The sequence below is a fragment of the Thalia democratica genome, chromosome 5, assembly GCF_965202585.1.
Source record: "Thalia democratica chromosome 5, ktThaDemo2.hap1.1, whole genome shotgun sequence".
In the NCBI taxonomy this organism is placed as follows: domain Eukaryota; kingdom Metazoa; phylum Chordata; class Thaliacea; order Salpida; family Salpidae; genus Thalia; species Thalia democratica.
In genome coordinates, this window is record NC_139169.1 from 53,804,572 (window position 1) to 53,876,660 (window position 72,089).

General features: G+C 26.7%; 2 protein-coding genes across 3 annotated transcripts; both read left to right on the forward strand.

Moving 5' to 3' along the window:
• The first annotated feature begins 606 nt into the window (after nucleotides 1-606).
• On the forward strand, nucleotides 607-14,872 carry LOC145835778 (claudin-4-like). 2 transcript variants are annotated; one of them, XM_082943494.1, is made up of 6 exons: nucleotides 607-733; nucleotides 1,804-1,925; nucleotides 10,962-11,064; nucleotides 11,383-11,486; nucleotides 13,660-13,808; nucleotides 14,249-14,872. In XM_082943494.1, exons 2-6 carry the CDS (start codon nucleotides 1,821-1,823, stop codon nucleotides 14,442-14,444), a joined length of 657 nt encoding a protein of 218 aa, XP_082799620.1. In that variant the 5' UTR covers nucleotides 607-733; nucleotides 1,804-1,820; the 3' UTR covers nucleotides 14,445-14,872. The 2 variants fall into 2 exon arrangements, with proteins under 2 accessions (XP_082799620.1, XP_082799619.1); XM_082943493.1 differs by lacking the exon at nucleotides 607-733 and having other exon boundaries at nucleotides 1,770-1,925.
• An 18,456-nt stretch (nucleotides 14,873-33,328) lies between these two features.
• Nucleotides 33,329-43,162, forward strand: LOC145836986 (transient receptor potential cation channel subfamily A member 1-like). Its single transcript, XM_082944754.1, has 7 exons — nucleotides 33,329-33,391; nucleotides 36,803-36,934; nucleotides 38,192-38,344; nucleotides 38,809-38,903; nucleotides 40,690-40,817; nucleotides 41,068-41,226; nucleotides 42,689-43,162. The coding sequence occupies exons 1-7, from the start codon at nucleotides 33,356-33,358 to the stop codon at nucleotides 42,850-42,852; spliced, it is 867 nt and encodes a 288-aa protein (XP_082800880.1). The 5' UTR covers nucleotides 33,329-33,355; the 3' UTR covers nucleotides 42,853-43,162.
• The last annotated feature ends 28,927 nt before the right edge of the window (nucleotides 43,163-72,089 follow it).

A 72,089-nucleotide genomic window follows, 5' to 3' on the forward strand; every position in this document is an offset into this window, starting at 1 on the left:
AGTTGATTTATTCTGAAAATAAAACTAATAGTTGTAAAACAAAACTAAGTTAAACTTTAGTGAAAAACTTAACGCGAAAGTTTTGAACAATATAAAAAATAAAGTTTGAATTTCCCACTTATTTTTGAGGTAAATCTTGTTTCGTCAGGTAATTTTGAAATCGTTTTCCGAAATAATGCCTTAGGCTAAGTTTATTTCAAATTCTACAAAAAATATATGTGCTCATTGAGAATTGCTGTTTCTTCATTAATTTAAAAAATTCTCCAGTCCAAAAAACTTTTTTTTTAGTTGAGTTTTGTATAAGTTTAGTTACTAAACTTTGTGTTTTTGTTATAAAAGGTATAAATTTACCTATCTAAGAACAGTTTTGTTTGTCAAAAAAACTCATCTACTTAAAACAAAAAAGTAGTTATTATACCTTATTTGGAAAATTGAACTTCTACAATTGTTTACCATTTCTTATATATATACACGTCAGAGTTAATTATATGTTTCATTACTTTTGACTAATGCACTGATGTTATGAGAATTTTTTTCAAAAATGTTAGAGAGAAAGTATAAACGTTTATTTTTTCTTAGTGATTAATAATTTTTCATAACCGTACAGCTTCTAGAAGAAACTTTATATGTTATAGGCCTTTCGAAAAGCGTATAAGTTCTTGATGCAGTCTAACTTAGAAACATTTTATTGATATAAGATTTGAAAACAATCGTAAATTTTAACATATTTTAGGTAAGCTTTTTTTGTAAACAATCAATTTTTCTAACATTAAATATACATGTACTACTATTTTGGTTAAAACATAAAATGGAGTTTCTTAAAATCTACTTCAGTAAGATATATTTAATTTTGTATTCAATTGTTTAGGTCTACTTTACTTAAGTTGTTCAAAAGTTATTTTAATAAAAAAAGTACCAATTAAGGTTGCATATTTTTGTGTTTTTCCAGAAACGAAAATATTTGATGAATTTTAATCTGTGTTAATTTGCAAATTAAAAATGTATATGTTTAGCACAGTTTAACCGCAAAATGTTAATTTTATAAGTTTTTAGAATTTAAATTATCTTATTAATTAAAAGTTTAATGAACTAATTGTTCACACTTTACCCAAAAATGTCAGAAGGATTATACTGAATTGTTTTTTTAATTTTTTATAAGTGAACTATTAACTAATGTAAAGAATTATCATAGTGATACTACGTTTTAGTTATCAACTATGTGTAGGCAAAAATTTGTACACTACTTTTAAAATTATAAGTAGATTCAAAATGTGCTTTTTACACTTCTGTTTTTAAAATTTTTGTATTTCTATATTTAGTTTTATAAACTAAGAATTTTATTCTAAACTAAATAAAACTGGAATTAATTTGTCAGTTATTAGCTTTATACGAAATTTAAACAATTTTTGAAGTATATTTTAGAAAAATTGTAAATATAAACTAGACTTTTTAGTTTATAACCTTATTTTGATTTAAAATATATTAGTAGTTTTTAGAACTTGTTAGTCATGTATTAAATAAAATCATTTGTCCATGACCATGTATTAACATTCTTAATTTATTTTTGTAACGTAAAAAAAGGTAAAACCTTTATTTTATATAGTATAGCGTTCGAATAACATTTTCTAGCTAGATTAACTTTTTTTTTAATGTTACATTTATTAAAACTGCATTCTTCAGTAAAATAAAAAAAAAATTTCATCTTTTTTTAAAGCTAGAAAAAACTTAATACTTAATAATTAATTGAAATCTTATTAATTTTTAGTATTTTCAGTTGTCTTTTAGAAATATTAACAATGTCAGGAGTTCAAAACGTTGGAATGGCTTTATTGCTTGTCGGGGGAATTTTAACAACTGTCAGTGTTTGCATGCCAACTTGGAGCAAAAACGATCCTAAAGATACTACAAGAGATTCTATTAAAACGGTTTGTTTGAGCTTTATTTTTCGTTGTTTTATTAAAAGATTGTATCTAGTATAAAATGTCAACTATTTGCCAGATTAAACGTTTTTTGACATTTCAACAGCTTATTTCAAGGATAAAAACACAAGTCAATTTTCATAACAAAATTTATTTCGTGTTAACTCGTCAGTTGTTTAGTTAGAAATAAAATAAAATTTTAAATCTTTAAAATAAAATATGTAGTCATAAGGTAATTCACGTAAAATTAATATTAGTGAACAAAAAGTATTTTACAGTAAATAAGTTAAAAATCAGTATAACATACGTAATAGGTTATGAAAAAATTTACAAAACAAAGAAACGCTACTTTTTTTTTGTTTACAGAAACTAGGTTTTCTTAATACAATTGCCTCAAGTTTGTTTTAATCATAAATGATATAACAAAATAAAGTCAGCAGGAATAAAAAAATTCCCTAATCATTTTGATATTACCTTTTGTTAATCGTAACTCCAGACGTATAGAGAAAAATTTCAATCAATTAGTAATTATTATCCCTCTGCTAAACCTAGAGCTAGCATTATATCTAGACCTTCGATAAGACCTAGGGGCAAAAATCCGATATCAGAATTTAAAAAAAGTATGGTAGTATACCAACTTAACTGCTTCTTTGAAGATAGTTATATCGGAATGACTTCTAGCAGTTTAGTAAGATAATTAAGAAACATATTTTATAAATTATAGAAAATTTTTGTAAAACAGGTAATGAAGAAATCAGTCTAAAAAAGTCTTGAATGCTAAAAAACCATCTGCTATTGTAGAGCACCTAGTTAAGAACCTTTATTGTGCAAGTAATTATAGCTTGAAAGTGTTCATAATAAATTTTGTTATAACATTTTTAATTTAATTTAACTTGGGGCTAAATGTATTGTATTAAGAAAACCTAGTTTGTATAAACAGTAAGACTTTGATAATGTTGTTTTTTTGTTTCCGTAAATTTATTTATAAAGTTTTACGTTTGTTTTATTTAATTTTAGTTTATTTGTAATTAAAACTACTTATTTACTGTTAAAAACTTTATGCTCATTGATATTACTTTTACATTGATTCCCTTATGACTATATAAGATTAAAATCTTTATTCTTATTACTAAGTAAACAACTGACAAGTTAGCAAGAAGTATATTTTGTTATAAAAATTGACTTGTGTTTTTATCTTTAAAATAATAGTAAAAATGCTGTTTTCAATTTGTATGCCTCTGTGTGAAAAATGTTATGCTAATTAAAATAAATAGTTTACAGTAATGAGTCCTGTCTAAGAGACTGAAAAAATTAATTCTTCAAAAAAGAAAAGACATAATAAAAAGGAGAAATAATGATATTTTTCTTGAACAATCACTTTCTTTAGGTGCATAGAACAGTATAAATATAACCATAGGCTTTTTAGAAAGTAACCTGAGTTTTAATTTACTTTAAATAAAATAAAATTACTCTTTTTTTTTTACTTTTATTAGAGCTTAGGTGCTTTAAAACTTATTCACTTTATTTATAACTTTCATTTTTAGCATTTTTGGTTTTTAAGGCATAATTTTTCAATTTATGTTAAACTGAAATGTAATAAGGAGTATCAAGCTGCTGGGAAGTTGTTTTGACTTTTTTTGGAATTCCCAAACTTGTTTTAAAGCAAACTTTAATGTTTAATTTTTGTTAAACTTTTAGCTACTACAACTTTTTTAATCACGTATTTTAAAAGGAATAACATAAAATAATCCTTTGAAAAAAGACTTTGTGTTTATTAAAGAAACAGGCAAGTTTAGTAAAAACTATAATATATTTATACTATTTTAATACAAATAATGTATTTTATTTTATTACCGTGTATTTTTCATTTTACTTTAGCTCTATAGTTTTTTTTAAACATTTTTCCTCTATTTTGCACTACGCTTTTAAACTGTATTGCTTTACTATTTATGCGACCGTGCTTTCAACTCTTTTAGCATACAACGGTTGAAACCGGAACGGGTAAGTCTTGCACTTTTACACGAAGAGTCACTTCTGCACGAAGTCACTTTTGCACGAGGAAAACTTTTGCACGAAGACACTTTTGCACGAAGGGTCAATTTTTTAGGTAAGACAACTTGCACAAGAGTAAAAAGAAATATATACTAATAAAACACTACGTTTGACAAATACAATTGTTTCACTGTTCTGTAAGACAGAACAGCTATTCAGTTTGTTCAGTTTGTTTATAAAAATAATATATTAACACATAAATCAAAATGTACATGAAATTAAGCAAAAAACTGTTTGGGTTGTTACGACACTAAATAAATTACTAAAAATTATAAGACAAACTAAGTTTACATAAACGTTCAAAATTATTTAGAATAAAAGCTTGAAAATGTTTAGTATTACTAAAAATTTCATTTATTTTATTTAAAGCTAGATCTGAGTTTAAATTTGAGATCGCCTGTTTTTCCATATTGCAGAGAGTGTAACCATCTTTTAAATTTAAATTGTTTAACATATATATATATATATATATATTACAACAGAAAATTACTAACCAAAGGCAAGTTTAGGTTAGGGGTGATAGTTATAGTAAAACAAAAATATATATAAGAAAAAAAAAGAATAATAAAAGAGTTCAAACCAATGCTAAACTGACAACGTGCTAAAGTGTCTCCGTGCAAATGTGTCCCTTCGTGCATTTTCGACACCTACCCGGCTAAAACTTACTGCTATGAAAAACTTTATTAGTTACCTAACTACAATTCTAGTAGCCTAAACTAGATATATGTATATATATATATAGAATTGAGTTATTTAACTTAATAAATTAAATTTTTCACACTGAGCCCACCTTGAGGGCTTTGTTAATAAAAAGTTTTATTCAAAGATGAAAAAACGAGAAGAACTCAAGTTTCGTGATTACTCACTCATCAGCTTCAAAACAAGTTTAAAATAAAGCACAAAACAAAATCACTAATGAAGGTAAAAAATTTTTTGCATAAATAGATTATGACGTAATTTTGAAACTATCAAAAATCGTGCAAAACGGCTTGTGCAAAAACTAATCTACCAACAGACAATAAACTAGCGAAAATTCATATAACTTCAGTGAGTAATTACATATTAGGACAGATAATTGGAAGAGATAAAGATAAAATTAAGATGCAAATTGAAATTTAGGTTATTTTAAGATGAAATTAAAACTTGTTAAACTTTAAAAGCGACTTTTTTATATGTCTACAAGACGATACAAACTCGCTTCTTTTGTTCAAACATCTTTTGTCTTTCAGTGCATATACAACGGCTGATGCTTCTTTGAGACACAGCCTACATATCGGGCTATTGCCGTCGGCTATAGGCTGTGCTCTTTTTATAACTTCCCAGGATATTTCGTAGTCAATGCCGCTGCGCTTTAAGCCACAAACATACTTCGAAAGTTCAGTGTCATTTTCATATATGCCGCCTTTAAAAGATTTTTTATGATTGGCATACCTGAATCTAAACTGAGTCGAGCACAAGCCGACATAGAACCTCGTCTCAACGCCAGAGTTAACTGTGGCCTTGTAGACGATGTTCTCTGAACGGCAATTACCCCCTTTCAAATTATATTTACAGCTACCAGCGCAGCCGCATTCACTTTGAATTCCTGAGTTTTGATTTAAGATTTTTTGGTTGTGTGCCTTAATGATATTCTCTAAATTTGCCGTACACGAATAACTTATTCGCATATTATGTTTGTTGAAGATTTTAGTTAGCGGATTTTGTTTATTGAAGTGTTTCTTGACTAGATTTATAAATTTTCTTCCAATATTAGTCTTTACAGAATTGCTAAAAGGAGGGTTATACCAGATTACATTTCTTTTTCTTTTGTGTTTTTGATTATTGGGTTGTTGCTCAGGTTTTTCGAATTTAAGTTTGTTGTCGTATCCGCATTTTTTCATTATTTTTTCATATTCATCTTTAGTCTTTAAAAAATTTTCTTCTTTGCTTGATCGTTTATTTAGGCGTTGATTTATTATGTTAGGAATTTGTTTTATAATGTTTTTAGGGTGGCTTGATTGTTTGTTGACATACATAATTTTAGCGTTTTGTTTCCTGTAAGGCATAAAAGAGATATCATTCAAGTTGAGCTTCACATCTAGGAAGTCAGTTATCACTAGTGGAGATTCCACAGTGACTCTCAACCCCATAGATTTGAAGAAGGCATGTGTTTGTTTTTTTAGCTTCTCAACTTTAAAGCCAGAAGAGTTGGGCAATACAGCTAGACCATCGTCTCTGTATAGCCCAACTCTATTTAAACCAAAGATATTTTTTAACCCGTCTAACAAGAAAAGTCCAACAAGTTCGCATAGTTCTGCGCCCATGTAAGACCCCTGTGCTACGTCAAAAAGTGAGTTGGTGGTATTTCTTAAGAAATGCATGCAAATCGGTACTCTGCGAACAAGGAGCTCTGTGGTGTAGAAAGGGAGTAAATACCACCAACTCACTTTTTGACGTAGCACAGGGGTCTTACATGGGCGCAGAACTATGCGAACTTGTTGGACTTTTCTTGTTAGACGGGTTAAAAGATATCTTTGGTTTAAATAGAGTTGGGCTATACAGAGACGATGGTCTAGCTGTATTGCCCAACTCTTCTGGCTTTAAAGTTGAGAAGCTAAAAAAACAAACACATGCCTTCTTCAAATCTATGGGGTTGAGAGTCACTGTGGAATCTCCACTAGTGATAACTGACTTCCTAGATGTGAAGCTCAACTTGAATGATATCTCTTTTATGCCTTACAGGAAACAAAACGCTAAAATTATGTATGTCAACAAACAATCAAGCCACCCTAAAAACATTATAAAACAAATTCCTAACATAATAAATCAACGCCTAAATAAACGATCAAGCAAAGAAGAAAATTTTTTAAAGACTAAAGATGAATATGAAAAAATAATGAAAAAATGCGGATACGACAACAAACTTAAATTCGAAAAACCTGAGCAACAACACAATAATCAAAAACACAAAAGAAAAAGAAATGTAATCTGGTATAACCCTCCTTTTAGCAATTCTGTAAAGACTAATATTGGAAGAAAATTTATAAATCTAGTCAAGAAACACTTCAATAAACAAAATCCGCTAACTAAAATCTTCAACAAACATAATATGCGAATAAGTTATTCGTGTACGGCAAATTTAGAGAATATCATTAAGGCACACAACCAAAAAATCTTAAATCAAAACTCAGGAATTCAAAGTGAATGCGGCTGCGCTGGTAGCTGTAAATATAATTTGAAAGGGGGTAATTGCCGTTCAGAGAACATCGTCTACAAGGCCACAGTTAACTCTGGCGTTGAGACGAGGTTCTATGTCGGCTTGTGCTCGACTCAGTTTAGATTCAGGTATGCCAATCATAAAAAATCTTTTAAAGGCGGCATATATGAAAATGACACTGAACTTTCGAAGTATGTTTGTGGCTTAAAGCGCAGCGGCATTGACTACGAAATATCCTGGGAAGTTATAAAAAGAGCACAGCCTATAGCCGACGGCAATAGCCCGATATGTAGGCTGTGTCTCAAAGAAGCATCAGCCGTTGTATATGCACTGAAAGACAAAAGATGTTTGAACAAAAGAAGCGAGTTTGTATCGTCTTGTAGACATATAAAAAAGTCGCTTTTAAAGTTTAACAAGTTTTAATTTCATCTTAAAATAACCTAAATTTCAATTTGCATCTTAATTTTATCTTTATCTCTTCCAATTATCTGTCCTAATATGTAATTACTCACTGAAGTTATATGAATTTTCGCTAGTTTATTGTCTGTTGGTAGATTAGTTTTTGCACAAGCCGTTTTGCACGATTTTTGATAGTTTCAAAATTACGTCATAATCTATTTATGCAAAAAATTTTTTACCTTCATTAGTGATTTTGTTTTGTGCTTTATTTTAAACTTGTTTTGAAGCTGATGAGTGAGTAATCACGAAACTTGAGTTCTTCTCGTTTTTTCATCTTTGAATAAAACTTTTTATATATATATATATATATATAATCAGTTTATATAAATAGCTTAGATGTGTTCAATATAAATGATATCCTTAAAATCTTGTAATAAATATACTTGGTTTGTGTAAAGGTTTAAACTAGTTTATATAGAGATAACAAGTTTTAATGTCGCAAAAAAATAAATATATTTAATAACAGTATTTAAATTTATACTTCAGTCTAATGATATACTATAAAAGTTTATTTATAAAGCTAACAACTAAAAATTGGATAAAACTTAAAGTTTATAATTGTTGAAAAACTCAATTAACCTGTTCTCATCATACCAAAAAAAACATTTTTTTCTGTTTAGTTGACAAATAGTTATTCATGTGAACCTTTAACAAAAAGTCGGCAAAAGTCAGCAAAGCAGAAGCCTGGACTTTCGTATGCCGTGAGACAAGCTTAAGTTTAACATAGTGGCTGATCATTCCAGTTCGATCATCAGACAACAAGCTTTCGGTAGACTGAGACCGGTTTCGTCCTGATTAGGACTCATTAGTCAGTCACAACTGAAAAACTTGCAGTCTTCAAGCTACAAACGATTTATACATGCAAGCATGAAGCAACCGTTTTCTGGCATTGATCAGTGACGTCTATATTGTCTTTTGCCGTGCAACGTCCAATACATTGTCCATTAGGCAAGACAATTGGTACGCTTGTATTTAATACAATCAACAAAAACATTGTCGAAAGTTAGCAGAGCAGAAGCGTAGACTTTCGTATGCTGTGAGACAAGCTCAAGTTTAACATAAGGGATGATCATACCAATTCGATCATCAGACCACAAGGCTTTAGTAGACTGAGACCAGATCTGTCCTAATAAGAACTCATCAGTCAGTCACCATCAAAAAACTTGATGAGTGACGTCAGTATGATAAACCGTTTGTCAATTTATGACTGCAATTTTTTCGGGACATACAAAAGTCTAGGCTTAGGCTTTTTAGACTTTTTCCGATATTTTTGTTGATTGTATTAAAAACGAGCGTACCAGTTGTCTTGCCTAGTGGACAATGTATTGAACGTTGCACGGCAAAAGACAATATAGACGTCACTGATCAATGCCAGCAAACGGTTGCTTCATGCTTGCATGTATAAAGCGTTTGTAGATTGAAAACTGTAAGTTTTTCGGTCATGACTAACTGATCAGGACGAAACCGATCTCAGTCTATCGAAAGCTTGTGGTCTTATGATTGAATTGGTATGATCAAACCTTATGAGAACCTTTAATTGAAGATCTTTTCGACTGTAAAGTTGTTTTAATTACTATTTACTATTTATTGTCTTAAATTTTGAGGCTCAAAACTTATATACTAATGTTGCATGGAAGTAAATTGTTAAAAGCTACTACTTCTTGTTATGTATTTTAAAAAATTTAACTAATGTTTTTCAAAATGGATATTGTAAATACTATTACTAGGTGAGTTCATTTAATTTAAAAAACTATATACGTCTGTAATCTTTTCGTCTACAATTTTTTTGATAACTTTTTACTTTGAAAAAGTAGAAACAATTTGTCCTGGACAGAACGTTAAAAGGTAACCGTGCTGTACGGCTCCTTAATCGAAAGGTTCTTTGTGCACTACGTCTTAGTACCAAATATTTGGAGAGTTTTTTTGTTGCTCAATAAGCTAATTAAGTAATACTAATCTCCAACATATACTCTATCTATAGGATTTTGCTCCTTTAAAATGCAGTCAATCAAAGATTAAAAACCAGAAAATCTATCTTATAAATAAAAATATTAAGTTTTATTTAGAAAATAAAGCTTTATATAGTTCTCTCTATTTTACAAATCAGTTAAATATTTTTACACATTCGATATTGTAAACTAGATGAGCTACTTTCACAAACTTCTAATATGTCTTTGATGAACACAAATTTAAGAATTATTAATGCTTACATTATAATTTGTATAACATGTTATAGTTGTATAATTTTGCGTAGTAAATACTATCATAAAATATAAAATTATCAAAACAAAAAAGTAGTATTTTATAATGTATTAGTTTCCTAAAGTTTTTTTGTATGCCATCAATTTTTTTAATTTTCTTGTGTACTTGATCTTGTACTTCTTGAACACCTAAAAGTATATCAAAAAATCGAAAAATAAAATTGCTTAGCTAAATCTACATATATAATACTTTTGCACGGATTTTATTTTCTATAAGCTAAGTTTTTTTGTTGAAGACGAACAAAGTATTCAATCATAAACTATGAGCTAAGCTAGAATTATTATTATTTTATGACGTTGGTAACAATTTTAATTTATTATTAGTTGTATTTATGTATTTGATTATCACTTAAGTGTTTTCATAATAGTTCTACGTAGTTTTAAAGGTTAAGTATTTTTAATGTTAATTAACTATTCTTGTCACTATTTACAATTAGGTATAAAAAAAATTATAACGCATAGGTTAAACTGCAAGTCAAAGTTATGGTTTTTGGAAGTTATTAGAACTTAATTATTTTGTTCCAAAATGATAATAAAAAATAAAATGAGTGGTTAAGCATGACTTTTTTATAACAAGGTTATAATTATGAACTTATATGAAAGATCGAAAAAAAATAACTGACTTTATTTAGTTTTTAATTAAGTGTAATGTCATTTTTCTACTGGTTAAATTATTATTTAATGATTTAGATATTTTTAAAAATTAAATAATTTTAAGAAAGTTATCTTTGTTTATAAATAAACTGAAAGTAATTTTAATAATTTTTGATTACGTTTATTTTTAAGTTAAAAAATAAATTAATATGAGAACTTAAACATTTTATAGAGATTGTTTTTAATATCTTATTTAAAATCAGTATATTATTCTAAATACTTTATATGATATTAATTTTGACTATTGCAATTTTCTATATTGAACTTTTAGCAAGATGTGATGACTTATAAGAGATTTCGTTTTTTTTTTTATCTATAAAAACTTTACGATCATATTGTATGGATTTATAATAAGCATAAAAAAAAATTGGTATTCACTTAACATATTAATTTTATAATAATTAATTTTTATTATTTTAGATCAAAGGGTTATGGATGCAATGTACGACTTTTGCAGCAGGAAATTGGGATTGTGATGATTACGATCGTATATTTCTTGGTCTTCCTGCACAATTACAAGCTGGTTCGATTGTTTTTTTTGAAGTTTAATCCTGCCAAGTAATATTACTACTAAAATTTAAATAAAGAAGTTAAGATAAAATAAAAAAGTTGTTACTTTAACTTAGTTTTAATGTAAAAAGAAAAACATTATAAAAGTTAAATATTTTTGCAGTAGTTAACTACATTTGTTCAATTCTCATGTGCAGATGCATATGTAAGTAGTAAACATAAAAATGCTTTAATTTTTAATGAAAACAGTTTTTCAAACAGGTACGCCACCTAGCGTTTATAAAATAATTTTTTTTTAGTTGATTAAACTTTAAAATCACAAACATTTTAGGTCGCATGTTGGGAATTGGGTCGATCTTGTGTGCCATCGTTGGATTCTGTATTTGTGTGATTGGTCTCGACTGTATGCCTCTCGTCAGCTCTTCATCGCAGAAGGTATTGATTATATAAATTTTGGATAAAGTTGTATATTTTTCAATTTAAATTGCGTAGAATTGACAGCTGTTATTTTAATGTTTTACCTAAACATAATTTTTTTATCAACCCATTTAGTTATCAATTTTTTTTTAACTTCTAAATAAATAAGTAATTATTTTCTGCGAAAACGAATGATCTAGCTTTAATTTAAAACGTTTGATTGTTTTATTAAAAAAAAATTTTGATGTTTATTAGATATGGGTTTTTTTTATTTAATTAAACAAGGTAGTAATATATTACTAACTATGCAAAAGTGTCAATGTAAACTCAAAATGGTTTTTCAGAAACATTATTTTTAAGAATTTAACAAAAAACTTAAAATAAATCTTTAATAAGTTTTTTTAATTTTGAGATTATGAGCAAAAAAATTCTGTGGTAAAAGTATAAATAAGATGTAACGTTAAAAGGCGTTAAATCCTGAAGATCCTGATAAGCTAAGCTTATCGGAATAAATTCCACAGATGTTCTTGTGCTAAAACTTTATTTCAACTAACGGCATTTCACTGCTCTCAAATAAATTTAAGAACAGATCTACGGAGTCTATAAAATATTATCACACATTAGAAAAAAAGCAGAAAAAGCATGTATAATTATGTATAGTGTTTATGTAGGTAGTAACTATAAATGAACTTTATGGTTTAAAAACAAAGTTTGGGATAAAAACATCAAATTATAAAATTGTCTACAAAAAATACAAATTTAATAAAAGTAGGCACTAACCTCAAAAAGCTCTAAGAATAGGCAAGTTTTTAAAAGTGAAAATTAAATTGAGTTGTGCAGAAATGTTACGTCATAATAAATTTAACAAATTGGTCAATAATTTATACAGCTTAAAAACATGAAGTATTAAGCTTGCAAGTGTATGTAATTGTAATGTGAGTGTTGTGAAATAAATTAGTACATAAGTAGACAGAGTTATTTAAAGTAGAATCGTCGGTTGTGGGGACAAATATTCGATAAATCTTGCCGCTTATTCAGAAGTAGGTCTTTATCTTCTGCTGCAATTACTGCTCTTTCTGTATTGCAAGTTGGGCAAATTCTACTTACTCCGTTGGATGCATGTTTGATCTTTGAAACAATACTCCACTCCATTTTTGGCCTTTTACCGTACCTGTGAAAAAAGCTCCAGACATAATCGAAAAAAACGCGTGCTTTGTTTTTTATTTATATTTTTAAAAGTATGTTTATGGTTAGCATATCTATCCTTGAAACTACCTAATAAATATGAAAATATAAATAAAAAACAAAGCACGTGTTTATCGGATTATGTCTGGAGCTTTTTTCACAGGTACGGTAAAAGGCCAAAAATGGAGTGGAGTATTGTTTCAAAGATCAAACATGCATCCAACGGAGTAAGTAGAATTTGCCCAACTTTCAATACAGAAAGAGCAGTAATTGCCGCAGAAGATAAAGACCTACTTCTGAATAAGCGGCAAGATTTATCGAATATTTGTCCCCACAACCGACGATTCTACTTTAAATAACTCTGTCTACTTATGTACTAATTTATTTCACAACACTCACATTACAATTACATACACTTGCAAGCTTAATACTTCATGTTTTTAAGCTGTATAAATTATTGACCAATTTGTTAAATTTATTATGACGTAACATTTCTGCACAACTCAATTTAATTTTCACTTTTAAAAACTTGCCTATTCTTAGAGCTTTTTGAGGTTAGTGCCTACTTTTATTAAATTTGTATTTTTTGTAGACAATTTTATAATTTGATGTTTTTATCCCAAACTTTGTTTTTAAACCATAAAGTTCATTTATATTTACTACCTACATAAACACTATACATAATTATACATGCTTTTTCTGCTTTTTTTCTAATGTTTGTTAATATTTTATAGACTCCGTAGATCTGTTCTTAAATTTATTTGAGAGCAGTGAAACGCCGTTAGTTGAAATAAAGTTTTAGCACAAGAACATCTGTGGTAAAAGTATAAATAATAATATTAGGAAAAGTAAATTTTATATTTTGTTTTGTTTTGTCTTGCAAGTCTTTTTTATTTCAAAAAACTTTAAGAAAAATAAAAAGGTTAAGACTAGGTATACCTTCATAACTCTATTTAAATGAAAGCAAGTAGTTTTTTAAACACTAAAATTGACCTATTCATATTAGAAAACATTTCGTCTGGTTTCGGGATGTATTTGTTTGGTTGGTTCACTGTTGCTTCTCGTTGCAACTTGCTGGTATGCAAACAACATAAGGTTAGACCATAACCAAGCATCGGTGATGAAGACAACCTCAGCTGATTCTTCCGTCAAACGGTAATTTAAGAATAGTATTTGTTTTGTAAAACTACATTTGATTTTGAAATTTATGAAAAAAGAAATAGTCTTCAAGAAAGAAAAAATAAGTTTAAAAACAATATTTTTTACAATTAGGTAGCCTAAAAAAATTTTAGAAACTTTATTTTACTACAAATTTTAAATTTGTGTAAAGTAATTATATTTGTATAATATTAATAAAAATCATACTAATAAAAAAAAGGTTCATTTGAAAATGTATAGCTGAAGTTTTGCGTATAAAAACTGAATGTGAAATAAATTTTATTTCGTTTTTAACAATAAAAACTATGAGTTTCATGATTTTTTAATATTATTTCATTGAGTTTACTTTTTTAAAGTAATTTAAGTAGAATGTTTTAACAAAGATTACAAGCTTACTTGCACGGCTTTTTAAAATTTTAACATTGAAATACGTTCAGATTTATTTTTGGTGAAGCCTTGTTCGTTGGTTGGGCAGCTGCGGTCGTGCAGCTGGTCGGAGGGATCATGGTTGTGTGCAGCGGATGCGGATCAGACGAGGAGGAAAGTTACGGAGGCAGAGGAGCTTACGCGTACCATCCCACTTCAGCTCCAAGCAAACCCGCTCACATTGGAGCGGCACAGGAGTACGTGTGATTACAAATCATCACGTGTTTATCTGTTTTTTGTTAGACGTCGCACAGTATTTTCTTGTTAGCTATTCATGTTAATTGTTTTCAAAAGGTAGATGATTATTTAGACTGACAAAACCAACATTCTTCTTATACAAAGTGTATGTAACTAAAATTAAATAAGGTTCAAGTTAAAAACGGATAAAGATTGAGTTAATATTTATGCTAGGTGCTTACATTTTTTCGTATACAAAAATTATTTATTTAGTATCAACTAAATACTTTACACTATTGTATATAGTTTTCTTTCGTACTGTTTGTAAAAACTGTTACTTTATAGTTTTATCCAAACTTAGTATGTTGTCTTTGTTTTGCTTCAAATTTCTAAAGTCAGTTACATATTGTAATCGCTAGTAGTTCGTAGGTTGTTTTTAATAAAAAGCTATACTTTACTTATTTGTTGTATTTTTTATATTATAGTGAAATGTACTTAAAACTTAAATTAATTCTTATACCAAAAATTGTATTTTTTTTACATTGAAATATTAAACTTTGCTACTTCTTAAGTTTGATTTTAAATTTTTACTTGTTTATGAATCACTGGAAGTGTCAACAAAAGTAGTTCTTAAGTTTTAGAAAATTGTTTATAAATTTAAGGCAAACCCGAAAAGTAATGATTTTTTTTTCTTTCATTAGTTTACTAGTCACACTAAAATAATTTTACTTGTTAAGTTTAAAAACTTAAACTTGATAAAAAAATGGACTGGACAATATCCCTTAACATATTTATACTTGGACCACAGAACTTATGAAAATCTATCTAATTTCTTTTTTTTTTTTTACTTTTACTGACGAAAAATTCAAATAAACAAAGTACATTTAAAAATGTATATTGCAATGCTCTTTAAATTGCCATATAGTTCTAATCAAAAGATAAGAAGAGATCTTTTTAATTGATTAATTTTACATAATAGAAACATAAAACTGTTTTTACTTCTACATTTATTATTCTCTCAGCTTTCATACTTACGTACTTTTATTATTTGTTTTATTAAAAAAATATTAAATAAGTATTTCCTGAAAATGTGAAATTAAAACCATTAAAATTTATTTTAGTGTAACGTTTTTTTTATTAACTATTATAAATAATTTTCATAAAATGTTTTTGACTTTTCATAAACTTTAAGTTTAAAAAGTATTACTTATAAGTTATATCATTATTCAAATAAAAATTATACTCGTGATCTTAAAATATCACTTTTCTTTATAATCAGTTATGATAAGAATAAACAAAAGGGAAGGGCAATACTTATATTAAAAATAATTTTTAAAGTTGTTCAAAAACATAGTTAATCGAGAAAATCTTAAAGAAAGTTTAAGTTTAAAAAATAAGTATTGTAGAATAACATAGTGAAAAAGTATTAGCAAACTATAAAGAGAAATATTTTAGTACAATCGAAGTTTAAAACCTAACTAAAAGCTTGTTGTAATGCTTGTTTGAAAAAAATCAAAGCAAAATAATAAAATTTAAAATGATAACATTTAAATAAAAACAGTTGATAAAAATAGTAACTAAAACTTCAGAACTTTTTTTAACTTGTCTAATATTAAAGTTCAAAGTACATGTTGGAAAACCTAAATTTTTTATAGAACATTTTTTATGCATATTTGTTTTTATAAAAATTTTGTAAAAAAAAAATACGCTAATTTGTTGGACTATGTATCAAACCTTTTAGGTACTAAATGTCTTAAATGAAATGTATATCCTGCTTTAAATTAATACTAGGTACCAACAAAACCATCTGTTGAAAAGTGTTTAAAATTTTATTATCAGTTTTATAAAGAGACACGTCGTTCGCTTAAGAAGTAGAAGTAATTAAAAAAAATTAATAACTACTACCTGTTTATGATTGCATCACAGTTGTTTAAAGAATTTAAAAAAATAAAATAGTAAAATAAACTAATGTATAATATCTAACCATAAATAGTTTTTTTTTGTTACAGTATAAAAATTTTAAAAAATTACTTTAAAAATAAAACATTTATTAAAAGTTCATTTTATGTAATATGATCAGATTGAGAGCCTTAGTATATAATTACATATTCTTTTTTAAAGTATTTTTAAGTCCTCAAAAAAAAAAGGTTTTTAAGCTGATGTTGTACATATGACGCTAACCGGGGTTTCTACTTATACACTTTTTTTGGCCTGGTTTAAAACGCAACGTGCGCTCTAACTTGTATAATAGAAGTCCCCAAGATAACGCTTAAATTATAGTTGACTTAAATAACTAATATGACTTACTTACTATTTACTAAAGGTTTAATAAATCAGTTACTTATACTAATTTAAACTGAGTTCGAATCTGTGATAATGATTATATTTACAATGAATTTGCGAAACGAAAAGATGATAAAATACTGCACAACATTACACTAATAAACCAAGTTATCAATTCTTTTAAAAGACGACAATACTCGAATAAAAGAAACTAAAAACTAAATGTTTAAACCAAACTCAAAAAGTATTCTAAAATCGAAATCAACTCGACAACAAGATTGAAACCATTAAAACTTAAGTGCAGCGAAAAGCTGCACTGAGTTCCGTCCGCTGCAATGCAGTAGAAACTAAAGGAACTCTAAATTACTCGAAATTGTTGAATTTATACTCGCTTGAGAAAAAAGAAGAAAGTAAAAAAGAGACAATTACCGCGTAAGCGGCACATTTTCTCCTCTTACCTTCGTACTTTAAGAATTTATTCTTGGTTTTCCGAAAAAAAAAATTAGTTTTTATTCATTAACACTTGTAAGAATGCTTAAAACTCCCTATATAGAAAAATTAACGAAAAACGACCGCCGACTTTTATCTCCTTAGTTTAAAAAGCATTACTTTACTTGAAAAATTCTATAAACTAATTTAAAATACACAAAATTAATAAAAGTATGATACAGTTTTCAAAATGACAGACAAATGTAGAAAGTTTAAAAAAATTCTTTGCTGCTTGAACTCGCTCCGCCCTTGTACATCTCCACGTCGTTTGACCGGTTTATGCTGATCCGTCTCCTCGCCTCACCTAACGGTCTGTTGGCGCTACGGATTCCGTCTCCTCGCCTCACCTTAGCGGTCTGTTGGCGCTACGGATTCCGTCTCCTGGCCTCACCCAACGGTCTGTTGGCGCTACGGATTCCGTCTCCTCGCCTCACCTTAGCGGTCTGTTGGCGCTACGGATTCCGTCTCCTGGCCTCACCTAACGGTCTGTTGGCGCTACGGAATCCGTCTCCTGGCCTCACCTTAGCGGTCTTTAACTACAACTCATCTTTTATCAATATAGAAAATTCATATTAACTTTTGAGATATGGTAACTCACAGTCAGAGGTACAAAGGAATCCTTGTTAATATAATATAAACTCAAACAAGAAATAAATCAAATCACTAAAATCATATCTTTTTTTTTATAAGTTGGTCTCAAAATCTTTAGATGTTTCTTTTATAAAAAAAACAAATTGCTGAAATAGATATTTGAAACACTAAGAAAAAAAAAGTTATAACAAAAGTTTTTTTTTGTATATATAAAAATATATATTGATACTTAAAAATTTAAAATTTCTCTTCAACAAAAGTAAACAAATTTTATAAAACTTAGGATGAAAAAGTTTGATAAAAATTGCTTTAAGAATGATGGAGAATATAGGTTTTCAGTAAAATTGTATTCTTTTGCTGTTTTGATTTGCTCCTTGTATAATAAATCATTGTACTCTCTGGCTTTAACCGGTTGTAACTAAAAGTTTTATTGGAAATTTCAAGTTTATTAAAGAGTAACTATTAGCTTTTTGAAAAAGTTAAAATAAGAACAACATGTAAAAAAGTGCCTATAAACCTTCCCCCCCCTTACTCCTCACTATTTTACTTTTATTTTTTTACAAACATTAAGATTTTTATTAACTTTTTTTCTAATTTTAATGTTTTTTTTTTGGAGGTTTAAAATTCAATAGTTTAAAAGGGTATCTTTTCTTTATTTAATTTTAATATGTTTTTCATTTTGATGACAGTATTTTTCTCAGGAGCTCAATTTTTTAAAGTTTAGTTGGTGAGGCTGTTGAACTTTTAAAGAATTTTAAAGATAATTTATAAATAAGTAACCCTTATAGCAGTAAAAAATTGGTTAGTTAGTTTTCAAGTGGCCATAGGGGTAAGACACTTATTTTTTAATTTTAGGTAAGCTTGTTATTTTCAGAGTAAAAAACTAAAACTGCTTTAGTCAGCCTGAATATTTTTATAATTTGGTCTGTTTTAATTTATCTTGGGTCATCTTGAGTTTTTAACATTTTTAAGTTATCCTGATTATGAGGCAAGGCAACCATGTTTCAACAATTTTATTTAAAACTTTTGCTTTGTTTTTGAAAAAATTAAACCAAAAGTCATATAAAGTAGACTAAATTTTCCTAAAATGTTAAACTACTCTAAGTAATCAAAGTTTCTAAGTTAAGGCTATTTACTTTATTTAAATATGTGACTGTTTCAATAATACTAGTTTTCATTCAATATAAATCTAAATTATTTTTCTAGTGAACTAGAAGTTAATAATAAACTTCTTTTTTTTTTAGAACTTAAACTTTACATTTAAATATAATTTAATTAAATATTTTATTAATTTTATGATAACAATAATCAATTATAATTAAGTTTATGTATGCAGATTAAAATAAAAAATCAAATTTCTTAGACTTTAGTGATTTAAGGTTCTTATCTTTTTTTTTCAAAATATTCAATTCATGACAAGTTTTGTTCTTTTATTGTCCAGTTTTAATAAAAGTGATCTGTTAAATTTAAAAAAACCATGTGGGTATATAAACTCAAGTTTAATCCTTTGTAGTAGCTTAGCTTTGTTTTTATTTTATGTTTACAATAGCTTGTAGATGATACTTAAGCATGTCCTGTTTTAGGGAATTTTCAACTTAGTTTACTTACCGCAAGATATTAATTTTGCGGTAATTCTTGAAGAAATTTTGCTTTTTTGAGTTCATTTGCGGCAGTCAGCTAAGAGTTTGCGGCAGTGAAGTGGGCAAAATGGTCGTTTTCAAAATTGGAGTTTTAAAAGAGATTTCGTTCTAAAAAATAACGAAAACGCTACAGATACTTTTTTTTTTCTTACAAAATTTCAAGGTGGTGCAGTTGCGGCAGTGCAACACCCCACGCGACGCCCCTGATTATGTGACTTAATTAATCTCTCCAAATTCGCCATGGTTACATGACAATTAAAATTCGGACAACTCAAATTCCTACAATTCGAATTCTTAAAAAATTATATAAAAGACTATATCTCATAAAGTTTAACAAAAGGGTTGATCATGCCAATTCGATCATCAGACCACAAGTTTCGGTAGACTGAGACCGGTTTCGTCCTTATTAGGACTCATCAGTCAGTCACAACCGAAAAACTTGTAGTCGTCAATCTACAAACGGTTTATCATGCTTTCGCATGAAGCAACCATTTGCTGGCAATGATTAGTGACGTCAGCATAATAGAAACGAAAGTCCGGACTTGTTCTGCAGACTTTCGCCGATTTTGTTGATTATCTCATAAAGTAGTATGAATTTAAAAAAAAACTAAAAGAAGCATATGTAGGTCTTATAAATATCTAAGAGCCACTTTTTTCTTTTTTGTAACTTTTTAAATATTTTTTAATATATTTAAAAAATTTAAAAATAACTATGTTTTATACTTTATTTAAGCTAAATCTCCAAAATAATTTGATGTTTTGCAAAAAGAAAAAATTGGCTTGTAGATATTAATAGGACCTATATATGTATTTTTTATATTTTAAAAATATACATTACTTTTTTGTTTGTGGCCCTTTCAATTTTTTTTTAAGAATTTGAATTGTCGGAGTTTGAATTGTCCGAATTTGAATATTCGTGCACCCATCGCTCCAAATTCGCCATACATGAATAACTGATTCGCATATTATGTTTGTTAAAGATCTTTGATAATGGGTTATTTTTGTTGAAATGTTTTTTTTACTAAGTTTATAAATTCTCTACCGATATTTGTTTTAACTGAAGTACAGAACGGGGGATTATACCAAATTATATTTCGCTTTCTTTTATTTTTATTGGTCGTTTTGTTTTTTTGCTCCGTTTTTTCAAAATTAAGTCTATAATTGTAGCCGCATGTTTTCATTATTAATTCGTAGTCTTGCTTAGTCTTTAAAAAGCTTTCTTCGTTGCTTTAAGGTGTTAAAATAAGGTGTTAAAGTTTGAACAATAACCTTATTTTATATATATATATATACATATATAATTATCTAATTATATAAAAACTATAATTTAAACAGCTCTTTTACACATTGAAATGTAAAATTTCATGTGATCAGTAAGTTACAGTTTATTATAATAGTGAACAGTAATTTCGATTTAAAAATTTTTATAATAATTGTGACGTAGTAATGGTACAGTTTATTGTACGATTAGCTGAATTTGAAATACGCTGTTAATGTTATTTTATGCTTTTTAGGAAAGTTTAAAAAGGTTATTTTCGAAAAATGTTTTAAGCTATTAACCTTTCTAAACTTTCCTAAAAAGCACAAATTAACATTTACAGCGTATTATTTCAATTCAGCTAATCGTACAATAAACTGTACCATTACTACGTCACAATTGTTATAAAAGTTTCAAAATCGAAATTTCTGTTCACTAACATAATAAATTGTAACTTACTGACGATCAAAACAGCTGTATAAATTATAGTTTTTATATAATTAGATCAATATTTAGCTCCAATTTAATTTGTCGAGCACTATCGATCAGAACTTTTTTAAAAACCTTTAATATTTGCTCCTTTCATTCTGAAAGAAGAAGCCTCTAAACCATAAGAAATGGTCGACAATACAGAAAATTTTGAAAAAGTAAAATTCAACTACTCTCTTAAGAACATACCAACAACAAAGAAATCAGAATACATAGTTTTAATGTACCAAAAATTTATCAATTGATAGAAAGAATAAGATGGAAAGCGTTCTTCTTCCAACAAGACCGAGAAAGAGGATCAGCAAAACCAACCAAAAGAACCTTTCATAACATGAAATATAAAACTTCATATACTCCTCAGGAAGCTGCATTTATTAAAATAGTAAACAGAAGTTTCGATTTTTGAATTTTCTATAATAATTATGACGTAGTAATCGTACAGTTTATTGTAAAGTTAGCTGAATTTGAAAAATACGCTGTAGTTGTTAATTTATGTCTTTTAAAAAGTTTGGAAAGGTTGTTTTAGAAAGGTGATTTAAACTAGTAGAAAAATGTTTTAAACTGTTAGAAAAGTTTTTAAAACTACTCGTGTTTGCGGCTTAAATTTTGCTTTGTTTTAATATTTATTTAGTTTTAGTTTTGCTAAAAAAGTAGTTTTGGTAATGAATGCATATGTTTTGTCTTTCGCTTTTCTTGTTTAGTGTTATGTTCTTATCTGATTTATATATTTCTATTTTTTTAAGTTGTAAAGTTTGCAGCCAAATTTAGTATTGAATTTTGATTTTGTCCTGTTTAGTATTTCCCATTTAAATTTGTAGTCTGTATTGTTATCTTTTAAGTTCCATATGCATGGTTGCCACTGTTCAAGCTGAGAAAAATTTCTTGACTTTTCCTGACTTTTTACCAAAATTTTCCTGACTTTTCTAAATCAAACTCTTAAATTAAACTTATTTTAAAATACATAATCTAACACTTGAAAATATATAAAGCTTTCAATCTAATTTTAATACAGGTTATAAACAACAGTTTTTTTGCTGAATTCTATCATCAAACTTCCAGTACATCACTTAAACCATCTGGTATGATTGATGTTTGTAATAAACAGCTGTAACAGCAAAATACTTGTATTAATACTATATAAACACAGCTTGTCTGAAAAAAGACACACTTTTTAGCATTTCCTAGCATAAATGTATCTAGATAAACAAACGACATATAAGGAACTTTTACAATTAAAACCTTGAATTAATAAGGAACTTTCACAACTAAAATCTTAAAACAATAACATAATTTTACAGTTAAAACCTTAAAACAATAAATAACTTAATCAAATACTGTTTTTTTAAATGTATGTACTGAAATTTATTTTCTCCGTTTTTTTTATTAGCACTTCAACCTCTTCATCTAATGAACATTTTGTTTCCTTCATCTGAACTGCATTCGGCTTCATTTTCTTGGCAGTTAAAATCATTTGCCTCATTTTATTTAAATCGCTCTTATCTGCTGCCCCTACACTTGTTGAAGAGAATCTTTTCTCTAAACCAAGCCACAACTTGTGGGCTTCATTTTTTTTCTTTTGGTACTCATTTATTTTTACTATCATTTAGTATAAAATTTGTAACATATAAATATACTCTTATTTACTTTAAAAACTTAAGTTACTCTACAAAAAATACAAATAATAAGTAAACTTAATCTTGGCATATACCTCTCTTATAACTTATTTTATAAATTTAAACAACTTTGAAAAAATGATAAAGAGGTAAAGTATACACATTAACTTGTTACATAAAATACTAAACTAACTGCTTTGTTATAAAGAACTCAATTATTTACTTAAACAAAAAACACTTTGGTTCTAAAATTATGCTAAATAAACTTTTGTGTATATATCACAGTTATATTGTCCTTGCTCGGATCATCAATACTAAAAAGCTTACAAAATCTGCTTGTTCAAGTAGGGTACTTTTTTCATATGTTAATAGAAATTTTTTACAGTTTTGTAAAGGATATTTTACTAATTAATACCAGATGAAGGCATTGGAAATAAAATTAAGTATTTTTGTAAACTTCTAGGAAAATTTTGGAATTTTTTTCTGACTTTATAGGACTTTTAATTAATTTTCACCATTTGAAGGCTTTTGAAAACAAGGAATTTTGTAAATTTAAACTGACAAAATCTGACTTTTTTTTTCAAATTTCCTGCCTTTTTTTCAAAACCCCTAATTTTTTCCTGACTTTTGTCATTTTTTTTAATTTTCCTGACTTTTCCTGATTTCCTGACTTTTCCTGACCGAGTGGCAACCCTGCATATGTAGTTCGCTAGTTCTGTTGTATGTCTTTTGTTAATATTGTTGAATGATGATTTGTGGTTTGTGTATCTTTGTTTGAAAGTACCTCCTGTGGATCCTAAATACTGCTTTGTTGTTTTATTTGATGTTACTGTTGCTTAATATATTATATTTGACACTAGGCATCGATTGTTTAAAGGGCAAGGTCAAATATAATATATAAAGAAACAATAACATTAAATAAAACAACAAAGCAGTATTTAGGATCCACAGGAGGTACTTTCAAACAAAGATACACAAACCACAAATCATCATTCAACAATATTAACAAAAGACATACAACAGAACTAGCGAACTACATATGGAACTTAAAAGAAAACAATACAGACTACAAATTTAAATGGGAAATATTAAACAGGACAAAATCAAAATTCAATACTAAATTCGGCTGCAAACTTTGTAACTTAAAAAAAATAGAAATAGATAAATCAGATAAGAACATAACACTAAACAAGAAAAGCGAAAGACAAAACATATGCATTCATTACCAAAACTACTTTTTTAGCAAAATTAAAACTAAATAAATATTAAAACAAAGCAAAATTTAAGCCGCAAACACGAGTAGTTTTAAAAAATTTTCTAACAGTTTAAAACATTTTTCTACTAGTTTAAAACATCTTTCTAAAACAACCTTTCACAACTTTTTAAAAGGCATAAATTAAGAACTACAGCGTATTTTTCAAATTCAGCTAACTTTACAATAAACTGTACAATCACTACGTCATAATTATTATAAAAAATTCTAAAACTAATTTTTCTGTATACTATTTTAATAAACTGTAGCTTACTGAGGAGTACATGAAGTTTTATATTTCGTGTACGAAACAGCTGTCTAAACTATTGTTTTTATATAATTAGATAAATATACATATATATATATAAGATGTAACGTTATAAGGCGTTAAATCCTGGAGATCCTGATAAGCTAAGCTTATCGGAATATGTATCACAGATGTTCTTGTGCTAAAACTTTATTTCAACTAACGGCGTTTCACTGCTCTCAAATAAATTTAAGAACAGATCTACGGAGATCTACCTTAAGAACTTTTTTAATAAAAAGGTTTATTTCTTAATATATGCTTAATTAATTTCTTGTATGCTTAATTCTTAATATATGCTTTAGTTTATATGCTTTGTTTTTTTTTTGTTTTGTGCTTTAAACTTGTTTTAAAGTTAATGAGTGCATAGGCACGAAACTCGAGTTCTTTAAGTTTTACATCTTTAAATAAATCTTTAAATTTTGTCTGTTTCTAAAGCTTTCTTTATATTTTCCTTATCTACTTTTAAGTTTTGTATTAGTAGAGCTTACATAAAAAATTTTTTTTTGTCTGTTTTTATTGTGACTTTATAAATGACGTTGCTTGTAAATCTATCCACAGCCATACCACAACATATTTAACACAAATAAACTTAAACTACCGTACAGTTGCATGGAGAACTTTAAAACCAAAAAAAAATCTTTAACAAAACAACAAAAACTAACCAACCCAAACCTCAAAAAACTATACAAAACCTGCAAATAGAGACACAATACTTACAAAACAACAACTGCTTAGCAAGCAACCTCATTTATCAAGCCAGTTAAAATCATGAGGAGAGTGTGATCAGTTTCCCCCGAATTTCCCCTAATTTGAATAGCTTTTTATTTAAGCAGGACTAAAAATAAAAATAAAGAATTCAACAGCATATAATAACCATAAGATCGTAAACCACATGAAAGGAAGTAAAATAAGCTTAAGAAAAACAAATATCGCAATATAAAACATAACTATCATAATTAGTTTAATGAACTCTGTATATTATTTTGTTAGTTTTAAATAGTTATATAAGTATTCATTAAAATGTTATTTAATGAGTTACAGCAAATGTTTTAATTAGCCATTTATGTTTTTTTTTAGTACAAGTCATAATGTTATTTATACCTCTATTTTTAAAACGTAATTTTTTGAAGTAAAAATATACTTTTTTAATATGTTATAAAATGTAAATAAACTAAACACAAGTCTTTAATCGTGATAATAATCTTACAAATGTAGTGTAAAAATAATTACAAATAGAAAGTATCAAAAGTAAATAATAAAAAATAACGATTAAAAATTATAAAAACATCGATAACATACGTTACGTAAAATAAAGTGGATTTATTATACTGTGTATAGCAGATTACAAATTAATTAATTAGAGTAGCAGAAAACAAGATAATTTAATTTCTTATAAATAAACAAACATAAAATTCTGAAAAATATAACTTTGTCAATCAAGTCAAGTTTTAAAGTTTACGATAATTTAAAAAAAAAACTAGTTTAAATGAAAGTTAAATAAATATTTATTTATAGTTGATTGAGAAAACCATATATTACCATGTTTATAAACTTTTTTTACATAGATTATGCTTATTTTTACTTAAAATCTAAATGTTTATAGTCTGTTTTTTGTCTTTTTATAACCTTATCTACATATCTAAATAAATATTTTTATCATATACAGAGTATATAAATACAAACATTGTTCCTATTAAGTAAAATAAATGTTTAGAAAAAAAATCTTTATGAAATATTTAAAACATCCTAAATTTGAAGTATAACCAATTTAAAAAAAAAATCTTAAAACTAATTTTAACAGTTTTTTATAAAAAACTTTTAAATACACAAATTTTTTAGTAAAAGAATACAAAAAAGACTTTGGATCGTCTTAAACAGATGTTTGTAAAACTTTTAAAAAAATATTTGAAAATGTAAGTTAAGCAGGGTAATATAAAATCTGGTAATAAGTAAACTTTTAAATAAAAAGCTTATATAAACACTTCGAAAATATCTCTGGTTTATTAAAAATTATTTGAATAAGAATTAACTATTTGAATTGAATATTTGAAACGGAAGATCTTTTCGAAGTGTTTGTAAAAGACTGTAGAGTGTAGACAGTGACTTTTTTGATTGCTCTAACCATCTTTTATTTTTGTATAAAAAGAAAAAGGAAAAAATTTGGTTAAAAAAAATAATGTAAAATTAAATAAGTTTGTACTGAAAAAAAAAGGAGTATATTTTGTTAGATCCATATAAAATAGAAAAAAAGATTGTAAGGAACAAAGTTTTTTACATTTTTCAAGTATAAGTAAAAATATTAAGCTTATGTTTCGGTAGGTGGCAATGATCACATGATTGGAATATTGGTGTGATTTTTTTGTTGTAGTCGTTGGTGAACACTTACTTGGGGATTTGAGCTTCATGGCTTTACCACACTTTGTGGTTTTAGTGTTAAGGTTACAGCCTTGTTAGTAGTTTCCAAATGGCGGGTCACCAAGGGTTTTTTATTCGTTTAAAGGACTGTATTTTGTTTGTTTTACTTTTGGATAATTAAACTTAATATTAATGGGGTAGGTAAAATTACACATAATGTAACACGCTCACTTCCCAAAAAATGTTTATCGTTGCAAGGGGTAGAGTTTGAGACTAATGTTTTTTTACCGTAAAAAAAAGATATAATCTTAAACCTCGCTGGTTGATAACTAACTTAAAAACTTCTGTAACTCTGTAAAAAATTGATAATAGGAAAAAAAAATTAATAAGAATGTGAATTACAACAAATTTAATTAAACTAAAATAATTTTATTAAATTTGTTGTAATTCACATTCTTATTAATTTTTTTTTCCTTTTACCAATTTTCTATCTAGGAAATGGATAAGGCAAATGATAGTGTAATATACATCATTTTGCTTTGGGGGCAAATCGTAAAAGATATAAACATTATTAATAAAATAAACATCTAAGAGTTTAAATAACATGCAAACTAAGGGAAAAAAAAAAAAAATTTTTGGTTGTAATACCATAATAAAAAAAAAAAACCCTTTGTTTTTGGAGGGACCCCATGAAATAATTCAAACTCCAAACCAATTTTTTTTTTAATTTAATATAAAGGTGCGTTCTCTAAAATGAAAAAAGAAATTTTTAGATAGCAACTATTGTAGGAAGGTTTTTGAATGTATTTATATACCATTTGCAACTTAATACCAATAGGTTCATTTTGTTTTTTATATTTTATTACACAAAGCTTTTCAAAATCATGCAAGATTTCTTTGTCAAGTGATAAATTTTAAATGAAATTTGAAAAAATTTTCGTTGAGTGAATAGCTTAAAAATAACTTTTAATTATGACGTATGAATAAATTAAAACAAATACAAAAATTAGAGATTCAGTAATTAAAACTAAAGGCATGTTTATTAATAGATTGTTAATAACTTTGTTTTGCCATTTAATGCTACTTGCGTATTTAAGTTAGGTCGCTCTTCTTCAATCAATATTGATTCCAGGCTGTAAAGTTCGCTTTTCTTACATCGTTTTAAAACTTTAAAATTTTGAACAATGTCAGAGTTTTGACAGGATGTGCAATTAAAAAGATGTTCAAATATTGCGCTGTTTTTATCTGTTCCGCAGTGGTCTGTAATTCGTCGGAATATTTGCCGTGATGTTTCTCCAATGTAAGAGATGCTCTGATCTGCAGAGCAGGTATATTTATAAATAACATTTGCGTCAAATACTTCCGAACATTTACTTTTGTTGCTGAAGTAGTCAGAAACCTTTTTGCTGGTGTAGGCCGGTTTAATACTAATGTTGTGTTTTTGAAATATGGATGCTATTCGTTTTTGGAATCTTATTGAACAGCTTCCAACGTAAACTGTTGTGAAATAAGCGTAGTTTTCGGTTTCTGTTTTCTTTTCATTTTTTGTGTTAATATTTTCATTTTGTTTAAATGTTGAATTGTCGATTTTGTGAGCTTCAAGAAATTTGTTGATTTTGGACTTTATAAGGTTTATTGGATACTGATTCTTGAGTAATAAGTTTTCAATTTTTGTAAGTTCATCTTTAAAAGCGGTAAAATTTGAGCATATATTAAGCGCTCTGTTTAGATAAAAGTTTATTAAACCGAGTTTCCAAGATTTAGGACAAATACTAGTATATTGCATAATGCATTATTATGCATTATACAAGTATTTGTCCTAAATCTTGGAAACTCGGTTTAATAAACTTTTATCTAAACAGAGCGCTTAGTATATGCTCAAATTTTACCGCTTTTAAAGATGAACTTACAAAAATTGAAAACTTATTACTCAAGAATCAGTATCCAATAAACCTTATAAAGTCCAAAATCAACAAATTTCTTGAAGCTCACAAAATCGACAATTCAACATTTAAACAAAATGAAAATATTAACACAAAAAATGAAAAGAAAACAGAAACCGAAAACTACGCTTATTTCACAACAGTTTACGTTGGAAGCTGTTCAATAAGATTCCAAAAACGAATAGCATCCATATTTCAAAAACACAACATTAGTATTAAACCGGCCTACACCAGCAAAAAGGTTTCTGACTACTTCAGCAACAAAAGTAAATGTTCGGAAGTATTTGACGCAAATGTTATTTATAAATATACCTGCTCTGCAGATCAGAGCATCTCTTACATTGGAGAAACATCACGGCAAATATTCCGACGAATTACAGACCACTGCGGAACAGATAAAAACAGCGCAATATTTGAACATCTTTTTAATTGCACATCCTGTCAAAACTCTGACATTGTTCAAAATTTTAAAGTTTTAAAACGATGTAAGAAAAGCGAACTTTACAGCCTGGAATCAATATTGATTGAAGAAGAGCGACCTAACTTAAATACGCAAGTAGCATTAAATGGCAAAACAAAGTTATTAACAATCTATTAATAAACATGCCTTTAGTTTTAATTACTGAATCTCTAATTTTTGTATTTGTTTTAATTTATTCATACGTCATAATTAAAAGTTATTTTTAAGCTATTCACTCAACGAAAATTTTTTCAAATTTCATTTAAAATTTATCACTTGACAAAGAAATCTTGCATGATTTTGAAAAGCTTTGTGTAATAAAATCAGTCATGTTATAATCAAGATGCCAGTTAATTACAGCTGTTAATATCAGCTGTTTACTATAGCAACTAAAATGCTAAAGTAACAATTTGTAGCTAACTTTTTCACATTTTTTACCTTATATTAAAATTTCATTAGTTATTTTTTTTTTTACTTTTGTTTTAATAAAATTAGTAAAAAGTTAACTTTTAAAATTTTTAATTTACATTGTACTTTATTATTATAACATTTTGTTTGTAAAATTAAAACAGTATATCATATTAATTTTATACATAAGCTCTTTCTTTTATAACAAAAATAAAGTTCTTTAGCTTAATGCTTTAAAAAAAAAAACTTATAAAGTACAAAAAAAAATTTTCTGTGATTTTAAGTTTTAATTAACATTTTTGTTTATTGACTACAATTTTTCGTATCAATGTTTAAAAAAAATACATAATTTCTTCAAGGTACCACAAATTTAAATGTTTCAACATCTTAATATATTTATAAAAGTTTTTAAATTTTAAATAATAAAAAAATTTTCAGGAAAAGTTCTTTGAAATATTAATGATATGGTTATACTTAATAAAAAAAACAAATTAATATCAAAATGTTAAAAAATATATTCATCCTCCTATGATCTTAAAAATCATTTTTTTTTTCTTTTATTTCTCATTAACAACAATTTTTAATGGGCCATAATAATTTTGGTTAAATTCAATCTATAAAAATAGAACAATTAAACCAACGCCAGGCTTTAAAAAAAAGTTTATTGTTAATGAAAAATTGTTTTTAGATTTTTAAATGTAGTTAAAATTTAATAATATATATTATTTTTATAAATAAAATTTTCAATATAATGGTGAAACTATTTTTCATCCTTGTTATTAGTGCAACATGAACCTTGGCAAATTATTAATTTTTAATTTAAATTAATTTATTTTTAAACTACATTTTAAAATCTAGAACAGTTCTATTTATTAGAGAAAAGATTAAACATTGCATGTAACATATTTAGGTGAATATTTTACCCTTATTTATGTGAAAATATTAAAAGACAGCTATTCTACAATATACTATAAATAATTAAACTTAACTAAGAAATTCACCTCTTTTATAATTTTTTTTTAATATAAACAATTTTGAAAAAATTATAAACAGGTAAATTATACACATAAACTTATTACCCAAAACACTAAACCTAGTGTTAAATTAAAATGAAATAATTCATTCACCTAAAAAAAACAATTAAATTTTAAAATATGCTAGATAAACTTATGTGTATTATCATTGTTTTACTAAGAAATGCTACAGATTATCAAACTGCATACAAAAACTGCTTGTTCAAGTAGAATAGTTTTAGAATATTTTAATAAAACATTTAGCAGTTTTATAAAGGATATTCATTTAATTTTACAAGATGAAGGCATTGATAATTAAGTAATTTTGTAAAATTCTTGGAAATTTTTTCAATTTTAATCACACTTTAAAGAATTTTAATTAACCTTTTACCATTCAAAGACTTGTTTTTAAATATAAGGAATTTAGTAAATTTAAACTGACAAAATCTGGTATTTTTTTTTTAAATTTAGTCAAATTTCCTGACTGTTTTCAAAAAAAGATTTACTTTACTATTCCTGTTACTTGTTTTTATTTTTGCTTTTCCTTAGTTTTCTGACTTTTCCTGACCTTGTTGCAAGTCTGCTTAATTTACAAAACTAGTTGTAAAAACCTTGAGTTGTATACTAAAACTTTCAAATATAAATTTTTTTTTTTTAATAAATTACCTAATTATAATAAAAAAAGACTCAATGAATTTGCCATATCAAAAATTTAAAATAGAATTCATCTAAGCAAATAGTAGTTTCAAGTTTGTTAATAAAAATATTAAATTATATTAATAAAAGGAATTAATAAAGCTTTCAATTTTATATTTCATCTTATCAATAATTATAAAATTAGTAGTAAATATTTTACCCTTATTTATGTAAAAAATATTTAAAAACAACTATTCTACAATAAACTATAAATAATTAAACTTAACCATGAAATTCACCTCTTTTATAATTTATTTAAAAAATTTAAACAATTTTGAAAAAATTGTAATGAGGTAAATTATAAACATCAACTTATTACCCAAAACACTAAACCTAGTGTTTAATTAGAATGAAATTATTTATTTACTTAAACAAAAAACAATTCAATTCTAAAGTATGCTAGATAAACTCTTGTGTATTATCATTGTTTTACTAAAAATGCTACAGATTATCATACTGCCTACAAAAACTGTCTGTTCAAGTAGGGTAGTTTAACAAAATTTTAATAGAAACATTTTGCAGTTTTATAAAGGATATTCATTTAATTTTACAAGATGAAGGCGTTGATAATTAAGTAATTTTGTAAAATTCTTGGAAATTTTTTCAATTTTAATCACACTTTAAAGAATTTTAATTAGTTCTTTACCATTCAAAGACTTGTTTTTGAATATAAGGAATTCAGTAAATTTAAACTGACAAAATCTGGTATTTTTTAATATTTAGTTAAACTTCCTGACTGTTAAAAAAAAACCTTACTATTCTTGTTATTTGTCTTTTTTTTCTGCTTTTCCTGAGTTTTCTGACTTTTCCTGACCTTGTTTCAACTCTGCTTAATTTACAAAACTAGTTGTAAAAACCTTGAGTTGTACACTAAAACTTTCAGGTATAATTTTTTTTTAGATAAATTACCTAATTATAATAAAAAAGACTCAATAAGTTTGCCACATTAAAAATTAAAAAATTTAAATAGATTTCTACTTAGCAAATAGTAGTTTCAAGTTTGTAAACAAAAATAATAAATTATATTCAAATTACTTTTAAGTGAAATCTATGTCTTAATAAAATAATTTATAATAAATCTTAAAAAATTATAATAATCAAACTTTATTTTCAAGTTTAAAAATTCAAATAATTTGATAAAAGTATGATATAAGAAAAAAAAATTTGTCTATTTCATCTAATTTTTGGAAAAAAAAATCAAATAATAAATTAACTTAGCATCAATTAGTTCCAAAGCTACAATGTTTTTAGTTTATTAACCATTTAAATAAGTGGAAGATACTTTTCTTTAATTTTTCTAACCAAACATTACCTACAACTATAAGGTTAAAAGGTAGTTATGATTAAATTAACAATAAAGTAACTAAAAATAACCTTATGAAAATAAAAAACATAAACTTACATTTAAGGCATTCATATTTATAAAAACAATATGGTTTTAAATATGTTGGTGTAATTGAATATATGAAACTTTTATGTTCTCAACTTGTAAAATACAGCTTTTTCTTTCATAAGAAATTTTAATTCTATTGCCGGGGATTTTATTTTTTTATTCTACTGCGGGGATTTTGTGCTCTGCGATTTAACATCTCTGAATAAAATATAAAAAACAAAATGAACCTATTGGTATTAAGTTGCAAATGGTATATAAAAAAAAAAAAAAAAAATTAGATAGCAAAGTTTTATGTTTTTTCAAAAATTTATAAATTTGCCTATAAAATTAACTTTATGCTCGTATCTGTTAGCATCATTCATAGTTAGGTTTTATGGTAAAATAGTTTTATTTCCTTCAAAAAAAACTCTACTACGTAATCAGTAGAGCGTAGGATTTTGATCGATATTAAAATGCATGTACATGAAGCAGTACTAAAAATTTATTCCTGTAATTGAAGTCCCAATATTTTTGATTTATACAAAATATAATATACCAGTAGAAAAATTTCTATGTTATATATTTATATGAATCTTTAAGACATCTATAAAAGGAATACAATTATTAAGTATGTAAACCAAAAATTTTACAGAAGCAATCATTGATATAAAAGTATTCTATATATACTTTTGAAAGTTGTTATATAATTTTTTAGTGGTTTATTTATATTATATATATTTGAAACAGAATTTAATAAAATCTCTAAAACTAAATGAATGCAGTTTACCCAATTCATTATGCTTCTATGGTAAGACAAAATTGTTTTATTAATTTAAATGTGCCAACCCTCTTTTTACAAAACCTCGATAACAAGAGGTTTTTTCATACACCAGGTCCTTGGACCAAATATTTGAGTGCTTTTTTTACATTCCTTACAAACACACGGCAAACATTCCTTTTTTGCATAGTAACAATTTGTTTTAAATAATATTCAGCAGCACCACCCCAAGCTTATATGCAAAATCAATACTGTATATCAGCTTGGGGTGGTGCTGCTGAATGTTATTTGAAACAAATTATTACTATGCAAAAAAGGATAGTGAGGTATGTTTGCTGTGTGCCTGCTTTGATTCCAACAAACCCACTGGTTATGAAAACTAGTCTGCTGAAATAAAAAGATGAGAGAAATTATTTGTAAACTTTTTAATATTGATCAATATTTGTGTTAACCTAATGCTAGCAATAAATTACATTAGTTTTTCTCTTTGAAGTTTATTATTTTTTAGTTATTTGTTTTTAATTAATACTTATGGTATATTGCTACTTAAATTTTCAACGGCTAGTTGTGGAATCACTTGGTGGCAGTGATATCATAATGAAATTGTTGTTTTGTTTAGAACGTCTGCAGCACTTGCTTGGGATTTGAGCTTTAGGATTTTTCCACACTTTGTGATTTTTAATGTTGAGATTTTAACCCTGTGAGTGTTTGCGAGATTTTAACCCTTTGAATGTTTTTTTTTTGCCAAATGACGTGTCACCAGGGTTTTTTTTCAATAAAGGGTTTGGATTATTATTTTTTTTGTTAGTTAAAACTTCTACTTTTTTTTTGTTTATAGATAGATTTAGTTTTGTTTTTTAAATTAAAAGGTAAACTTCTTTTTAATTGATAAATTTAAAGATAGGGCAGGTGGAGTAACACATGATGAGCTCGAACTCACTCACTTGACCCTCAAAAACGTTTATTGTTGCAGAGGGGAGAGTGTGTTCTCTGATGTTTCTCTACCTTAAAAAAAAATCATGCAAGTTTAAATAACTCAAAATAGCATGGTAATTTTTTTAAATCTCAAGTTAGCTTTATATTAATGTATTAGAATTCTTCAAATTATTAAATTCTTCAAATAATTAAGTTATTTTGAATAGTATTTTTTAATTCATAGAAAATATTTAAAATTATTTGGAGAAAATTTTTACATCATCATACATAATATATGTTTTGTAGTCTAAAATTGTTGTATATACCTTTTATTTTTAACATTGGTTTTTGATCTTGCAATGATGCTCAACTCAGGTTTTCAAAACCGCTATTAGGAACCCTTCACTATCAGGCCCATATAGTTCTGATGTTTTTCGGCCTTAAAAAAAATAGAGGGGTATGATTTTTTGATAACATGGAGTTAGTATTATTTTTCATACCTGGTTGAAACTTTTTTTTATAAAGTATAAACTTTTAAATAGATTTTTAAAAATGATAGCACAATGGAAAAGAAAGGGAACAAAACCCATGATATTTTATATATAATTATACTTATTGTAGGGTAGCTTCACAATCTGTTCAGTTTTAAACTTTCTTTTGTTATTTGAAAGAATTATAAGCTGAATCCAGTAAGTTTGAAATTTGTTTAGAAATTTCAGGTTAGAATTTATGGATTTTTATATCTTTTTTTCTTAAGGTTATGTTTTTTACCCTAAATTTTAATTTTTGTACTTGATTTAAATTAATTTTGTTTATTTTTTGTGTTTTAAATCTGTATTTTAGATTTTTTACAAACTCAAGCTGAATCAGTCTATTTTGATGTAACTCAATCTGGCTTTTTTCAATCATAGATTGGCATCTCTTTTGTTGTTAATGAAACTGTTTGGTGAAACCTAATAAATGGGTATAGTTTTAGTGTTATTTAATAAGGTTGCTATACACTCAGGATAATTTGACTCTTTTTTTCATCTCTGGATGACATGATTTTTATTGATTTTGAAACACTTATTTAAAAATATTTAGCCTTGTGGCTTGTTCTTCATTATTCTTAGAAATAACATTCTAGTTTTGTTTTAAATCTGAAATTTATTTATCATAATTTCAGTTTATATTAAAAAATTTAATTGAAATTGAAACAAATTAAAATTAAACGTTCATTAAAATCAGTAATTTATTGGGTAAGATAAAAGTATGTAAACTAAAATTCCAAACAATGATCAAACTATTTTTTTTATATATAAAGTTGACTTACATGGTTACATAGAATTATCCCAGTTGTTTTTTAATCTCAGTTGATTGATTTAAACTTTTAACAATGAATCTTTGAAAACAGTGTTTCTCCTAAGTTTAGCAAACATCTAATGCAGAAACATACACAATACACATAAAACCTACCTAAAAATTGTTAAGAAGAAAAATGAACATGTGGTATAAGTAGTTTGCACCAGAGATAAAAAAAAAATTTTAGGAATTAAAAAAATAAGGATGACTCAGAGCAGTTCAAGGTTACTCACAACAGTTTTTTTGACACACAGAGTGGAAACCCTGTGTTTAATTAAACTTGCAGGATCTGGCCATAGCTTTCTAAGTTTTTATCCATCTAATTTTTTGACTCAATTAATACTGAAAATAAGGTTTTGATGGGCGATAAATCAGACATAGATCTGACTAAACTAATTTTAAAAATAAGTTTGGCCAGATCTAGAGTTAACTTGGACTGAAGTAATTATATATTTTATTCTTTCAAAACTTTATTATGCAAACTAAGTTTTGATCAAAGACCTTGTCAGTGCTTATATAAAAATTCTAAAAATATATGTAACAGTTATGGAGAGTAGTATTTAAACAACTAAATAAAAGCCGTGTGCGTTTTTATTTTTACTTAAAAATCAAAACAAATTAAATTTTAGTCTTAGGTTGAATTTATGATTAAAGTTTAAATCTTATTTAAGTTCCAAAATCAAAATAATATGTAGGCTTCTTTTTTTTTCTTCTAGTGAATTTTCAAAATAAATATTGCTTAAATAAAAATGTAGTTTTTAGTAGTAAAAGAGCTTTAAGTTAAGATAAATTCTAATGGAGCTCATTTTACTTGTGACGTAGCTATCAAAAGTTTAAAGAATTATATGCTCGTAATAACTATGAAAATTTGAAATTTTGCTTGAATGCTTTTTATAAAAACTTTTAGTTTTCAAAAAATAGTGACTAAATAAAAAACTTTTTAATAGCATTCATAAAACGACTAGTATGCACAACTTAAGACCTAAGTTTTGTTAAATAGTTTTTGTAATGATGGCAGGAATAGAAAACTTAAGTATTTAATTGAAATCATTGAGGAAAAAGTTTTTAAATTACTAGTTGAGACAAAATAAGACAATTAGTAGTTTAGGCTTTGTTTAATATCTGTTTTTTCTTAAAAAAACGTTTGAAAAATATGTTTCTAAAATATTTAACAAAACTCTTTAGGAAGGAGATGTACAGTTTTTGAGCAATGTTGTGCACAGTGGTAAAAGTAAAGAAATTATTTTTAGCCACTTTACTGAAGAAGACAATTGCTATTTTTGGACTCCTATTCATTGGGCTTCTTATTATGGAAAGGTTTAACTTATCTTAATTTATATAATAATTACTAAAAAAATATTTTTAATACTTGAATAACAAACATTTCTAAACAATTTATTTACTTATCAAAGCTAGTATATTATTTATTTTTAAGTTTGTAATAAATATTAATAAAGAGTTCTGCTCATCTTGGGTAATCACAATTTTACAAAAATTCATTTTCAATACACTGAATTTTTCTTGATAAAAATAATAACTTATAAGATACACCAAATTTCTTTGTAGTTTTTATGCCTTGATCTGAACCAATTTAAACTATATATACATTGATTATAATATTTTTATAAATTTTGGTTGACTAAAAGTAAAAATTAACTTATTAAAAATGTTAAGAAGACCTCAGAGATATTTTTCTATTACAATGATCTGCTAGATCACAGCTACTGCATTTTAACATATTTTAATGCAAATTTGTTTTTATGTTTTTAAAACCAGTTTTGATCATACCAGTTCGATCATCAGATCGCAAGCTTTTGGTAGACTGAGACTGGTTTTGTTCTTATTAGGAACCTGGAAACCGGAAGTTGACAATTTAGGCTAATAACCTAGAAAAACCTTTAATTTTAAACAACTTTTAAATGGTAAGTAGAAAAATTTTGATTTGACACAAAAAATCTACCATATAGATTAAAAAAAAATGATAAAATTTTGTCATCATCAAAAATTGTTTTATTAAAAAACACATTAAAAGTAGCTTTAAATTATCTTTTCAATGTTTTTATACTATTTAACACAGTTTTTTTTTACTTTAAACTTAATTTTAAACTAAAAATAGACCCTAAAATGTGTATTTTTAAAAACCTGAAGAAATTTGCCAAAATTTTGTATGCCATGAGACAAGCTCAAGTTTAACATAAGGGATGATCATACCAATTCGATCATCAGACCACAAGCCTTTAGTAGATTGAAACCAGTTCAGTCCTGATTAGGACTCATCAGTCAGTCACCATCAAAAAACTTGATGAGTGACGTCAAATGATAAACTGTTTGTTAATGACTGCAATTTTTTCGGGACATACAAAAGTCTAGGCTTAGGCTTTTTAGACTTTTGCCAATGTTTTTGTTGGTCAATGTAATAGTACAACGATATGTTTAGTTTTTTTACAAAAAAAGTCAATTTCTGCTTGCCAGCCCGCAGGGTTGTTAAATTTTCACTACAAATAAACTTTAAGTTTATATCAGTTTTAATTAAGTTGTATATTTTTGCTTGACAATGATTCTAACTTTTTAAAGGACAAAATAATTGAAGGGTTCATAAACTATGGAGTTTCAAGCGATTTGCAAACCTCAAAATACATGCAAACACCACTACACATGTGCTCTATTTCAGGTAGCATCCAATGTGCTGTAAAACTTCTAAGTATGGGTGCTGAGATAAATTTGCAGGTTTTAAATGGCTTATGTTTTCATGCATGTAACGTAGGATTCAGAAAATTCTTATTTTATTAAATAATACTTTAAAACAATACATATCACATTCTCTTTGATTAAGAATCACAGTTTGATAGTCTGTTGGGCAGTGAAACTTTTTAACTGCCTAAATTTAAAAATTAGTATTTTTCAGGGTTGGTAAACATTACGCTATATGTTTTTGAGAATTTAAATATATCAAATGAGTCCTGTTCCATAAACATATTTAGATTTATCTCTCTAAGGTTATAGGAATTATAAATTAAGTTAGCACTACTCTCAATAAGTAGGCATACATAATGTGAATCTTATATAATTTATTTTAGTTTTATAAAGTTTTTGAAATTTTATAAGGTTTATTTTATTAAAGTAAATCTTTAACAATTATAACGCTAATAAGTTTTTGTTCTTAAAGAACGCAGAATTTTAAAAACATACAGGACAGATTTGGAGAGACAGTTTTACATAAAACAGCAAGAAAAGGAGGAGATACGAATCTCTTGTATCTATGGTTAAAAAATGGAATCAACTTGATGTTTGTTTTTGTTATGGTATTAAATAAAAACTGCGTTATCTATATTTATATTAGATATCTGCAAATAAAAATTTAATTTTGATTAGTAGCATTCCTGATAAAAAAATTTAATGAAAATTAGATCCTAATTCAACGTGTTAGTTTGTTTATGAACAATAAAGGATCTGTAAAGATATATAATGAAATAAAATACAAAGAACTATGTAATTCTACATCTCCCTAGCTCATTTAAATAGTAAAAAAGAACTTTATTTGTAGGGGATTGACAAATTATCAAATCTTTTCAGAGTTGGTAAATCACTTTTTTACAACTTAATCTTTATATGTAAAATTTTAACTAAACTGTAATTTGCATTTTACAACTTTTAAATATAATTTTTTTTTGTAAAAAGCTGCTTAATATCAGAGTATAAAAGGTTATTTATGAAAAAAGAAAACAAAATGGTGAATAGATAAAAATTGGTAATCACTTGAATTTTATCTCCTCCTACATTTTAGGTTATATTTAATTTAAACTTTAAGGAAATGGCAGGAAGTTCTGTTTTTAGGAAAGTTGGTTAAATGTCAGGATAGAAGTATGCATGTTTATCGTTTAAAATTTTTGAGTAGCATTAAAGTTGTTTATGATACAAAAGTTAGCATACCCAATGCATTAAATAGTTCTATTTTATTAGTTAGAACTCCTATATACTGGGTACTGGAATGTTGTTTATAAGGCGACGATTACCAGTCAGATCGAAACAAAGGAATACATAGGATCCACGGGAAGCCAGTTCAAAAAGAGATGGTATGCACACATTAGTGACATTAAGAATGAAAATAACAAGGGAACAGAGCTTTCCAAGTACATTTGGAGGTTAAAAAACAATAACACTTGCTACGATTTAAGGTGGAGCATAATGCATAAGATTAGAGAAATAAAGAATATAGGTAAAATCTGTAAGACTTGCAACTTGGAAAAATAGAAATAGCACTTGCTAATAAGAAACACGAAATGAAAATACGAATTTCAAACAAAAGACAAGAGCTCTTCTACACCTGCCCGCATTTTAGGAAATTTTATTTTAAAACTTAGCGTATTTAATTTTTTGATCACTTATTTCTAATTTTGTTATTACTTGTACCCTTATCTGTTAAGCGCCATTTTGTTTTCGGTTGTTATAAGCTAAATCTAAATCTGTATGGAACAAATCAGCTATTGTAAGTATAAATCATATTTAAAAATCTTTTTCATTATTATTGTTTCTTAGTATTGTTAATTAATTATCTAGTAATGACACTATACATTTTTTATTTTCTAATTTAATTTGAATTTAATTATAATTTCTTGCATTATTGTTTTTTTTTTCTAGTTATCCATCGTCTTATGTTTATTTTATTTTGCAGGCCTGAAGGTCCCTTAGGGGTGAAACATTGTTGCCTTTGTGAATAAATAAATTTAAAAATATACTGGGTAACTTGAAGTTTTGAAAAATTCATTAAAATAGCACAAACGGTATCTTTAAAGTTAGCTAAACCTCTATATTCAGCAAGTATTGATAAATTCTGTGTAATTTAGCCAATAATCTAAGAGAACTTACGTTGAAAAATAATTAATAGCTTCTAACCACTCTTAACAGTACCTGAATATTTTTAAGTTGTTTTTCACTTAAAAATTTTACATTATTTGTCCCCTTCATTAACACTAAGTCTGTTTTCAATTGCTTTTTGATTGCATTATGACTGACTTTCGCGTAAAGTTTTATCACTTACTTTACATTCTATAATATTCCAAACTTTTTTATAGGCTGGAAAATAAAGATGGTCAAACAGCATACCGGGTGGCTGAGTTACACAACAATCAAAACTTTTGCCAAACTGTGAAAAATTTTCTCAGAAAAAGCGGAGATCACAATAATAGTCACTTTAGTTTTGGTTACTAATTTTTAGTTTTTCTATATACTTGAAATTATTATACTAAATGAAATATTCTAAGTTGTTAGTAATTATTTAGTTAACAAAGAGTGCAACATGCATAAACTTTTTTTTGTTCTTAGTTTAACTATTGTTTTAGCTTAGATATTATTCGTGTTATATAAATTTTTTTATATTTGTATCAATCCATATCAACAAGTCTTTTTACTTTTTCAAACACAATGAAAATATTAAAAGAATAAAAAAACAGACGATAAATGCCAGTCATTAAACGCATCTTTTGGAAATACTAACGAAAGATTCAGGCTTGAAAAGAAAAGATCATGGTGTGGAAACAATGGTGATTGTTTGCAAAATAAGGAAGAAGCGAGCGAAACTGTTGCCGCTAAACGAATTAGAATCTGCACAGGTTTTACAACTTATAATATAAAACAAAAGAACAAAAATAATTAAACTGTTTGGTTGTGAAAAAAAATGTAAAACATTTAAAAAAATAATTTTAGGTATATATTTTAGACTGTTAAATTGCTTTTTTATGAATTTATTACTCACCTATTACACCACCATTTCAACTATGATATATTTATATACCTTCTGTAAAACTAAGGCTGATTTAAACAAAATTTTCTAAAGCGTATCTCAATTTTCTGAAAATAACTTCATAATGACCTGTTACTGAAAATTTAGTCACTTCATACCGCAAGATAGACAATAGCTGTTTTACATTTAGGCAGGGTTATGGTTAAGGGCATTTTAGAAAGATTTAAAGTTAAGAATTCACTTTGTTGTGTTTAAAAAATTTTAAATACAATTATGTAGTCAGTTAATTTTGAGCAAATATCTGTTGTTTAAGGCTATGGAAGGGGTAAAAAGTATTTTATAGTATTAGCTAAGTATTTGTTGTTTTTACCGTTTTTATTTTATTCAAAGTATCTATTTTGGTTGGGAACAGGTCAAATATGCATGAAGAGACACTTTTGCACGAGAGTAAATAAAAAGATAAATTTAAAAAAAAAGTTAACGACCTAGGGTAAAGGTTAGGGGTAAACAGTGATAGTATAAATAAAAAATTTTAAATAAAATAAACTAATAAAATAACAGTTAGCGACCGAGGGTAAGGGGTAACATTGATAAAAAACCTAATAAAAGTTATTCATCAAAAAAAAACTTGAAAGTTTTAAAAACTAATAAAAAATAAAGTAAAAAAAAAAATAACAAAAATTACCAACCGAGGGTAAGGTTTAGGAGTAATAGTGATAGTAAAAATATAAAATTAAAGTAAACAAAAAAATTAGAAAATTTTCAGCCCGTGCCAAAATGTCTTTGTGCAAAATTGATGCCGTGCAAAAATGTCCCTTAGTGCGTATTAGAGCTTTTAATATATTTTTTATAGAAAGCAAACTAAAAAAGCAAAAAAAATACTATTTCACTAAAAATATTTCTATCCACTTTTTTTCAACTTTATTTATAAAATCTTAAATACTTTTTCACAGAGAATTTTAAAGTTTTTAAATGATAAATTTTCCAAAATCAAACAACATATGTACGTTTTTTTGATTTTTTCAGACAGATGTTTTTAAGTATTGCAAGAAACATATCCTAAAAGTTAGAGGTCTCAAGCTCTAAAAAGTAAAAAGTATATACACTTTTACTAAGTTTTAAAACTTCCTCTAAAACTGTCGTCAGAAAACTGCCGTATCTATCGTAGACTTTTTATAAAAAAAATTTATATCTTAAAAATTTTATGTTCTATAAAAATTGACTTGTGATACTTCGAAGTTCATTTAAGAGCCAATTTTAGTTATCGTATAAAATTGTACAAACCCCTTAAAGCTTTAAAAGATGTTATAATGTTACAGTTTTTTTATCAGAGACAGAAATGGCAGTAAAAATGCAACCTTTCCCAACGCTTGACCTACAAACAACAATTGAAAACAACCAAGTTAGAGACCATGAAAAAAGTATAAATCACATTCCACGAGAAAAGTTTTGTATGAGAGCTATGTCTATGTATGATTTGTACCACGGGCTTTAAATTTTTATTACTTAATTGAATATTATTCATAAAACTCAATTCATTCCTTTTTACTTTTTAGATAGACAATCCTTCAAATTCATTTAGTATATTTTTTTAGTGTTTTTGATATATTTTTTTTGCTTTTTTACAACCTTAACGTTATTCCTTTAATTTTTTATTATAAAACAAAACTATAAAAAATGCTTTTAATTACACAAAAAGTCGAAATTTATATTTTTAGTACTGTTTATAGTTTATTGCTTCTTTTTTTTATCGAAATCTACAGCTGCTGAAAACTTTTAGTTTATTAATTTCTAATAGCATTCTGTATAATTAATTATTTTACACGACATAACTTTTTTAATCATTAGTCAGTAATATTTTGATAATATCGTTTTGAAGACATATTTTTACTAATTTTTAGATTTTTAGGTTTGTATATAGATTTGTATTGCTCTCACAACATATGTTTGAGTTATTGTTTTGAAAATTAGAAAAGTGTTAGTAAATTTTTTTGTTGTTTTAGTTTTTAACCGCTTGAAAATTATTTAATAAACCATATTTAAACAAAATGTATTAATTTTACAGATAAATTCAGATTTTTTTTTGGTACTTGTATGAATAAATTTAGACAGGTTTAGTAATTAAAAAAATAAATTATTTTAAAATCTTCATATTGTATCAGAGTTAATGCAATAAGGCTTATATAACTTTATTTGATAAGCAACAACCTATTATTATTACGTAACTTTTATCCGATATATTGGAATAAGAAGATTATTTGTTTTTTTTCCTAATGATTTTTTAATATTCATCTTGGTTAATTCAAATTTAAAAAAATCTTATTAACAAAACAATGTTTCACTCGTTTGAAGTAAATCAAACGAGATCATCAGTTGAATAAAACCTGTAAAAAAAATTAAGACATTAGGTTAAACTTGAGATAAAACTGGCATTTATATGTAAAGAAACAAAAAAAATATACTTTAAAACTCCTCAGTGATTCTGAGGTGATTTGAAAATCACCTCAGAAAATAACAATACTACAAGGTTAGTTCATGTTTAGGTTTGACCAATGTGAGCTATTTAATAGTATTATAAATTTTTAAAATTAAACATATTTACAATTTGCAGGCTTGTAAAATTTGTGTATAACGAAGAAATATAAACTTATGCAATTAAAACACTAAACTGAACTACTGCTTTTACTGTTTAAAAAATTCAACTATCTTATTGTGAACTAATTATAAGTTAGGCTTATAAAATCTCATAGTGCTATAAATTTGAAATTGCTTACTTTTGTTGGTTTTAATATTTACTTGTATAAATTTAAATAGGGACCAATTTTTCTTAAGTTATAAAATAAAGCTTTTTAAAATGAACACATGAGCATATTAACTCGTTTCTTTTATTAATAAAGTTCCCCCGTCAGCGTTCGCTATTTCCATTTTCCCATAGGTACAGGTTGTGCAAGTTCCTTAATTCTCTGATGTGATGTAAAATGTTCCAGTTAATGTGGTAATCGGTGTTATTGTTTTGTTAATTTCTAAATATATTTTGACAGTTCCGTGCTGTTTTCCTTGTGGACTTTGAAAACCCTAATATGGCTATACCACCTTGTTTTAAAAGGTCCCCTAAATGCTTTCAACATATTGCTTTATATATTTTTTTTGTGCTTACCGTAGCTTTATAAATTACGTTATTGGTGAGGCATTCGTTTTTGAGTGGGCATATATTTTTGTTTCTGCAAATGCAGAGTGTTTCTCTTCTGTTTCTGTGTTTGCTCTTTCAGTTCTTTTTATATTATTTAAAGATTTTTAAATATTTTCTCCTTGAATTAAAATTTTTATATTACTCATGCAACTAAATTACAACTTGCAATTGTTTTTATTCATTAAACTGTTAGACTGTTGTCTTCTTTAAAATGCTAGTCAATAGTTCAAAAAAAAGTTCCTACATTTCTTTTTACTGATTCTCAAAATGGCGGATATAAAAAAACTATTTTTCTTGATCTGTTTATAAAAATTTTCCCTATAAGTCGTTTTGTGTTTAAAATTTGATTTGTCTTACGCGTTTTGGGATGTGCATATTTTGTCGTCGAAAATTTTTTTGTTGTTTGATAATTTAAACAGTCTATTTTCTATCATTGCCGGTAGGTTTTTTATTTTTATTGTAGTATGACTGAAATTTTTATTGATGTATCTAATTTCTATGTTTTCTTTTTTGTACGGTTTAAATACATTGTTTGTAAGGTCTAACGCAGGTGTCGGCAAACTGCGGCCCTCGAAGGGTAAATCTGCGACTCGCGAGAACGTTTTTATTTTGAATAGAATGCGGCCCTCGAAAGAAAAGCTTGCGGCCCGCAACATGCAAATGTGGCCCGCCGAACAAAAACTTTTATAAGTCGTTTTACTTTTGCTAAAATGATATAATTGATTAATTTATTCTAAAGTAACTTGAAAACCTTTAAAACCCATTAGAAAAATTTACTGGTTAGGCCTAAAAATGTGAAAAATAAAGAATGGCTTTCTTGCAGTGTTTTTTCTCAGCTTAGATAATAACTTTTTTCTTTCAACAGCAACTGGTGAGTAAAAATAAGTTTGAAAGTACTTGAATTCAGTAAGCTATTTATGAAACAAGTGTTAAATAAATTAGCTAAATCCGGATGTTTTCTATTTTGTACAAAATAAATGCATAGTAATAAGCTACAATTTGATTTCTTTAAAACTTAGGTTTTTTGTTTAGCAAGTAATTTATAACTAAGTTTTTAAAATAGACATTTACACTATGTTTTATAATTAAATGTACTCAGAAACATTTAGAACATAATAATAAAAATGTATAAGGTAAAGTTGTTTGTTTTTTTGATTTTGAGTCGTTTTGATTTTTTTATATAGGTTTTCTGTGCACTTAAAATTAATTTTTATGCACACTAAGGTGCTTATAAATACGGAGACCTTTGAGTTTTCAGCTAGTTCTTTTAAGGGTAAATACCACAAAAGCACAATGTATAAAAATCTTTCATTTTGGTGGAATTCGATTTTCTGAAAACCATCCCAATGCAAACTAGATAGGACCAAAAAAAGCGATCTTAAAGTTTTTAGTGGTTTTTTTTGTATGTGGTAATTATCACAAAAACAATTATGCCCAATTTAAGACGACTTAGAGAAAGTTTTATAGTAGCACTTCTGGATTTTTTGAAAAATAAGTTCAGTTGAATTCGTTTTTAATTCTAAAATTTCCGACTAGGTTTTGATCATCAGACTGCCTTTTTTGCTTTTAAGGTTGGCCAAGAAAACTTATGATGTATGTCTATTTCAATTTACGGCTTTGGTTTTGATTATTTGTAAAACTTTAAGTCCTGAAGGTGCTATGAATTAAAATAATATTTATATTGTGCCGCTTACGCGGTAATTGTCTCTTTTTTATTTTCTTCTTTTCTCTCAAGCGAGTATAAATTAAGAATATCGCGCGAAATTTGGGCTTTTAGTTTCTACTGCGTTGCAGCGAACTGAAGTCAGTACAGCTTTTCGCTGCACTTAAGTTTTTATGGTTTCAATCTTGTTGTCAAGTTTATTTCGATTTTAGAACACTTTTTGAGTTTGGTTTAAACGTTTAGTTTTTAGTTTCTTTGATTCAAGTATTGTCGTTTTTTAAAAGAATTGTTAATTCGATTTATTAGTTTATGTTGTGCAGTATTTTATCATCTTTTCGTGTCGCAATTTAATTGTAAATATAACCATTATCACAGATTCGAACTAAGTTTAAATTAGTATAAGTAAGTGATTTATTAAACCTTTAGTAAATAGTAAGTAAGTCATATTAGTCTATTTAAATCAATTATAATTTAAGCATTATCTTGGGGCATCTACTATACAAGTTAGAGCGCACGTTGCGTTATAAACCAGGCCAATAATAGTGTATAAGTAGAATCCTTGATAGCGACAATATTAATTGTATACATACAAGCTTAAAAAACGCACACTGGCTTTAAAGTCAACTGCATTTAAGCCTGAAAGCTTTTTTTTGAAGTATTTTAACAAACCCATGCTAATTCAAGCTAGGTTTTAGTCACTAAGATTAATTTTCCTTTGCCTCAAAAAACTGTAAGCCTGATCCTCTTAAACTTAAAAAGTAATTTAATCAAACTATTTTACCTGTAAATTTTTTTTTACAGAATAAGGCTGTACTTAACAATGCCTTGCTTTGAAATAAAAGTATACAAAAGTAATTTTACTAAGAATAACAATATATAAAAACATAGTATTAATGGCCTGTTTTTGTGTTTACACTCTTTCTAATAGTTAAAAATAACACAAAAAAGGTGTGTTATTTATTTTACATTAGCCATGGTTACCACACAAGAAAAACACACAAAATAAGCAACTAATTTTGTCCTGGGCATGACTTTTAACTGCTCTGGTGTAAGACTCGATAACCGAAAGGTTTTTTGTACACCAGGTCCTTGGACCAAAGCTTTTAAGCGTATTTTTTTCTCATTAAATAAAAAAATAAAAAAATTATAAGTAAAAAAATGATAACATATAAAGTATAAGCTATTTATTTCTATGGTTAAAACTAATACCTTTAAACTAGTTTAAAACTAAGATTTATGATTGATTTTAGGTTTTTTCTGTATTTTTGTGAAAATTTATTTTGTTTATTTTAACTTTTTAATAGATAAATAAATTGAAAGACAAGTAAATAGCAAAAGTTTTTAGTGTTGCTATATACTTAGACATTCTCAGATTTGTGTTAAATTCTGTAAAATAAGGCTAGCTTATACTAGTTTTGAGTTTTTTTTTAAGATTAAGGCTGTTGTACTATTTTTACGTAAATGAAATTAACAAAATCAGTTTTCATTTGATTAGTTATTCAAAGTTTAAAATAAATCATGCTTTTGTCTTTTTACAATTAATAAAGCATTAGTATTTCGTCATAGGGTTGCCACGTAGCATTAAATGTATTAAGTTTTCAAGTAGTAAATAGGTTATAAGACTTAAGTATACTAGTCAAAGTAAATTTTAGTTCAGTAAATATGTAAAATTTAAAAAAGCCTTCTGTGTATAGCTAAAAGTCATTTAAATTAATGATGTGAATAAAATTAAGACCTTGAATAAAACTAAAACAATGTTCTATCGTGTGTGATTAAAACTTAAACCTAAAGATTATTAAAATGTGACTAAAACTAAAAATGCGGCCCTCAAAAATTTTGAAATTTTAAGTTTTGCCCTCGAGCACAAAATACCTGCTGACCTCTGGTCTAATGTTATGTCTAGAAAGTTTCATCAATATCTAGTTTTATATTAAAACCAATGTCTTGAATATTTTTTTGTTTTCTCAATCTTGGTTGTTTTTTGGTTAGATAATGGTACATTACAAGCCCACATTTTTAAATTAACAGAAAAATTCAAGCTTGCTTAATGCATATAGCCCGATTAGATTGCATAACTCAGCATCGAATAAGGAGCCAATGTGAACTTCAAAAAGATTGCTGTTGTCTTTTTTGATCCAGGTTTTTTTTATAAGTTGAAATTGTTTTACATGTATGCTTAATTAATTTAATGTCCCTATCCTCTACTGTAGTTTTTTTTTTGCAAAGTTTATAGCGATTATCAGATGGTTTTAAGTGAAGCTGGGGTAAAAATTCATAATACAAAATGGATAAAGAATTTTTTTTCGGACATTATTAAACCATTCGATTACTTCAAACGAGTTTTTCCACTAGACCAACCTTGACGCGTATCTTATCTTCGTCACAGCTTTTTCTAAGATGTTTTTACTTATCCTTACAAGTTCGTTTTTGTCTAGGTTTAAGGGTCTACACTCTATATTGAAAGGGAGATGTTTTTTATGATCCTTTGCTGTTATAAAGGCTTCCGAGGTTGAGAACTTAAGTATTTTTTAATTTTTGTATTTGCTGTCGGGAATTATTTTTTGAGACTCAGCATTTCTTTGTTCGGTTAGGTTTGGGATTTGATAAGTTTTAGTTACGTTACTAGTTACGTTGTTAAGGCAGGGGAGTGTCTAGACATTTTTCAAAGGGGTTCACAATTTTTTTGTTCTTAATTTACCGCTTAAGTATGCATTTTTAGGTATGCACTGCCAGTTAAGTACGCATTGTGCGTACTACGAAAGATTTAGATGAAAAACTCTATGTTTAAAATTATCTTTTATGCTTAGAAATAAAAAAACATATAAGTAGTAATAGAAAAGTATTATATTTTTTATTTTTTATACTGTATTAAATTAAGATAAATTAAAACTAAAAGAACAAGAAAAAAGTTATGAACTTACAAGTTCTATATCAAAATATTTGAATTTTTTCTTCCAATGAATGGTTTGAAAAACAAATGTTTTTTATTTCTTTAACTGTTACAGACATAACTAACTTACTCTATAAAAAATTAACCTTTTATTAGGAAGCAATATCATAAAATAATTAAAAATAGAACAAATTTTTCTAGAGAGAATTTAAATGTTAGTATAGATGGAATTCTTACAAATTTTCTTTTAAATTTTTAACTCTTTACATTTATATATATATTTATAATAGAAATATTTTTTTCAAGTAATTTAATCTATAAAATTTTAAATTTTACAAAAAAAATGTTTAGACTTATACAATTAAATTAAAATATCTTTAAATTATAAACAGATGTTTGCAGGGATTCTAATGATGGTTTTGAAATCTTTCTGAGTTGAAAATTTCAAAAAATCAAGAATCAACTTTGTGGCCAAAAGATATACAAAAATGAAGTAACTTAAATAGAAACATCAAAATACCATTAAGGCATTAAATGATAAAATAATAAACTTCACGAGCGTGAGCTTGGCTTGAATAGCTTTTTTTGTAATTTTATTTTTTAATCAAACTTTGAAACCAATTATCTTTAACTTCTTTAATGCTAACTTGGAACTTTTTTTTCTTAATTCTAAATAATATTCTTTTGCTTAGCTTTTCACAATAATTTTCATTGAATTGGGGTTTAAGTTTTGTAGTGGGGCCCCTTTAAAAATTTATTGTTTTTTAGCATTTTTTACTTTGCAACGTTTTTCTTTAAAATTAATTTTTTATATTTTTATTTTTTATGATTAACATACTTGTATAATTGAGTTTTAAGACGTTATTAATATTTTTTTCAAAATATTATTTTTTTAACATATGCTTAAATAAATGTTAAAAAAAAGTTTCAAAAATGCACGGTTTTGGTTCTTTTTTTTACATGGTTTTATAGCAAAAGTAAATTGTCTTTTAGATAGTTTTTATTTTAAACAGACTTATATAATCAAGTTTTATAACGTTATTATATTTTTTCCCAACATATCATTATTTTTCAACTATATGACTCATTTAAATTTACCTAAACTCTTAGTATTTGATTAAGAAATCCATCAAATTACGTAAACAAAAAACTCAGGTAAAACTTGTATGGGTCATATATTTGAAAAAAATAAAAAGCTTAAAAAAAAAATTTATAACGTTATAAAACTTAATTACATAAATCTGTTTAAAATAAAAATTATTTAAAAAATAATTTATTTTTGCTAAAAAACCATGTAAAAAAAAGAACCAAAACCGTGCATATTTGGAACTTTTCTGAAAAATTTATTCAAGCATATGTTATAGCATATGTTACAAAAAAAATTTTTGAAAAAAAAAATTAATAACGTCTTAAAACTCAATTATACAAGTATGTAAATAATAAAAAATTTCAAAAAAAAAAACTTTGAGAAAAACGTTGCAAAGTAAAAAATGTTAAAAAACAATAAATTTTTAAAGGGGCCCACTACAAAACTAAAACCCTAATTCGATGAAAATTATTGTGAAAAGCTAAGCAAAAGAACGTTTTTTAGAATAAAAAAAAAAGTTCCAAGTTAGCATTAAATAAATTGAAAATAATTGGTTTTAAAGTTTTGCTAAAAAATGAAACTACATAAAAAGCCGTTCAAGCCAAGTTCACGCTCGTATAAATTTGACTAAAAAAATGTTTAGATTTATACAAATAAATTAAAATATCTTTAAATTATAATTAAACTTTTCAAGGTTTAAAAACTTCACACAACATTATCATATACAATCAACTAAGTAAAATAAAACTTTAGTGATTATACTGGAAATTTTTCAAGTAAAATTGTACTTACTAGTTGTAAAACAATACTTAATCAAAAGTTATTTACACTAAGTAACAATTTATAATGGGAACTAAGAGCATCTTAGTAAAAAGTTTTCCAGAAAAAATTCTACTTTAAAACTTTTAACTATTATTACGTCACGATTAAAATTTGCATTTTTTGTTACGGAAACTTATAATCTTTCAGTGTTATAAGTTTAATATTCGTTATTCAAAGTTTACTGAATAACCAAAACAAAGTCATAGAACAACGTTTTTAGTGATATTATAAGAATCTTTTTTTTTCAGGGGGTTCACAGAAAACCAGTCAAAACACGCCCCTGAGTTAAGGCCAGGTCCAGCCTAAGGGCCATACTTTGCACATTCTTTACCAACATTCATGTTCTAGATACAATTAAATAACTTGATATAACAGTTTAAGTTTTATTAAGTAAATTCAGACATTTTTCCAAACCGTTTTTGTTTTATACCGATATATTTTTGAAATAATTTGGTTCTTAAATGTAAGGAAGTTTTGATATGTTATGCAAAAAGCATATAATAATCTATAGTATACATTTAGTATAGATTCTTTTCTAAATGTATAGGGGGTAATAACTTTTTTCACAATATAATCTTAATCTGTTGAGTTTTAATCAAGCTACAAGTTACTTTCTACAGATTCTTAAAGTTCATATTAGATTATGAGATATAGCCGGTCAAAGTTAAAGACTACAATAGGTTCCTTATGGGAGGCACAAACTAAAAAGGCAAAAATAAATATTATTTTACCAAAAATTTATCTATTCCCTAATTTTAAGAGATAAATACCTCAAAATTTCAGGAAATGTTCTTAGAAATATTTCAAAATTCTTTAGCCACAGAATAAAAAAATAAATAAATAAACTTTTTTTCTGTCATTAGTTTTGTGACCACAAAATTTTTCAAATATTGCATGTATCATTTCTTAAAAAATTGAGGTAATTATCTCAAAAAACGTAGGAGGAGATAGAATTATAGTGATTTCTAGTTACTTGCGCCTCCCACAAGGAATCTATTGTAGTCTTCGATATTCACAAACTATATCTAAAAAATCATTAGGAATTTTTTAAACCTGTAAAAGTCAATATTTAGCTTAGTTAAAACTCAACAAAATAGCATTAAATTGTAATAAATTATTTCACTCCCTATGCACTTAATCTCCATTCCAAAAATATACTTTAACTTCAATTAAAACTGAATTACTAAACAGCTATGTATTGACTATTTAGTGAATTTATAAGTTTTTTATTGGCAGTTTAGTTTTCACTGTTTTTAATTGTTTCTTCATTAATTAAAAGATTCAATCATATGAATATAGTTGGGTGCACGTACGACAATTCAAAATCTTTTAAAAAAAAAGGACAAGAACTCAAAAGTAAATATATTTGAAAAAAAAAACGTATGTAGGTCTAGTTAATAAGTAGAGACCTTTTTTTTCTTCATTTTGCTAAATTTCAATTAATTTAAAGATATGGCTAAAATAAGGTAAAATAAATAACTATTTTTAGTAGGTTTTAAAATTTTCTTTTAATTACTTTTGTTTTCAGTTTTTTTTTTGTATTCATAATTTTATCAATTTGATCTACAACCGTTTTTTTAATTTTTTTTTAAACACTTATTACTTTTCGAGATATGGTCTAAAAAAATATCATTTAAGAATTTGAATCGTCATGTAACCGAATTAGTTCTTCGTTTTTATGCATTAATAAGTTAAAAAATGTATAAGTGCTATTGTATAGGTGCTACTAAACTGTTTTATTATTGTATGAAAAGGTCGGTTTTTCCTACTGAACTTGAATAACAAAATAAAACAGTAATATACTTGCATTTTTGTTGCTTAATTAAAAGTGAAAACCAACTAAAATAAAAAAAGTATACATGTTAGTAATAAATAAATTATTATGACTTTAGTTTTATCTAGATTTCAATAAGTTTAAGAATTTGTCCATTGTTGTTTATACAGTTGTTTATTTTAACCATTGCCTAGTTCTTAAAACATTTTTTGTTGTAACTAATCTAAGTTTTAAATTGTAATTTGTTGTCTTTTTGCTTTTATTAGTAGAGCTATTCTGGACATAACTTCCTTATAAAATACTAGTTTAACAAAATTAAAGCGTCCCACAAAAGTCAATAAAATACGGCCCGTATGTACAAAACGCTGTAATATGAATTCCATTAAATAGAAATTACCTAATATAACATTATAAAATGTGTACAAAATTAATTCATTTATATATAAATAAAATCATTAAAACTTAAAACTCTGTATATGAAAAAGTATTCGTTTGTCATAAAATGAAGAAATATAAAATACTTTCAATCAATCAATCAATCAACATGCTTTAATTGGTACAAATAAGGTAAACAAATTCTAAATAAAAGCAATTTAAAAAAATTTCTTTGTTTTTTTATAAAATATTCTTGTACTCTCTATAGCAACAAGATAACACAAATAAATGTTTGTAAACGTTTTAATGTACATCAACTGCAGTTAGTATAAGTGCTGGTACTGTGGAATAGTTTACTTTGGTGATCTATTTGACTCACAAAATTAGGATCCCACCAGATCTGGGTCTCAGTAAAAAAATGCGGATTCTGGATACGGCGCGGTAGGTTAATACTTTTGACTCATACTCTTCTCCGTTTTTATAGGTTTTAGAGATAAAGAAGAAGATAGTTATACTTTGTACAAATTTATTTGTTGCTTTTGCTTCAAATCCATATTACTTTAATAATTAAAAACATTTCCTTTTACTAACTAAACCATTTAAAAACTCAACAATTGTCTTTTCAATTTGTGCCAATTAAAAATTATTAATTTGTCCTATCTTTGTGAACTTTGATTGTTATGATACAGTATTTTGCAATTTATTTGTATAATGGATTAAACTTCAAACAAAAATACAGAACTCTCTTCTGGTTTTGTGACCATCAATTTTTTGTACTTCTTAATGTTTATTATAACTTCAATAGTTTTTCTGTATTTATAGATAACTTCTTCTCTTTAGTGAATTTAATGTAGTTATTGGCGGTTTGAACAATGTTTACTTTAAAGATACTTTATCTATTAGATGTTATAGTTTGTTAGTTGTTTAAAAAAACTCAAAATTTGAATAAGTGGTTTCCTTGTTTACTTTATTTGGAGCATCTGCAAAATTTTAATCATACTGAAAGGCGATATTACTTTTTTATTCTTCATAAAAACATTGGCTATAAATATAAATCGGTCACATTTAGTTTTAGAAATCAGTCTTATTTATAATTGATCATTTTAATTACAATTTTATTTCTCTTTAAACTAAACTTTTGACATATTTATGTTATTACTTGCTTCATATAAATATGAAGCTAGCTAAAGTGTTCAAACTTAAGTTCCTACTGTTTATGTCAGAAGTTTTTGAAATTTTACTGATACATACTAAATCATTTTTTGATCTATTTTCACCTGTATTCAATTGTTTAATCCTGGAAACAATCCATTTTGGCAAAACAAACTTGTAAGAATATTTATCACATAACTGAACTCTTGCCTTACTGTATAGCTTTCTAAATAACACAAAAAGCCCTTATGTATTTATAATTTTAAGCTTAAAACTAAATATCTCATATATTTAAACTAAAGATCTCTATAAAGGTATAAATAATACACTTATATATATATATATATATATGTAGAACTAAAATATACAAAATAAACTTTTTCTTGGTACAGTATATATATAAATATATATATATATAATAAAGATAACTGTTCAAAAATATAGGTTTAATTGTTTGCTAACAAAAGATACTAGTGAAATAACTTCACTGGAATATAAATAAAAATAAATTGTACAGTAATCTTCCTTTGTTGTACCAACATATGTTTTTGTGTGTTAACGAATCAATATACTTCAACTGGGTTGTTAATGGTAAGAATAACTTTCTAAGAATAAGAATGAATTATTCTTCCCATTTACAACCCAGTTTAAGTATGTTGATTCGTTAACACACAGAAACATATGTTGGTACAATAAAGGAAGATTACTGTACAATTTGTTTTTATAATAAAGATAGTAATACATTTTTATATAATTTATAATTATATGAAAATTATAATTTTACAAATAAATTTTTACGTCAGACAACAAAACTAAAACATAAAGTAGTCAATGAGAGACAAACTAAGAAACTTATCAATAAGTTCTATAAAATTTAGCTGTGTTTTATTTCAGAATTTTAACAAGTAATTTAAGGAAAATACTCGCAATATAAGCTAGTCTTAATTCTTCATAGATATTCAAATTATTCTGTTTATATAATATATTTCTTAAAACATTGTCTCATATATATATATATATATATATATGACGGGCTAGGGATAATAAGAAGCAAATCACCGTTATCAGCTGAAAACACCGCTAAATATTTAATTAAACTATTCAAACAAAACGGCTATAACAATAGAATCCGGATTATTCCAAACAGACTTCTTAGATGTATCCTTCAATACTCCAACCACCCTCGACAAATACTAAAACAACTACCCGAAACAATAAACAGAAGACTAATAAAATTATCTAATAACAAAGAATCCTTCAACAATGTAAAAAAATGAATGCCAAAAAGCATTAAATTCGACCAATTATTAAAACACCTTAAAATACGATAAAACCACTTTACCAGAAAGAAATAAAAAACAAAGAAAAAGAGACATAATATATTTCAACCCACCATTCAGTCTAAATATAAGTTCCAAAGTAGGCAAACAATTTTTAAACCTGATTACTACATCATTTGACGAAAACCACCCATTCCATAAAATATTCAACCGAAACACTATCAAAATATCTTACAGTTGCACAAATAATTTCAGAAGTAAAATAATAGCTCACAACAACAAAATATTAAACAAAAGCAAGATAGACGATAAAAGCACCATAAAAGATAAACTTTGTAATTGCCGTAAAGAAGCTTGCCCTTTAAATAACGAATGCCTAGTGTCAAATATAATTTATAAAGCAACAGTAACATCAAATAAAACAACAAAGCAGTATATAGGATCGACAGGAAATACCTTTAAACAAAGATACAGAAACCACAAATCATCATTCAACAATATTAACAAAAGACACACAACAGAACTAGCGAATTATATATGGAACTTAAAAGATAACAATACAGACTACAAAATTAAATGGGAAATATTAAACAGGACAAAATTAAAATTCAATACTAAATTCGGCTGCAAAATTTGTAACTTAGGAAAAATAGAAATCGAAAAATCAGATAAGAACGTAACACTAAACAAGAAAAGCGAAAGACAAAACATATGCATCCATTATCAAAAATACTTTTTTAACAAAATTAAAACCCACTAAATATTAAAACAAAATAAAATCGAAGCGGCAAACACGAGTATTTTATAACATTTTTCCCAACAGTCTAAAAAGCTTTTTCTAATAGCTTAAAACATTTTTCCAAAATAACCTTTTTAAACTTTCCTAAAAAGCATAAAATAATATTCACAGCGTATTTCAAATTCAGCTAATCGTACAATAAACTGTACTATTACTACGTCACAATTATTATAAAAATTCTAAAATCGAAATTTCTGTTCACTATCATAATAAACTGTTACTTACTGACGATCACATAAAATTTTACATTTCAATGTGTGAAACAGCTGTTTAAATTATAGTTTTTATATAATTAGAAAAATAAATATATATATATAGGCAGTTTGATAAAAGCGTAAATAAATACAAAAACACTATAACAGGTGTCAGTAGACTGCGGCCCACAAAACACAAATATGCGACCAACTAGGTACTTTTCAGCTAAAAAGAAGTCTTTTTGAGCAATAATAAGTTTTTAAGATAAAAACTTATAATCAAACTCATAGTTTTATAACTAGTTTTTAATAGTGCTCGACTATTACTTATTTTACAATAAATTTTATTTGAAATTCTATTTTTGCACTAATAACTCCAGTTATTTTAAGTTAAGTGCGACTCGCAGAAGACTATTTTGTTAACATTAAGACCCACAAACAACTTTTTCTAAAAAAATGATTCAAAACTTATAAAAGGCTACCAACCTTCGCACAATAATGTGAGCTCAAGTTTTACAATTATACAATTACATCATATTATAATTAGTATATAGTTCAACAAATTTCTAGACAATTTTTTTTTTTGTGAAATTTCAAAGGAAATATGTTCAGTTTGATTTCGTTTTTGTTCCTTCGAGAATCTGATATTTTGTGAATAAGTTTCGATTTTTTTAAACATTATAGAACTTACAACCTTCCATAAAAATGTATTTTTTTTGTTCTTTTATTATTTCCTAGATAATGTTATATATAGTTTATTGAACAAAAAGCGAAAAAAAAAAAAAAATATTTTTTGTTAAAAAATGTTTTGGTTCAATGACCTGGATAGCAAAAAGACCTCTCGGTCATCGAGTTGCATACCCAAACTTAATCAATATTATAATGAGCTAAAAATGAAAAAAATAAAAAATTTAAACTCTAAAACGAAAAGCTCTATAAAAAGAGACACTATTAAATTTTACAACATTAAATATTTTTCTTAAAAAATAAATAGAAAAAAAAAAGAACTTTCCAAAAAAATTAAAGAATTTTTACACACACATATATCTAACACTATATACACATAAATATATATCTAACTTTACGTTAAAAGGTTAAGTTTTTATCTGAAATTTGAATTTTAAAATTAATCCAGAATTTTGCAAATAAATTACCCTTTTATATAATTTAAAAAGAAAAAATATATATATATATTGAGTTATTTCCTTTTTTTTTATGTGTGTTTAAGAATTTCGACTCTACTACCAACTTATTTTAACCTATCAAAAAGTAAGTAACAGTAAAATATAACTATAACATTGAAAAAAAAATAAAAATAACGTAAAACTGCAATATTCAAACAAATTGAAATAAAGCTGTATCCATAAAAAAAAATTGCTTAAACTAGATAAAAAGTATAGAATAAATATATTATTTTAATTAAGTATTTTGTGCTAAAAAGGTTTTTTTTTTTTTTTTTCCTTTCTTTTGATAATTTAAGTTGAAGATAAAAATATTTCACATTTGAATAGCTACATAAACGATTGTAAAATTTTTTTTTATAGAATATTAAAGAAGTGATTTTTACAATAACTGAACTTAACTTTTATAAATAAAAACATGAAGATACGTTAAAAAAAAAAAAAAAAAAAAAAAAAAAAAACTCTTTTCTCTTTAAAAAACTTGTCTAAGTCTTAACTGAAATAATAGAAAGAAAACAACATTTGTAAACATAAAAAAGAATAATTTTGCTTTGCTCAAAAAGAGATTTTTCTTTAATATAAATTTGCTTGAAACAGTTTTCTCAGCTTGCTTTTTAAATACTTTATTTTCTGCTAAAATATAAACATCTATAACTATTCATTTTACATTTTCATGCAATAAAAAATATATAATAATAAAGTATATATTAAAAAAAGTTTGTAAGCAGAAGAAAGATAAAAAAAAAAAAAAATTTTTGTAAGTATTCTGAACTTAATTAAAAAGTAATCTTAAGGAATAGTCTTAAAAATTACTGGACAGAAAATGCTAAAATCTCAACTAAACCAATGTTAATGTAACCAAACAAATCTACTATCCAACAAAAAAATTAAAAAAATAAACAAAAAATTGGATACTAAATGAATTACTAAATAGTAAACTTTAACTACAATCTTAGAAATAATTAGATAGAAAATGATAAAATCCAGTCTAAACCAATGTTACTGTGGCCAAACAAATCAAATTCGGACAAAAAAAAAACTAAAATATAAAAAAATTAATAAAAATTTGGATATTAAATGACAACTACTATTAACTCCTTAAACAAAGTAAATAGGGAGTAGGAATGATCACTAATGACCTTGAGAATTACTATTTAAAAGATAACTTTTAAGTTCATGCTGGAACTTTCCAAAATGACTTATACTTTTTAAACTTAATGGTAACTTAGTCCACAACTTACTACCTTGGAAGGATAGTGATTTATGACCTATTTTGCTGTTGAATCTAGGTAGGAAAAAATTTGTTTCTGAAGACCTGGTATGATAATTATGTACATTTTTTACACTTGTATAGTAATCTTTAAAGTTATCTGGTAACAAATTGTTGTTAAACTTAAACATAAAAAGACCTAATTCATATAAATACATATACGTTTTAACATATACGTTATACATATACGTTATAAATACATATAATAAGTGAATTTTTATACTTCGAGTCTACATGCAATGCGAAAAAGCTCGAATGTTACAAAAGGATTCCTATTTAAAACTATAGTAATAACAAATTAAACAGTATATTTATTTATTATACTTATATATGTTTCTATGTGTAACGGGTAAACACACTTCAACGGAGCTCAATAAAAAAATGAATACTGTAAGGAAAGAATAGAAGCTAAAGTAGGTATATATATATATAGGCTCATTAAAATTAAAAGTATTTACTATAAAAACAGATTATTGTTGATTAATAGTTAATTTATAATAATCAATAGTATTTATTTCTAATAAATAAGTATACATATATATACCTACTTAAGCATATATTCTTTCCTTACAGTACTTTTTACAGATTACGTTGAAGTGTGTTAACCCATTAACACACGGAAACATATGTTAGTATGGATAAGAAATATACTGTTTAATTTATATTACTATATATTCAATGAACTTGTTTCGCTAGGATCTTAGTTAGCAAACGCTTAAATTTAAATTTTTGATTAGTTATCTAAATCTATATTTACGTTTTGTTTACAGGCATTTAAAAGAAAATCAACGGAATCAAAAATATTTATAATGTTTTTCTGTTTTTACCTTCGTTTTAAGAATTAAATTTTCCGTCAAGTATTTGCCATCAACCGAAAATTCCTGCTTTCGCAGTTGCACGTCCGTTTTTTAATTAAAATACATAAAAACAAATTATATAATGTTTTTTATTAAAACACTTGCTATATGGTCAGTCTTCAGTAAAGTTTTTACAACAATCATTTAAAAGTTTGTACCAACCGCTGTCGCTACATTTCTGCAGAAAGATACATTATAGTTAAACAAATTTCTTTCCGTTCTTTTTTTTGCTATTTCTGTAGTAGTAGCTGTATGTTAACTCGTAATGATAAGTTTTTTCCTTGCGTGTGTTTAGACTGATAGATTCGTTCGACTAGTAGCTCTTCTGAAAGCACCTATTTACACCTGCTTTTAGTAGTTTGAAATCATTTTTATGATATACCGTGTGCGTATGAGGTTTTATGTACCAATATAGCTTTCATCATTTAGATTTAAAAATACAACTAGGAAGCAGGGCATGTCTAGACTTTCTTAAGCAAGGTAGCATTTTTTTCTGTTTGTTAACAAACTTTTTTTCTTTAGTAATTTTAACCAAAATACTTTGAAAATAAAGTAAGTTGCTATCAATATGTTAGACTACTTTTCAGTTATAATGTAAGTTAAGGTTATGTTTAATAAAATTAGTATAAAAATATTTTAATTCGTGCTACTTTTTAATTTTGTCAAAAGTAGTTTTTTAAGAAACAAGTTCTAAAATAAGACTGATTTTATTTTCTCTCACTGTTAAGGACATTGTCACGATTAACTTACTCTGTAAAAATATAGCTATTTATGTATAAAATTATAATTAAGACTGTAATAGTTGTTCATTAACTATATGTTAATTACTAACAATTTAGAAACATTATTATAAAGTCCTTTGAAACTTCTCTTTAAAATTAGAGCTTTTGTAAGCATTGCGCCTGCTTCGCACTGCTTTTGTGAAGAGAAGAGAAATCTTTTTTCTTCGAAAAGCAGACTGCATAAAAATAGACGTCGCAAGAAGGGCGTAGGCTTTTGATAATAACACTCAACGAAGAGACATTTTACTTACACAAATAAGCGTAGGCATTTTACGTTTACAGCCAACGAAGGTTTTTCGTATTAGGCATTTGTTATCACTTAGAGAGGGCTTTGTTTGATTACACATTAAGCGTAGAGGCTTATTTTTCACGTAGCCAGTCCGCAAAAACGTTTGATCGAGAGATTGAGTTTCAACCCGAAACGAATACCGGCGTTAGAAACCAGCTCGAGACGTCTAGTAGTAGTCAGCCCAGTGATTTGTTGTGGTAACTTAGTTCCTGAGCTTTTGTCCTGCACGAGTGTGAGTGTCTTTTTTTTGTATCGTAATAATAGTTTAGGTGTAAAATAAACTTTGTGTTAACAATTCTCTATCTAATAGTTTAATTTAACTAACTAAGTTTATAATTATCTAAGTTAGAATATAGTAAGTTAACGGTCGATTACGAAAGTAGCATTTGTTAAGTATTTTCTAATTTGTAATTGACTACGGTAAGTGGTCATTATTATACTAAGTCGAGCCTCGACTAACTATACCTCGTTTCCAGTTCGCATTACTGAGCTCATTCTCGGTTAAGTGCGGTGAAAAATCAACAGATCGCATTACTGAGTCCCAACTTGGTTAATTGCGTAAGAATTCGTACCAATTCGCATTACTGAGCGTTGACTCGGTTAATCGCGGAGAATTCTTATCTGTTTGCATTTCTGAGTTCTATCTCGGTTAATTGCAATTGATTTCTTCACGGAAACTCTCTGATTGGTTATTCCCTTGAAGTATGAGTTCCAAAAATAGGAATCCCAAGGCCATGTCAACAACCCACATCACTGGCATGGTCAAGAAGCACACCAAGCGTGCACACTCGGCCGATAAAGCGTCAAGCTTTAAGAGGCGAGACCAACAAAGTAACTCCGAGCTGTTAGCAGATCCTCACGCAGCTACAATCAAACCTTCAACTGTAGAAACCGTACCTACTAAAGAAGAACTAAACAAAACAGAAAACAGAGAATCAACAGCAGAGGGTTATAGTGGCGTCCACGGGTGGGCGCACAAATCAACAAATTTTAATTTCGACTGTTAATCGAAAGGTTGGTGGTTCGAGCCCACCCGAGGACGCCACTATAACCCTCTGCTGTTGATTCTCTGTTTTCTGTTTTGTTTAGTTCTTCTTTAGTAGGTACGGTTTCTACAGTTGAAGGTTTGATTGTAGCTGCGTGAGGATCTGCTAACAGCTCGGAGTTACTTTGTTGGTCTCGCCTCTTAAAGCTTGACGCTTTATCGGCCGAGTGTGCACGCTTGGTGTGCTTCTTGACCATGCCAGTGATGTGGGTTGTTGACATGGCCTTGGGATTCCTATTTTTGGAACTCATACTTCAAGGGAATAACCAATCAGAGAGTTTCCGTGAAGAAATCAATTGCAATTAACCGAGATAGAACTCAGAAATGCAAACAGATAAGAATTCTCCGCGATTAACCGAGTCAACGCTCAGTAATGCGAATTGGTACGAATTCTTACGCAATTAACCAAGTTGGGACTCAGTAATGCGATCTGTTGATTTTTCACCGCACTTAACCGAGAATGAGCTCAGTAATGCGAACTGGAAACGAGGTATAGTTAGTCGAGGCTCGACTTAGTATAATAATGACCACTTACCGTAGTCAATTACAAATTAGAAAATACTTAACAAATGCTACTTTCGTAATCGACCGTTAACTTACTATATTCTAACTTAGATAATTATAAACTTAGTTAGTTAAATTAAACTATTAGATAGAGAATTGTTAACACAAAGTTTATTTTAAACCTAAACTATTATTACGATACAAAAAAAAGACACTCACACTCGTGCAGGACAAAAGCTCAGGAACTAAGTTACCACAACAAATCACTGGGCTGACTACTACTAGACGTCTCGAGCTGGTTTCTAACGCCGGTATTCGTTTCGGGTTGAAACTCAATCTCTCGATCAAACGTTTTTGCGGACTGGCTACGTGAAAAATAAGCCTCTACGCTTAATGTGTAATCAAACAAAGCCCTCTCTAAGTGATAACAAATGCCTAATACGAAAAACCTTCGTTGGCTGTAAACGTAAAATGCCTACGCTTATTTGTGTAAGTAAAATGTCTCTTCGTTGAGTGTTATTATCAAAAGCCTACGCCCTTCTTGCGACGTCTATTTTTATGCAGTCTGCTTTTCGAAGAAAAAAGATTTCTCTTCTCTTCACAAAAGCAGTGCGAAGCAGGCGCAATGCTTACACTTTAATTCATCTACATGTGAAATTTTAATTGAATAAATAAAGTTGGAAATAATTAAAACAGAATAATGACTTGAGAAGTAAACCTTACCATTATATTTAAAGTATTTTAAATGTAATGAATGTTTTTAGTGTTTTATCTAAATATTTTTCGTTGGTCGCACAGGCTCCAGGAAATCAGTTAAAACATTTTGCTGTCAATTTCAACTCGTTATCATTTTAGTTGCGATAACATAAAACTAAATAACTAATTGCGATAATTAAAATCGCACATATTAAACTCTGTCATTTTAAACTTAATAATATTAAGTTCGATCATATGTATTGTTAATTAAACAAAAAAACGCGTTTGAAACAATTAGTCCTAGGACCTGGTGTACAAAAAAACCTTATACTTATCGATCTGCACACCATTGGTACCTTTTAACGTCTTGTCCAGGACAAATATTAGACTCGATTATCTCAAACTTGATCATATAAAACTTGGACATATTTATTTCGATCATATAAAACTTTTTATCTTAGTATGTGTAAGAAATTAATTAACAAAGGTAAAAAAAATCATAAAAACATTACACTTTGTTTTCTATGTACAGTAACTCATTTAGTGACATTAATCCTGAAATTTTGTAATGTTTAAATATCTGTAGTTCAATTTTTTAGCTTTTTTTTGTATCTCAGTTTATTTATAAGACTTATGTTGACTGAAATCATTATCAATTTTTGAAACAAAATATAATTTGTTGTTAACCTAAACTTAAAAAGGCTTTAAAAGGTATCTAAGTGGTGTGCAACTCAATAAGTAAAAGGTTTTTCGTGTACCAGGTCCTTGGGTCAAATATTTTGAGCGCTTTTTTTTTCAGAAAAAATAAGATTAAGTCGTTTTTCGTGACTTAAAAGTTTAAAATCACAAAAATTTATTTGTTCTTTGTTCTAAAATGTTATATTTTACTGAATTTAATAGTGTAATGATACAGCTAAGGTTTTTTTTTGAGTTTGGGCTTATTGGGTCAGTGCTAGAGCTTATAGAAAAAGCATAGTAGTTTGGCTTTTTTTATTTCTTGCAACATATCTCGAAAATACAATGAAATTGTTACTATATTTTTATAATACTCTTTAGTAAATTTATTTTATTGGTGAGTAAATTTTTTAATTCTCTCTGTAATAAAGATATTTTTGTTAAACATTTTAGAATAAAATTAAAGCTTTTTTTAACCTTTTCTTTTAACATGTTGCGAGAACCAATTTAACCTATTAAACTATTAAAAAAACTTTAGTTCTTGCAACATATTTCTAAGAAAAATTTAAAAAGTATTTTACCTTTTTTTGTTACTAGTTCCTTATTAGTAAAAACCTCCCATTTTTTTAAAGGGGCCCCACTCAAAAAGTCAAACCCTAATCCGATTGAAAATATTACTAAAATCAAGATAAAGGAACGTTTTTTAGAAAAAAATTAGTTAGCTTAAAAGACAAGTAAAATGATAGGTCTTAAATTTTGAAGTTTAAAAGATGCCAAAAATGGATACTCAAGCCAAGTTAATGCTCGTGTTTCATAGTTCTAAGAAAAAATCAAGTAATTTTTAATGTTGAACAATTTTCATAGTATAGTTGTTTAACCAAATGGAAGTGAAGCACACTAATTTCAACTCAACAAAAAGTATAACTCTTGACTTTAAGGTCATAGCAGGGTTACCACACACTCAGGGAACTCAAAGAAACTCAGGCAATTTTCAAATTATAGAAAATCTCAGGGAAACTTAGAGGGTTTTTATTTTTTCAATAAATTTCAGGGAAGTTTTAAGATTTTTTAAAAAATTTCAAGGAAAATTTTTTCTAGATCTAAAATTTGATTTAATTAATCCAGTTTCAATATTTTGATCAAAAAAATTAATTTTATTTATTTTTAAGTGCATATTTAGATTTTTTTAGCCTTGCTGCTAGTTCTTCAATATTCTCAGTATTTAAATTAAATTAATTAATTTATAAAAAAAAATTAAGAATTTAAAAAAAACTCAGGGAAACTCAGGAAAGATTTTTTGTTTCAAAGAGTGGCAACCCTGTCATAGTTAAATCCTTGCTCAATCATTGTTTCACTGTGAACAAGTTATCAGTTATAACAAAACTAAATACTTTAATGACTATCAACTAGCTTCTATGCTTTGTTTTCAATACCTTCCATGTAAACAGTATTTTGAAAAATTTAAATTGAGAGTTGGTTGGCTGCAGTTGTAAAGTTTTGGAAATGTTTTCATTCATAACATTATGCAAATGAGGTAAATAGATGTTACAACAGAATATTAAGAACATCTATACCCTTATCCTCAACCCACCTTACCAAATATATAAAAATTAAACTAAAAAAAGTTTTATTACTTTAATCAAAAATAAGTAACATATTAGCCAAACAGAAGCGACCTTAGATATGCCGCAATGTGAATGCTCACAACTATGGTAATTGGTTTGGAAAATATTTTGGTTGCCAGCTACACACCATTTGTTTTATAAACAATTTTTCTGCTAATTTTGTTTCACTACTTCCAAATTTGACCATGGAAACCATATTATACCATGGGCAGCACATAATTTCCTCCCTTAAAAGAGCAATCAAATTAAAACATTCTAAACTAGTCAAAAGAGCAACTTGCAAGCATCAGTTTTTAACTTAACTTTTATCTGTAAAAATAAATGTTACTAAAAGATAGAGAAAAAACCTCTATAGTGAGTTGTATTTTTAGCAACATAAATTTAAAGAGCTTAACAGAGTTGTCATTTAACCTAGAATTTTACAAATTAGGCTTTAACACCTGAAGTTTGGTGTATTTTGAAAAAGTCTAAAGTTGTAAACAACTTATGTTTATATTTAGTGCATAAAGAGTCAACTGATAAGCTTAGTACTCAAATAAAGGAAGTTACTGATAAGTTAGCTGATCAAAAAAAAGTGATTGACTCTTTGAAGCATTCATAAGATTTTTTGTATTCAAAGTTTGATGATTAAAGGACAGAGAATGAAAAAATCAAGGAGGATGTAAAAACTGTGAAATTGGAAAATGAGAAGTTGACTAAAAAAATGTTTGATATGGAAGAAAATGGCAAGCAAGCAAACATTAAGCTGAATCAGATTGAAAACTGGATGAAAGGCAACAATGTTGAAATACAGGGTGTACCAACTTGTGAAAATGAAAATGTTTAGATTGTTGCAATGAAGGTTTTAAAGAAAGTAGATTCAAGAATAGAGAGACATCAGGTCGGAAAAATTAGGCGCTTGAGGACCATAGATGCTGGAACCAACCAAGAGAAGAAGGAAGGAAAAATGATGTTTAATCCTATATTAGTTACATTTAAATCTAGAGATCAAAAAATTAAAGTTATGAAAGAAAAAAAGAAGTTAATTAATGCTGATTTGACTGACATAAAGGCTGAAAGGGTTTATCTTAATGAAAATTTGTCAAAAACTAGTAGGAACCTTCTTTATCTTGCTAAGAGGTTTCAAAAAGAAAAAGGTTGTAAATATGCATGGTCCTCAAGTGGTACAATTTTGTTGAGAAAGGATGAGAAGTTGAAAGTGAATGTTATCAACTCAGTTGAAGATATTGAAAAACTGCAGAACTAAGAATAATTTATTTGTTTCAAGTTATAAATATACTTTTTTTTTTTTTTTTTGTTTAATTGAGTTCTTTAAAACTTAAGTTAGATAGATTAGTTGATTTAGAATCTGTTTGTAGTGTATGTCAAAAAGATTTTGAATATCCAAAAACTAATTCTATTTGTTGTGATATTTGTGAAAAATGGTTCCATTTAAGTTGTTGTGGAATATCTGAACATGAGTTAAATTTTTATGTTAATTATGAAGGTCCTTTTTATTGTATAGACTGTGTAAATAACCTAGGACTAATTAATGTTGGGAGTGATGATTTCTGCAAATCTTGTTTTAAAAAATTCTCTAATTTAGATGATTGTTTGTTTTGTGAAGGCTGCTTTAAATGGATACATCTTAAATGTTCAAAAGTATCAATTAAAAAGTTTGCAGAAGTGTGCAAAAATGATTTACCCTTTTTTTGTGAAACCTGTGAGCTAAAAATGTCTGTATGCTTAAAATGTTAGTTGTTTTGTAAAAATTTTAAAAATTGTTTAACCTGTTTTATATGCTTCCAAAAATGTCATGTTGAGTGTGCTTCTGAAAATAAAATGAAACTAAGCCTATACAAACAAGGTGATTACAAATTTTATTGTGAAATATGTAAGGAGTCTGTTTTTCCTTTTAAGATTGTTAACAACTTTGATTTTGATTGTTTTTATGAATCTGTTAAACCTAGTATTTCTGAATATAAGAATAAGAGTAACTTAGATCTGTATAGTGTGAAATTTAACAAGAAAAATTGTATTAGTATTGTCTTTATGAATATAAGAAGCTTGAATGCAAATCTTTATAAAATTGAGGAATTTTTGAGTGTAACTGAGAGGTTGCCTGATGTGATTTGTGTGTGTGAAACATGGCTAACAAATCTGAGACCTTTTGTAAGTAAGTTGTATGGATATGATTTTGTAAATAAATTGTCTAATAGTAATCAATCTGGTGGTGTTGCATTTTTTGTTAGAGCTTGCCACTCTTATGAGGTTGTAGAAGGTGTGTCTTTTGAGCAGTGTGATGTAGATGATTTGTGGATCTCTATTAAACTTGAAAACAATAAATCTTTTGTAGTTGGTAATGTATATAGACATCCAAGCACTACATTTGATAATTTTAAAGAAAATTTTCTTTAAAGTTTTAGACCTATTAAATGAAAAGAATAATTTTTTTATAATTGGTGGTGATATAAATATAAACTTGTTTAATAGAGATCAGAGTACTTTTGACTACTTGGATTGTATTTCTAGTGCTGGTGCTTTGCAATTTGTTGATTTGCCAACTAGGCATTCTGCTGATTATTTGTCTAGTTCTTTGATTGATCATGTTTATTCTAGTTTTGATTGTGAAAAGCTAAATGTTAATGTTGTGGATTATGATATATCTGATCATATGCCTGTTATATGTGAAATTGAATGAAAAAAGTCCAAAAATGAGTATTGTGATCTGAGGTCCTTTCAGGACTTCAGTAAGTTTGAAGTTGGAGCTTTTCTGAATGATTTGAGTGTTAAATTGAGAGGCATGAACCTGTGTGCTGAAAATTGTGAAGATGTTAATAAATGTTGGGATGAATTTGAGAGTATTTTTAGTGGGACGGTATTTGATCATGCTCCAGTCAAAATTTTAAGTAAAAAACAACAAAAACTAAAAGCTAAACCGTGGATAACAAAAGGTATAATAATCTCAGTTAACTTTAAAAACTTAATGTTTAAATTTGCCATTAAAGATAAAACAAAAAAAATTTCTGTTTGTTTTAAAAAGTATCGAAATATATTAAACAGAGTAATAGAATGTTCCAAGCGACTTTATTATAAACAACTAGTTAAAAAGAATAAACAAAATAGTAAAAAATTATGAAAATTGTTTCCATTAAATCTACATCTAGTTGTAAAATTAAAGGTGTGCTTGATGAGTGTGGTGAAATTGTGAATGACCCAAAATGTGTAGGCAATCTAATGAATAAAAATTTTGTAAATATTGCTGACAATTTGTTAAAAAAGAGAAAAGATGTTGTTGATGTAAAGAATGATGAGTATTTGTCTGGTTCAGTTGAAAATGATTATGTCTTTAATGAAGTTTCTGATAGTAAGATTCTGAATTACATTAAAACTTTAAATCCAAACAAAAGTGTGCGTTCTGATGTCCCTAATAATCGTTTTGTGAAGCTCAGTGCAAAAATCATTTCTCCTTATCTTTCTAAATTGTATAATAAATGTGTTGAGTATGGTGTGTTTCCTGAGTCGCTTAAATTTGCTGAGGTAATCCCTATTTATAAATCTGGTAAAAAAAAAACATTAATAACTACAGACCTATTTTTCTTTTATCCCCATCTTCGAAAATTTTTGAGTTTTTAGTGTGTGAGAGGTTGAAATAATTCTTTTTGTTGAATGAGGTGTTACATGAAAAACAGTTTAGAGAGAATAGTACGACTGAACTAGTTGTGAATCAGATTGTTGATGAGTTAATTCAGGCTGGTGAAAGAAAATTAATAAATTTCTCTGTATTTTTGGATTTGGCTAAAGCATTTAACACGGTTAATTATAAAATTCTAATATCTAAACTTAAAAATTATAATATAAAAGGTTCAATGTTAAATTTACTTAAAGATTATTTAAAAGATAGAAGTCAATCAACGGTCATAAATAATGTTGTGTCTGAGCGTGAAATTGTGAATGTTGGAATACCACAAAGTTCTTGTTTGGGTCCTTTGTTGTTTCTTGTGTATATTAATGATAATTTTTCCTCTACTGAGATAAATATGAGATTGTTTGCTGATGATGCCTGCTTGAGCTAACAACATAGTGATTCTGAGTATTTAAATGAAATTAATAAGGAGTTGGTTAAAGTTAGTGATGTACCGGACCCAAAAACTTTTTTTTCAAATTAGAGTCCGGCTGGAACCAGATCCGGACTTTTTTTTCAAATTAGAATCCGGCCGGATCCGGATATCAGACAAAAATGGCAATATCCGGCCGGACCCGGATAGTGAGTCCGGTACATCACTAGAATAAACTAGCCTGAGTCAGAATGAGGTTTTTAAAAACTGAAAAAAAAAACTTTAATCTAATAATAAGTAGAACAGCTAGCCACAAGGTTTACAAATTTAGGTGTTATTTACAATTGAATATCTGAAATCAAGTTCTTGAACAAAATACACTAGAAAATTACAAAATATTGAAAACTGGATCAGCTCAAACTCATTCAAAATCTAAAAGAAAACTAGCCTGAGTTTTTATAAAAAACTAAACTAGCCTGAGGCAGTCCAAGATTTTCTAAAATTCCCAAAAATTTTCAAACTAGCAGGGTTGCCACTGTTTAAGTCAATAAAACTAGCTAGAGTGAGTATAAACAAGCCTGAGTCAGAATGAGGTTATTGAAAACTGAAAAAATTACTTTAATCTAGTAATCAGTAGAACAGCTAGCAAAGGTTGACAATTTGGTAGTAAAGTTGTGGACTGATTGTGGTACACTTAACTAATTAGTACTACCCATCATAATTAAATCCTACCTTATTTAATTAATATCTAACAAATACAGTAACCGCTCGCATCTTTACGCACTCGTGACGTTACGCACTCTTGTTTAGTTACGCATTTAAGAATTCTAAAAAATTCAAAAAAAATTTTTTTTTTTTATTATTGCACAAATTAGGTTTATTGTATTTTTTTAATTTAAAATATGTTTTTAAATGCTATATTACCTCTATATATTTAGACTTTGTAAACTTATGTTCCTTGACTTGTTGATAAACATTTAGTTATATTTAAGTATATCATAAATTTTGATAACAATTAGAGATTAAATTAAAATTCTGAAAGAAGTATGACTGTGTTAAATAATAAAGATTTATAAATAATTCGCAAATCAGTCCAGGACACTTATATATAAATAATGTAGTTTTAAAGTTTCACTGATGAAGGACGGTTGTCCGAGATTAATTTGAAGAAAACGTGCAATAAACTGGTAGATTTTTAAACCATCGTTAATTTATTTTTTGTGTTAAATAATGAAAGTATAATGAAATTTTAAAACACAAATAAATAATACAGTACTCTTACCCTATATATGAATAAACATATAAAAAAGAAATCTAATGAATCTTCCTAGCAAAAAGTAGCAGTGAAACTTAATAAATATAAAGCTTACAACTAATACAAATCTCAATTTATTATTATTATTATTATTAAAATTATTAACTTTTTCTACAACTATTGTTATTTTATATAAATTTAAATTCTTTTTTTTTTATATATGTACAGTATTATGTTTTATTTTCATATTTATATTTAAAGTAAACAGATTGTTTAAAGTGGGAGAGTCTCCAGTCTGCTTTTAACTAGAAGCAATATCAAAAAACAGCCATCATAGTAAGTATTTTTGCTACCTCTTGTATCTTTACGATCTCTCTCATCTTTACGCATTTTTTCTGTGGATACAATGTGCGTAAATAAACGAGAGGTTACTGTACTAAATTCTAACTGAGACTACTTTCTATAATCAGACACGACAGTTTTGAGTGATGAATCTTTTATATAAAACACAACAAGAAATACTAGCATATACAAAATTATTAATTACTTTAGTAACACTTTAAAAAATGGAAGCTATTTAAATCTATATCAAAAGACTTATAACAAAAAACTAAAAATTAAATAAAACTTTTAGTAAACAAGAAACTGTAAAATGTTTAATAAAGTATTAGACTATAAACCTGGCTTAAATATTAAAACAATTAAACACCTGTTGAAATATTCACTTTCAAAACAAAACACTACTTACAATAAGCATTCACAAAAACGTTCAAGATATTTTCTTTCTTCAAGCTACACACCAAACTAACTAACTGCTAACATATAAACTGCCTGTCATCTTCTGATATTTTGTTGCATCAGTATTTAGTTTGAAACATTTCGTCATATGATTCTCATTGGCTCGTACATTGAACCGTATTAATTCTAAATATTTTCTGAGCTCAACTTTAAACAATAAATAATGCAAGTACTCATTTCTAAAGTTTTCAATTTTACAACATACGTAAAGAGTTGCATTTCATGAAATGTTTATTTCATAGTTTAAATGTAAACAAATGTAAATTAGTCACGTGGAAAAAATGAGCTAATCACAGTAGGTGTTTAATTTTAACTGACGAAATGACTCTTATAAATTTACACAGGGTATGTTTTTGAAAAATACTTTTCAGTATGCTCTTTTTTACTAACTAGATCCGGGTCCGGCCGGATCTCTGTTAGGATCCGGCCGGACCCGGATCCGGACTTTTTTTTCAAATTAGAATCCGGCCGGAACCGGACCCGGACTTTTTT

Coding starts and splice junctions, on each gene's coding strand:
- LOC145835778 (XM_082943493.1), top strand. CDS start 1,797: ATGTCAGGAGTTCAAAACGTTGGAATGGCTTTATTGCTTGTCGGGGGA. Junction 1,926..10,961: donor CAAGAGATTCTATTAAAACG/GTTTGTTTGAGC, acceptor TTATTATTTTAG/ATCAAAGGGTTATGGATGCA. Junction 13,809..14,248: donor GCTGATTCTTCCGTCAAACG/GTAATTTAAGAA, acceptor AAATACGTTCAG/ATTTATTTTTGGTGAAGCCT.
- LOC145836986 (XM_082944754.1), top strand. CDS start 33,356: ATGAATGCAGTTTACCCAATTCATTATGCTTCTATG. Junction 38,904..40,689: donor AAAAATGGAATCAACTTGAT/GTTTGTTTTTGT, acceptor ACTTTTTTATAG/GCTGGAAAATAAAGATGGTC. Junction 40,818..41,067: donor TAATAGTCACTTTAGTTTTG/GTTACTAATTTT, acceptor ATAAAAAAACAG/ACGATAAATGCCAGTCATTA.